A 72,089-nucleotide genomic window follows, 5' to 3' on the forward strand; every position below is an offset into this window, starting at 1 on the left:
TGTCCCTCAGCTCTTCAGCTCAAGGCTAGCACTCTACCACTTGAGCCATAGCACCACTTCCAGCTTTTTCTACTTATGTGGTGCTGTGGAATCAAACCCAGGGCCTCATGCATGCAAGGCAAGCACTCTACCACTGAGCCACCTTCCCAGCCCCTCAGAGGAAGTTTTCACGGGATTTAAATGGTACAAGATGAAGTACTGAAAACCATTTTCTTGGTCAGTAATCCTGGCCAATACCCTCTGGCCAACATTGATCTTCCTTTACTTCTTTCCACAAATCATTGTGAGCCAGTGACAGAGGCTTTGGTAAGGAGAAAATGCATATGATTATGTAGGATTATTTTGTAAGTTAATGGGTTTATAGATTTAAGGAAGTACAAGGATTTCATTTTCCCAGTTTGTTTTTTTTTTTTTTTTTGGTGGGGGAAATTCTTACCTATTACAAACTTATAATTATTGTCAGTTCCCAAATATCCTGTTGCTAAACTCACCAATTATTGTTGAAGACATTATCTGAACTTGCCAGGTGCTGATGGTCCATACCTGTCATTCTAGCTACTCAAGAGGCAGAGATCTAGGCATCATAATTGGAAAGTATTTGTTTGAACAGACAAATCTGAGAGCACAAGGCCCCGAATTTAAGTCCCAGTACTGGTGCATTGATGTACACAATAGCTTTACTAGGAACACAATTCGCTCAGCAAATATGGGGTGGGGGAGAAATCTATATCTAAGGGGTTTCCGTTAGATTCAAGAGGAACATCAATTATAGGATTTAACACTGTGCTGGAAACTTGGTAGTGTTCATGCTGCTTTCTAGCCTCAGTAAGAACTACAGAAGCAGGAGGGAGAGGCAGGCTGTAGTATGGGGTATCACATCAGGTCTAAAGAGGAACGGTTCACATGGATCCTTCCTTAAAGCTGCCTAAACCAGGATGACTACCAAAAGTCTCTTCGGGGACTTGGATAACTACTCTATGCAGAAGCTGTGTGCATGTCAAGAAAAAAAAGACATGATAATTAAATAATCACAATGGCTTTTAATTGGAGATTTGTAACTATTAAGAAGTGATTTGTGGGCTGGGAAGGTGGCTTAGTGGTAGAGCGCTTGCATCACATGCATGAGGCCCTGGATTTGATTCCTCAGCACCACATAAATAGAAAAAGCCAGCCAGGCGCCGGTGGCTCTCGCCTGTAATCCTAGCTACTGAGGAGGCTGAGATCGAGGATCATGGTTCAAAGCCAGCCCAGCCAGGAAAGTCCGTGAGACTCTTCTCTCCAATAAACCACCAGAAAACTGGAAGTGGCGCTGTGGCTCAAGCGGTAGAGCACTCGCCTTGAGCTGAAGAGCTGAGGGACAGTGGCCAGGCCCAGAGTTCAAGACCCATGACTGACAAAGAAAAAAAAGGGGGTTTGTCGCTTGCCCAACGCTGCCCAGTGTGATCTGAAATTTCCAGTGGACCACAACTGGCTTTCAGCAGCTAGAACAGAATAATCCCTGGGTACCCAGAACATCCACCATGCCAGGAGAGAAATTCAAGGCCCTGAAGGTAGCTTTGCCTCTACTCCTTGGACAGCAGCAAGCCCCCAGGAACATGGCCTGAAAAACTTTTCTTTTTTGCAGGATCAGAAGGGCAGCCGAATTTGGGGCCAAGCATCCCAAACGAGGCCTATTTCCCCTGATGTCCATGAACCTTCAAGGCGCAGGAGTGATGGGCTCCACCCCCACCCCCAGCCCCCTCTCCCAAGCCCAGGGCGTAGTCTGAGTTTCTTTGGAGGTCTCCAGCAGCAGTGTGATCTGCAAGGAGCTACTTAGCATCGCTTAAGTTTCATTTCCTGTCCTTCTACTTAGACGGGAGGGGGGAAGGCAAGGAAGCGCAGTATTCTCTTCTCATTGGAATGCTTGTAGGATCTCAGGGAAAAATGTGGGAAACTGTCTCCGCTAAGCCCCTGACCCACAGAAAGCTCTTGTAAGTAGTGGTTGCTATTTCTAAGTGGTGGTTATTACCATTGTCATTATTGTTTTGGATGCATTTTGTAATCACCACCGCTGGGGCCATCACAGCCTCTGCCTATCTCCAGCAGGGTCCGACAGCTGCGGGATGGGGAACGCATTTCCCAAATCCCCTTCCAGACTCCTTTCCTCTTCGGAGTCACTACCTCCCAGAAAGCAAGAAATCCCTTCTGGAAATCCTCTGTGTGTGTGTGTGTGTGTGTGTGTGTGTGTGTGTGTGTGTGTGTGTGTGTGTGTGTGTGTGTGTGTGTGTGTGTGTGTGTGTGTGTGTCTGTCTGTCTGTCTGTCTGTCTGTCTGTCTGTCTAACCCGATCCCCCACTCCCGAGTCCAAGCTGGCAGCATCAAGGACTGGCGGCCCCAGCGCTCAGCCAAGCTCCCCCATCACCTTCCCAGGCGCGCTTGGCGCTTGGGTGCCGGCCCTACCCTCCACTGCCCCCTGGAGGATGCGGTCGGGAGCGCCGGGCCCAGGGTGCCCGGGCGCTGGCGGCGGGCCCGCCCTCGGCTGGCTCCCGCCCGCGCGCCGGTGCCACTCCCTCTCTCCTTGGCTGCCCCAGACACATCTTCCACTGGCGTCCACCGCGAGGGACATGGCGAGGCTCAGCTGGGGATACGGCGAGCACAACGGTGAGCGTCTTCCACGGCTCGGAGGGGGTCCCGGGGGTTGGTCGAGGGGACTGGGACCATGCCCAGTGTCCGGCGCCCGCAGACCGCGCGCAGCTGAGCTCACTCGGGCAAGACAACTTTTCGGTTCCTCTTTAAACTGAGCACCGCTCCCAGCGGCCCCGGGCAGGAAGCGGCGGGCAGGCTCGGTCTCCTGCAGACCCGGGGAAAAGCCCCTCCGCGCGACGTTGGTAGTGGGAGGATCAATACTGGTTTATCGTTTTGGGGGGTGTGGTGGGAGGTTTCCAGACCCCTGCACTCTTCCCTGTGTTCGTCCACCTTTCCTTGGAAGGCGGAGAGCTTTAACAACAACTACTTATCAAAAGCTTGGAGATTAGAAGTCAGATGACATACTTTCCTAAAATGAGGACAAGTTCACTTTCCGTCCTTCAAGCTCGCTATTCACCAAGGAGACACACAATCTTGGGGGGAAAAAGTCTTTGAAAGGAAAATTAAGAAATCTGAACACCTGGCATAGTGACATCGATGATTTAATTGTCTCCTTGACAACCAAAACATTGAACACATTTTAATGGGTTACTGTAAGAGTCCCACAGCAGTTTGCCTGTGAATGACTGCTTTTGGCATCCGTGGTAAGGTTTTCTGTTCTTCCTGAGCAAGGAAAGGCACATTATGGGGTGCTTCTGCACACGCATCCTTGCAGAGATGGGAGGATTCGCAAAGGGTTATTGAAAATATAATCGTGTTGTAACTGTATTTATTGATGGGAGTGACAATAATAAGGCATGCACTTCTCTTTTGTGTATCTTAAGGTTTGACAAGAAAACACTTTTCTTATTTGTATATTAGGTTGAGCTGATTGTTTAAAGATTATTCGATATAGTCGCAAAGGTGTATACACAGTTAAACTAACTAAGGTATGGTACTGGGAGGGATGGATGCCCATGGTGTAATTAGAGCAATTAATCGTTTAACACAATGAATACCAGCTGAAACAGGTGTTCTTTGAGAGTGAGTGACATTTAAGGGGAGGGATCAGTTGAATGGAACAAATACAGTCGTATTTAATGCACATATGTGAAAATGGAGCTATGAAATTTGAACAAATGGATGGGGTTGGGAGAGATGGAGGGTGAATCATGGAAGGGCTGATGCTGATCGAGATGTATTGAATTGAAACACTTTTCTACAACTATTTAAAAATAATTAAAATGAATTTTTTAAAGAACCAAATTTATCACAGAGCAACACCAAGAAAATGTTACAGTGGATGACTATTAAAATGGGGGCATGTTCATTTACTGTATAGAAAGTTAACTTATAGAAGCAGAAATGTTTCATTTCTAGTCATAGCTTGTTTTACGTATTACTGCATTAGTTTATGAATGGCAACAGGTGAAGTTTAGAAGTTTCATAATGAAAGATACAACTTAGGTGAGTTTCTTTTGGACTGAGCCATAGTATTATCTTATTTCTTGGCTAATTTATAGTTTATGTTTTGGAAAAACAAACCCCACAAACAGATTTCTTGTCCTCTGCCTGATGAAATCATTAGGAATCATTTTCATTATTGGGCTTTAATAATTTTTAGGTGCTAAGAGCATGTGAACTGTAATTAGGAAAAAGGGTATTTCAATCAAGGAAAACGATTATACTTTTTTATGTTAGAAAATATTGGCACCAATGAAGTTCATCTTTAGAAATACTTAAAATCATTTTAGAAGCCCGGTGCTAGCTGCTCAACTAGTTGCTCACGTCTATATTCCTAGCTACTCAAGAGGCTAAGATATGAGAATAGTGGTTCAAAGCCAGCCTGGGCAAGAAAGTCCACAAGATTCTTCTCTCCAATTGAACACCAAAAAGGTGGAAGTGGTGTGTGGATCAAGTGGTATAGCCCTAGTCTTGAGTGCAAAAACTCACAGACAGTGCCTGAGTCCTGAGTTCAAGACCCTCTAGAACCAGTGCACGTGCACATGTGCTCACGTGCGCACACGCTCACACACACACACACACACACACACACACACACTACGCACACATTTTAGAAAAGGCATTATTAAAGAGTCATTATGTATTTTAGCTAGGAATTAAAGATCGTATCTGTCTTGTAGAGTTTATGGTTTTCTGAGACCACACATTGATGTAAAGTTGGCAAATTTCTGTGAGAAATATGTTGTATCCTGACTAGACAAGTTCCATAGCTTTTTTTTTTTTTTTTAAATTTAGACTTTGGCAAAACTAGTCACCAGTCAGATTAGGGAAATTTGGGAAACTTAAAATTTCCCTGAATCTGCACGATAAAAGCTTTGATCAAATAGAATATCAACAAAGTCAACCCTGGAAGGGGTCCCAGGCTAACAAGCAATATTCAATTACTTCCACTAACTTTTGAGCACTTTGTTGGTTTGGATTAGGCTATATGACATCATAGAAAACTACATATCGAGTTTCTAAAAGTTTTGAGAAACCACCCTATATCCATCTCGGCTTCAGAATGATGTTTCATTCCATGGATTTGAAGCTGGGTGTTCTGGAAACTTTACAAAAGAGAGGCCAATATAAGAGTCTGGAAAATGAGGCAATTATAGTGAACCAATTTATGTATAGTGAACCAATTATAGTGAATGAGTCAATTAAAAGCATTGGATATCTGATAACAAAGCAGTTTTATTTTTATTTTATTTCTGATTGGCTCTTCTAAAAACAGTTCTGGTTATAAAGAATTGAGAAGAGTAAAGGATAGGAATTAGGAAAGAAAGAAGACTCTTTGCTGACTGTGGCAAAGCCAAGAGCGTGTTGTGACACATGTATTGCATATTTGAAATCTGATTCTTATTAAGTTAACTCATACTTGATGGCAGTGAAACAGAAAGGTTTCTCACATTAAAAGAGGACAAGATTGTCAGGCTCTGGTGGCTTACACCCATAACCCTAAATATTCAGGAGGCTGAGATCTGAGGATCTTTGTTTGAAGCCTGCCCAAGCATGGAAATCGATGAGACTCTTATCTCCAGTTAACCATCAAAAAGCTAGAAGTGGTGCTGTGGCTCAAGTGGAGAGGACTAACCTTGAGCAAAGAAGCTCAGGGACAGCTGCACTCAGGCTGTGAGTTCAAGCCCCAGGTCTGGTGAGAGAAAGGAGAGAGGGGAGAAGGGAGAGGGGAGAGAGAGAGAAGGGAGAGAGAGAAGGGAAAGAGAGAGGAGAGAGAGAGAAAAGGAAGGAAGGAAGGAAGGAAGGAAGGAAGGAAGGAAGGAAGGAAGGAAGGAAGGAAGGAAGGAAGGAAGGAAGGAAGGGAGAGAGGGAGGGAGGGAAGGAGGGAGGGAAGAAACAAGAAGGAAAGGAAACAAGGAAGGAAGAGAAAAGTACTTAGGAAGGGCAAATGAAAGCATTTAATGACTAAGGTAGTACAATGCCTTTACTATAATATTTTCTAAGGACTTTTGGTAGCCAAATTTCTTTGAAGTCTAAACACCTTTAAATTGAGTGTGCAGTTATGTATTCATGGTGTATAGGGAATATATGTGAAAAGAATAACATACATTCTTGCTTCTTCATTCCTCTTCTCTTTTTTCTCCTTTTAGAGATTGAAGTTGCTGATGAATGCAAAATATTGTATTTCCTTAAATCCTATTCCACATTTCATGATTTATGAGATATATGCTGTTGTTTAGTGATGTTGTGCAATGATCACCATGCTAAGCTGTTTTAATTAGAACTTCATTTTTTTTTTTAGAGCAAAAATGGTTAGTGAAGTAACTATGTGCCTCACTTACCTGGTGATAACTATGTAAATTGCAGCATAGTAGAGAGGAGAAAATAACAGCTTCCAACCTACAAAGTGACTCACTCTTGTAAAATGAACTGGGGCTTATATGGAGTTGCAGCCTTGCTGTTGATTTTGAGCCAGAACGTGAATAGAGTGGTCCAGAGAAATGAAAATGATAGACTGTTGGCATACTAGCTTAATTCAATTTACCTAAAAGGCTCTGGTTTGTGAATGTGATGAAGTTTTGACTTATTTTGCATGGAGGATTACAAGGGAAAGGTCTTTGTGTTGGAATTCAATTGGCATGTTGCAAAGTAATTCCTGAAAGACCTTCTGAAAAAGTACGAGAGAAATAAATTGCAACCTGATCCTGCTGCAGAAAATTTACAATATTACATTTTTTTCTGACATGGAACAGCTGTTTTACTTGGATAAATCGGTGCAATGCACATAGGCTCTTCATTTTCCAATTGCACATTGTAGGGAATAGAGCTGTGTGACACAGATGTGTGACACAGATGATACCCGTGAGCCTAAAGAAAAGGAAGGAGGAAGGGAGGACAGAAGGGGAAAACTAGAACGCTTTCTTTGGGCCTAAGATTTCTCAGCCTTTTTGACTCTCCCAACCCCGTAAACTCGTTGACCCCTGGAGCAGCAAAAGCACATTCTTGGATTGGAAACTGAATCTCTTTGTTTTCAATGATGAATTACACTGTTGTGTTTAGTTTGGTGGACTGGTACCTTTGGAAAGTACTTTATAAAATTGATATGCTCTTTTGTCGATGTGGATTATTTTAATTCTGAAAGTGACAACAAATCATAAATTAAAAAACACATAAGTAGTTTTGAAGATGCTAAGGTCCTGAGAATTAGGATGTTATTTTATTAGTTTGTATTTTCACACAGTGAGTTACACTTAACTATTTCTTGAATAAAGGAACTCATTAACTTTTTCTTTGGGTCCTTTGCCTTGAAGGTCCTACTCATTGGAATAAATTTTTCCCCATTGCTGATGGTGATCAGCAATCTCCAATTGAGATTAAAACCAAAGAAGTGAAGTATGATTCCTCGCTTCGACCTCTGAGTATCAAGTATGACCCCACCTCAGCTAAAATCATCAGCAATAGTGGTCATTCCTTCAACGTTGACTTTGATGACACGGAAGACAAATCAGGTTGGAATGATTGATTTGTTAAGATTAGAAGTGAGCATTTGGATGTTTAGACTTTATTCTCTTACCTTTCATATGTAGCTGAAATTTGATGAATCAGAACGATATTTTTTCTCCTTGTGAGTTGAAATGGCCTGTCATATTTCAAAACATCATATATATCAAGATAATGTTACTTTGAAGAATACAAAGGAGAGTTTGAAAAGGGTGTGTTGAGTGATTTATTTAAATGTTTTAGCTAATTATAACTTCATTTAGCATTTATCATTTGAAATTTTGTAATATTTTATAAGTAGTTCTTTTATGTGTTATTTTATCTTTACTATTTATTATTATTATTAGTAGTAGCTGTATCAGTGTGTTTTAATTTAACATATCAGTCTGTGAATACAGTGCATCTTGATTAATGAATAATTCTTAACCATTTTGGGTTTTTATTTATTTGAACATTTATAATTCTGGTTACTACATGTTTTAAGAGAAAAAGTTTTTTAAATATAGTTTCTTAATTTTACGATTAATATGTATATACATAATAACCAAAACAATACAAAATGTATAAAAATTTAAATATCTACCCATTTTGACTCCCCATGTACTCAAAGCTGCATTCTTTCATACTATTTAAGTATATAGCCATGCATATAGACATGTATATTATATTGCTTTACATTTTATTAAAATTTTTGAACTAGTGCTATATTTACTCTGAATTTTTCCTCATTTTACAATATTTCATGGATATCTTTCTTTGTTAAAATGTATAGTACTAACACTTTTGCTTAAAAAGATGAATTTTTCTGCTTGACTCAGACATATACTAGATATTGCAAATAAGGGAAACCATGGGACCTATGTTTCTTTGGGCCTGGCTTACTTCACTTAATATAATTTTTTCCAAGTCTTTCCATTTCCTAACAAATGGGGCAATGTCATTCTTTCTGATGGAGGCATAGAATTCCATTGTGTGTATATATGACATTTTCTTGATCCATTCATCTACTGAGGGGCATCTGGGTTGGTTCCATATCTTAGCTATGGTAAATAATGCTGCACTAAACATCGTTGTGCTGGTAGCTTTAGTATGGTCTTGTTTGTGATCATTTGGGTAAATGCCCAAAAGTGGGATTGCTGGGTCATAGGGGAGCTCTATGTGAAGTCTTTTGAGAAACCTCCATACTGCTTTCCAAAATGGTTGAACAAGTTTACATTCCCACCAACAATGCAGTAAGGTTCCCTTCTGTCCACATCCCCTCCAGCATCTGTTGTTATTAGAGTTCTTGATTATAGCCATTCTAACTGGGGTGAGGTGGTATCTCAATGTTGTTTTGATTTGCATTATGGCTAGGGAGGTTGAGCATTTCTTCATGTGTCTATTGGCCATCCGTCTTTCCTCTTCAGAGAAGTTTCTCTTTAAGTCTTTAGCCCACTTATTTATTGGGCAGTTGTTTCTTTGAAGATTTGTTTTTTGGGGATTTAATTTTTTGAGTTCCAGGTATATTTTATTTTATTTTATTTTTTTGGGTCCGGTTGTGGGGCCTGAACTCTGGGCCTGGGTGCTGTCCCTCAGCTCTTCAGCTCAAGACTAGCACTCTACCACTTGAGTCACAGTTTTTTCTTTTTGCTTATGTGGTGCTGAGGAATGGAACCCAGGGCCTCAGGCATGAAAGGCAAGCGCTCTACCACTGAGCCAACTTCCCAGCCCCTCAGGTATATTTTAGATATGAGACCTTTGTCTGTTGTATGGCTAGTGAAGATCTTCTCCCAATCTGTGGGCTTTCTATTGATCTTGCTAGCTGTTCTTTGCCATACAGAAGCTCTGCAATTTCATGCAATCCCATTTGCCCAACCTTTCTTTGATTTGTTGAGTTTCTGGGGCTCTATTAAGAAAATTTTGGCTTGTGTCAAGGAGACCTAGGGATTCTTGGGCATAACTTATCATTTTGTGTTTTTATTTTTCTTTTTGCCAGTCGTGGGGCCTGAACTCTGGGGCTGGACACTGACGCTCAGCTCTTAAGCTCAAGGCTAGCACTCTACCACTTGAGCCACAGTACCACTTCCAGCATTTTCGGCTTATGTGGTTCTGAGGAATCGAACCCAGGGCCTCATGCATGCAAGGCAAGCTCTCTACCACTGAGCCACCTTCCCAGCCCCTGGGCTATAATTTATATACTGTCCTTATAAGGACTTTTAAAGGCGACAAAGAGTAGATGTTTTTTTGTTTGTTTATTTTTGGCCAATTATGGGGCTTGAACTTGGGGCCTGGGAGCTGTCTCAGAGCTCTTTTTGCTCAAGACTAGTGCTCTACCACTTTGAGCCACAGCTCTACTTCCAGTTTTCTGGTGGTGAATTGGATGTAAGAGTCTCATGGACTTTTCTTCCCTGGACTTCAGACTGCCATCCTCAGATCTTAGTCTCCTGAGAAGCTAGGATAACAGGCATGAGCCACCAGCACCTGGTGAATAGTAGATACTTTTTTTTTTTTGGATCGGTCGTGGGGCTTGAACTCTGGGCCTGGGTGCTGTCCCTCAGCTCTTCAGCTTAAGGTCTTCCTTCCTTCCTTCCTTCCTTCCTTCCTTCCTTCCTTCCTTCCTTCCTTCCTTCCTTCCTTCCTTCCTTCCTTCCTTCCTCCCTCCCTCCTTCCCTCCTCCCTCCCTCCTTTCTCATATCCCTCTCTCTTCTCTCCCTCCCTTCTCCTCTTTTTCTCTTTTCTTCAGTAATAAGAATTGAATTCTATCTCCCTTGAAAGCTCTACTATTTTGAGGTACACTCCCAGTCTTTTTGAGTTTAGTTTGTATTTCAGGTAGAGTTTGGTTAACTTGCCTCTCCTGGACTCAGACTGGTTCTCTCCACTTCCTGACTAGTTGAGAGTACAAGCCAGTCATTCCTAGCCCTTGTCTTTTCTGTATGTTGGCATTCTCAATAAAAAAAAATTCTTAGTCTATTTTGATCTGTGATAATTCAGTCTCTGTCTCTCTTTCTGCTTCTCTCCTTCTTTCCCTTCCTATCTCTTCCTCTCTCCTTCCCTCCTTTCTTCCCTTCCTCTTTCTCTCCCTCCCATACTCCCTCAACCTTGGAGGTAATCAATGAGATAATTTCCCTGTGTTTTTGGATTTGTCATATTTTCATGATCAGTGGTGTGAATTCTCTTTCTTACATGGAGACCTCAGTCCTATCTAAAGCATAATGAAATTTTGAGGATTAGTTGAGAACATTCATAAAGTACGTTGTACTCATTGGAGGCAGAAACTATATAAATGTAGATCATGATTCTTATTTTTTTGTAAGGATAAAACAAAAGAGACTGGTTCATGATGATTTAGAGATTAAAAAGATTAAACTACAGTAGTTAAAACCAATTGTTACTGATATTTCCTTTTTTGTAAACTAATTTTAAAAAATCCCCGTATGTTTTCTGTACCAAACCATATTGATTTTAACAGAACATTGACCATTTCATAAAGAAGCCATTTTGGCTATCATTAACTCTGAATCTTACTGGTCAACCAGTAACATGCCTGAATCTTCCCTCATAGTCCTTGGGGGATTGTCAGAGTGGACAGATGTCCATCCATGGCTGACCTGCAGACAAGTTCCCGTCAGAATTCTAATAGTCCCGTAAATGGGACACAGGTGGATATGAAATTCTTGAGGAAGGATTCCTATTGGCTATGGTAACTAGGCATCTGATGAAGGGACCGATAATGTGATGAAGAAAGACAAGGCTGTTCTTGCTCCAGCTACTTGTCTTTCTGGACTCAGGATCTCCCTTTTCTGCAAACCTCACTTGACTGGTCCTGCCACCCCTGCTTCGGCTCCTTTGGCCTTCTATGCTTGCCCTGTCCCAGAAATTTCATATGCTGCAGCAACTGCTAGGTTGGCCTCTGTCTTTCCACTGAGCAATTCCCATGAGCAATCACTATGTATGGATTTTTATGGTACTTCATTGGTTTCTCAATTTCTGTAGAAATCTTTTATGAGTGTGTTATTTGGAGTAGATTAAGATATATGTAAGTGAAAGAAATGGACTACATAGGCAAATTGTGACTTTGGAGAAATGATTGTTTATATGAGGATAATAGTATATTATTTATCCAGAACATAGAGCAGGGTATTTAATTTTATATTTGAAAGTACATTATCGGGGACTGGGGTATAACTCAAGTGATAAAGCATTTTCCCAGTCTACATAGGTTCTAGAGTTCCATCTCCAGCACTGGAAAAATGAAACACACACACACACACATACACACACACACACACACACACACACATGCACACACACACATCATTTTCATTAAAAATAACTATGATTGCCTGGAGCGGTGGCATACACCTGTATTCTCAGTACGTAAGAAGCTGAGGTAGGAGGATGCCTATTTTAATTCTAGCCAGGCATCATAGCAAAACCCTGTCTCAAAAGATATGGTTACTTTTATTGATTTTATATCACAGTGTAGCTACTTCCTGTAGATAGTTCCATGGTCAGTGTTAAATAACATCAGGTTTTTGACTCACTCTTTGCTTTCCTGTGGTTCTTTGGGAAAGCACAGTATAGACAGAATTTTCTTCTCTACAATAAGACATTTACTAACCATAATCCCAGGCTGGAGATTATATTTAAAAATACTCAGATGTGAAGTCAAAAGATGTAATGTAATGAAATTTCTGCAGAGCTGTGCAAATCTGACTTTAAACTTCAGGTTCAGGGCAGCCTTTCCAAAGATCAACCATTATCATTGAGTATTTCTCTAACAGTGTGTATTTTTTTTTTTGTATCACTTTCTTTCTCCAGAGCCAGCTTGCTTGAATCTTCTCCCAAGTCAATTCCACAGTGATTACCCAAGCTCTGTAATCCACTTTTTTTTTTTTTTTTATCTCTGAAGGAATGACTTTATCTTGTGGCTCAGGTTTTATTATTCAATAGCCAAGAAGAAAGGACAATTGAGCCATTGATTTCTTTTCCTTTGGAATGACCAGTCCTTCATCAATACAGGTTATGCAATTTGTACAGGCTAGGAGTGTCACTTAGGAAATGTTTCTCTCTAAGTTAATTTATTTCAAGTAATGTTGAAACTGTTCCAAGGTAAATCAAATCTTTTTAATTTATCTGTTCAACAAGTATTCATTGTTCATATCCTCTGATAGTACTTGGGCCAGGTGATAGGGAGAGCAGAAACCTAAAGTCCCATGAACCCTGACAGTAAAACTTCCTTTTTTTGTAACAAAACAAAACAACATGATAACAAAAGAGCAAATCCCAAGTTTGCTATAAGTGGATCTGTTTTATTTTTTTCAGAATGTTTGGAAAAAATATCACTTTAATATATTGTAAGAACATCTGGATCAAAATGCTCCTTATTACAGGGTGGATCATTTCTGAAAAATATTGAGAAATATAAATATGGTATCTCTGAAAAAGAGAGTAATTCATAGATGTACCTAGAAGTTTAGTGATTCTTGTGGTATGTTCACCACTCAATGCTTCCTTTCCTCCTCCATACTTTAAGCATGTCTGGTAATGATTTATTCGAATATTGCTTCAGAATAAGTTCTCTCTTTCTCTTTCCCTCCCTCCCTCCCGCCCCACCTCCCTCACTCCCTCCCTTCCTTCCTTCCTTCCTTTCTTCCTTCCTTCTTTCCTTCCTTCCTTCCTTCCTTCCTTCCTTCCTTCCTTCCTTCCTTCCTTCCTTCCTTCCATCTTTCTTTTCCCTCCATCCATCTCTCCCTCTCTCCCTTCCCTGCTTCCTTCTTTCCTTCATTCCTTCTTTCCTTTCTTTCATTCTTTGCCAGTACTGAAGTTTGAATTTAGAGTCTTACTGTTGCTTGGCTTGCTTGCTCAAATGGTATCCTATCAGTTTTTTGTTGTTTATTTTGAAGATGGTGTCTCACAGATTTTTCAATCTCGGATGGCTTTGAACCATGATTATTCAGGTCTCAGCTGTCTCAGTTGCTAGGTTACAGGCTTGAACCACCTCTACCTGGCTTTGTTTCTTGTATGGACAAGTTTCTACTATAGTCCAAGTTGGCCATGTTCTCAGAATCCTCCTGCTTCAGCTTTCTGAGTGCTGGGATTGCTGGGATTACAGGATTGACTCACTAAATTCTACTTAGGACTATATTTTTTTGTTAAAAAATAACAAAAAACATTTCTATCTATTTACAATAGGATTCTATTTTAATCATTTTTGGAAAATGATATCTGTTGAGGAGAATATACTAAATTGTATCTTGCCAAAGTGTCAGAGACATGACAGATTCTTAACAAAGAGTTAATTTTGTCCTAAGTTTTACATTTCCCAAGAATATAGAATTTCAGCATAAAAGATGCCAGTTTTCAGACATAACAATAATAAGATGCAAGTAACCCAGGATGTATCAACTGTGCTGCATGCTTTGCATTCAGTTATAATTATCTTCTCATGAAGAGAATTCTCTTCTCATGAGAGAAGTCCCATCACTGTCTTCTCTGTCTAGAAATAGAAGCTAATGCTTGAAAGGTAAAGCCTGTCCAAGACCACACAGGTAGTGACAGAAGATGAGCTTCTGTTTTCCATTGCAGAAGACTATGCCAAAGCGGAGAGCTGTATTGTTCTACCAAGCTCAAGCGGGACTTCTTTGTATAATAGATTGTTCAGAGACTTAGCTTGCCTTCATTTTAAAAGGACAATTATTATTTTATTTTTGGTGGTACTGGTCGATTTGAATTTAGGGCCTTTGCTTGTTAGACAAGCTCTTTACCATATAAACCATGTCTTTGTTTAGATCAGGTCTCATATTCCCCGCCCCCACCCCCCCTCCCCCCCCAGAGCTTGGATCACTAGTTTCAGATAGTGACCATCTTTTTCTAAATCTCCCTGATAGCTGGGATTGCAGGCATATACCATTCCACTCAGCCTTTTTGATTTCAGAAATTCTAATATCTTCCACTTTCTGTGGCTGTTGTGATTTCCCAGGTATCCCATAAATAACTGTATTATATGCTATCTACATTTAAAAATGTTTTTTTTTCTCCCTGTATACCTAAAGTTGTGTCCTTGTCAGCAAACCAAGTGACACATTTACAAAAATCTCCTTGGAGGGCAAGGATATGTTGGGTCATTCTGGGAGAGGTGGATTGTGATAGATCTACAGATAGTGTTTTTCTCACTAACTATTTAAATGTATTGATATTTAGTTCTGCGTGGGGGTCCTCTCACTGGAAACTATAGGTTACGACAGTTCCATCTTCACTGGGGGTCCAATGATGATCATGGCTCGGAGCATGTGGTGGACGGCATGAGGTATGCTGCAGAGGTAAGTCATCAGATTGACAGTCCTGAAGTGGTGGGATTCAAACAACCCAGAGATGACTATCTGGACCTCTCTAGACCCTGAGCCAGTTAGGTGTGTATGTATATAAGATTGTTGCATTCATTCAGCTTCAAAAGAGGCCCTTCTAAGATTTAAACCAACTTTGAGAGCTAAGTAAGGGTGTGTGTTCTCCTTTTAGAAATGAACAAATTGGAGACTTGGAGAGATTAATTTTTTTTATGCAGCTGGGAAATGTGATTTTTTTTTTTGGTCAGTCATGGGGCCTGAACTCTGGGCCTGGACGCTGTCCCTCATCTCTTCAGCTCAAGGCTAGCACTCTACCATAGCACCACTTCCAGTTTTTTCTGCTTATGTGGAGCTAAGGAATCAAACCCAGGGCCTCATGCATGCAAGGCCAGCACTCTACCACTGAGCCACTTTCCCAGTCCTAAACTAGGTCTTCTTAATGGTAAATTACTAATACCTGCTGTTATCTCTTGAAAGGCCAATGTGAAGGGAAGGAAAGAAAACTTTTGTCTTTGGTTCAACTGTTTACATATTTGATCCAGACACAAATATATGCAAATATGTACAGCCTACATCAAGTATGGCAAAGTTCTACTTAGGAAAAAATATAAAGGCATACACTTTCCTAAACTTTATGTTATCTCTACATTTGCAGGTACAAGATAGAACTTTGGTTAATTATTCAGGTCATTGGGAAATGACATCAAATGACATTAAAAAATAAAATGTTCATTTATTTATTTTTCACTGGAAAGTTACTTTTTTATTCTAATTGTATTCATTAATATTACTCTAATTTTTAATCTTCTGGTGAAAAGAGGAAGCATAATATACTCCAACTTTTAATATGATTAAAACATTTAACACCCAGATTTAGCATGAGATGAAAGTGAATATTTGCATGACTCAATCAAAATTACTCCAGGAAAAACTGACTTGGTTTCTGTGTTATATAAGTCCAATACAGCAGAGCTCCTGGACAAATACATTACAAAATCTTCTTCATTTTCTCTTGGCTACTGAGCTGTGGCAGCCTAAATGTTCAGGAAAATCCAGAAAACAGAACTTCCTTCTAGTTTCATTCCTTTAACATCCAATCTGCAATTTGAGCTGTATCCAAATGTTCATTTTGCCAACTAGATTGCTTTTGTGTGAAGCCAAATGCTTCAGGTTATGAGGACTGCTTTGTCTTCAGGTAGAAGAATAATGTGTACATGTGAAGTGTTCATTCTATGTTGGTAGAAGATACTTAAAAAGCAGAATTACAGTATCTTATGTGGTGTCTCAGTTTAGATCCTCTACTGGGCGATTTACATGTTTGCTTTCTAAAGCTTTGCCTTCCCGATTTAAAAGTTGTTCTAAATCTCAAAAGAATCTCAGAGATTAAAAGCTGGCTGCTTTGGGTCACTGGTTTCTAGGTTTCCATAGAAACCCAGAGCATGTGAGTCCAGGGAGGAGTGGGCTGCAAAAAACAATTAACTCTTGTTCTGGACAAAGCTAAGTTGGAGAAACGTGTTACTCATTCTAGTATCATGCTGAGTACATTGTAGATACAAACCTGGAGTTTAATGAAGAGACCAGGGATAGAGATGGTGGCAAGTGGACATCACTTACATTTGAGTTTCAGGTTTATAAAAAAGAAGTATCTGTATGAACTCTAGAAGTGATTTCAAGATGTTTAGATTTTACTTAAGTTCATGACTGTTGAGTTATGTCTTCTGATAAAATAGACCAAAAAAAGCTATTGAGAGGTGCATACCGAGTTTTATTTAGGACCTAATACGATGGCTTTTGCTACTAGAGAGAGAGCTAATGAAAATTTATTCCTAAAGTTACATATTCATATAAACTATACTAATAGCTTGCTCTATATCTGGAACTTTATCTGAATATAGTTCATCTTTTCTGGGGACATTAGATTTTGAATGTGCCCAAGGTGGTGGTATTGGGAGTTGGTGGGGCCTTTATTACATGGCTCCTTGTGGGAGGTCTTTAGATCACTGATGGTGTGACCTTACAGGGAGAGTGGGGCAATAGCTCTTCCTTTTGCTCTTTATTGTTTCCTGGCATTAAGGTGTGTGGTTTAGCTACACCCAGTAATCTAACCATGGCATTGCCTCACCAATGCCCCCAAACAAGTGACCAATGACCATGGTCCTTCAAAACTGTGCCAAGACAAATATTTTCTCTAACTTGATTCCTTCGGGTCAGGTGGAAAGTTGACACACCATATACTGTAAACACATTAAATATGTAGTTAATTGGGAAATAATTTCTACATTTATGGCAGGGTGTTTTCAACTTAGTGTCTCTTGGTATTTTATATGTAAGCAATTGAAAAATGCTGACATTGGATAGTGTAATTTTAAAATTGTTTTCCTAGATGGAAAATCATATTTCCATTTCTTTTGCAGTGACTACAACACCTTGTCATTCAGCTCAAATCACTGCTGCTGTTATTGTTAGCCAGGAAACTCAAGATTGCTACTCTGTGTTTTAATTTAAATACAGGTGTTAATAAAAAAAAATGGTATCAAGGGTATCAAGTTCTTTGGGGAAGACAGGGCTACCACTCAAGCAAATTATGTGGGAGATAGGACTGAGTTATTCTTTAAAAACAACAACAACAACAACAAAAACATTAATTCCTTGTTGTTGTTTCCCATCTTATTTAAAGTTGTTTTTCATTTAGCAGAAGGGTGGTTGTGTATAGAAGAAATATACTTCTATTTTCTAACAGTGATGGTTGTGGCCCTTTGATGTGGTTTCTCGCTAAGTGAGTGAGTTATTTTGACTGGCCTGGAGCCTTTGGACTTGACTGGAGCCCTCTACATCCTCTATCTGCTGTGAGCCACATCAAGTTTGTTTCATCATCCAGTGTTTATAGTTTCCTTCCTCCCCCAACTATCCCACAGCCACAGGGAACAGGATGACAAGACAGGAATCCACCTTTGTATTTTCTGTCTGATTATCTAGCCATCTCCTTGCTTGTGTGTGAGTAGTGTACTATCGCACACCTGTATAACTGACTCTTTATGACAGTCGTTATCTCTTCAGAAATCCCTTCAATGTTAGTTGCTTGTAAGATTTGGAGTTATATATGAAAGAGGGAATAAAAATAGGTAAGCGAAAGACACGACATTTCTTTGTAATAATCAGGCAGGAAATAGGACATGAAGGCTACATGAATGTCAGAAGGAGTCCTGAATGTTCCCTTTCTGTAGGCCATGACTTTTATCAGACACCTGGACAGTATGGACTGCTCTTCAGAGTTTATGACTCTAACTAAATCTTTCTGGGTGTGGCATGTTGCCCTTTGACTTCTCAGTTTGTGCTTCTCTTAACCAGGACTGAAAAATGTAGTTTTCTACATTTCTACTGTGTAGAAAACTACACAGTCTCTCATATTTTTGTGTATGTTTTGGATACTGCAGTGCTTTACAGAATAGGAAATTCAAGTTTCCTTGGGGCCACTTGCCTGAGAGCAGAGTTGTGAAGTAAGGGAAATATGTTCTCTGGAGTTCCTTGTCCCTTGAAATCCTCTTCTCACCTACCTGCACACCCTTTTCACCTCCAGTTCCTAGACCCACAGCTTCATTTCCCAGAAAAGAAAATGAAGATATTTATATATGGTTATAAATGCATAAAAAGTAAGTAAGCCAGGAATTGGTGGCTCATACCTGTAATCCTAGCTACTCAGCAGGCTGAGATCTGAGGATTGTTGTTAGAAGCCAGCCTGGGCAGGAAAGTTCATGAGACTTTTGCCTCCAATTAACTACCAAAAAAAAAAAAACAAAAAAAAACAACCCAGAAATGGCCTTGTGGCTCCAAGTAGTACAACACAAGCTTTGAGCCAAAAGCTAAGGGACAGAGCCTAGGCCCTGAGTTCAGGCCCCAAGAGTGGCACGCACACACATAAAAAGCAAGTTGCTGGATATGTCAGTTAGCTTGATATAATTTTTTTACATTCTATAATTACATAAAAACATTACATTATTTGTAATCTAATAACAAGAAGATGTGTATACATCTTAAATACTTTCTCATAAGGGAAGTTTTGTCTTTTGAAGCCATTAAGTATGAAAACTGAGCCAAGTATGGTAGCACACACCCATTCCCCATACTTAAGAGCCTGCAGTAGGAGGACCATGAATTTGAGAACAATATGGGTTGCACGGTGAGTCTCAGGCCAGCCTGAGCCAAATAATGAGCTCCTGTATCAACAAACAAACATGTAATAAACATCTGATTAGACACTTTCAAGATCATTTCATTGTACTTAACAACAGGATGGTCCCTAAAGACTGATGGTGTAGGAAATTGACATCTCTAGCCTGTGCAGCCCAGCTTCCTCCAAGCGCTCAAGTGAGCAGTGGGATCTGATCTAGGACTGCTCTGTTGCAATCTCCTCAAAGGCCCAGAGGTACTCCCAAATCAGTCTTTGAGTAGGAGTTGGCTGGGGCTTCAACTGGGAAGAATGAACAAGGTATTGTAGTCTTCTAAATAAAATACTATAGGTCATTGACCATGATCCTTCCTATTTGACCTTTAGTTTTGAATAAAACAGGATGGTACCAAAGATTTTCATGAAGAATACATTATACATATGAGTGGACAGCATCAAATATCAATAGCCATGTTGTATTTGCATTTATGTTTTCTTTCTTTTTTTGTGTATGTTTTTTATTGTAAAAATACTGTACAAAGGGTTTCAGTTACATGAGCAAGGTAATGAGTACATTTCCTATTGAACATTGTTGCCTCCTCCTTTGTTTTCCCACTACCATTCCTTCCCTCCTACCTCCACAACTACCCCCTGCATTTATGTTTTCTAGGAGGTTGCAACAAACATTTGAATGTATTATGTCCTTCTTTTTTAGCTTCATGTTGTCCATTGGAATTCAGACAAATACCCCAGCTTTGTAGAGGCAGCTCATGCGCCAGATGGACTAGCTGTCCTGGGAGTGTTTTTAAAGGTAAGAATCCACTGAGTTCTTGTTAAATGATCAACTATATTGAACAAACAGTTTTAGTCATGTAGTACCTATTATTTGAGTATTTTTTAATAATAAACTAGCTCTAGGTTTAGTATTTTCCTTTGAAGTGTTAAAAAGTTACATATTAACTTAGTACATAGTCTTATGATTCTTCTAGCTCTCCATTGATAATTTTTATGTGAATTTTGACGGCAATATCCATAACCAGTTTAGCAGCAGAAAGAAATCAACTGCCATCCTGAGAAGAAAACACCCTAGCACTTTTTTTTTTTTTGGTCAGTCATTTGGCTTGAACTCTGGGCCTAGGTGCTGTCCCTGAGCTCTTAAGCTTAAGGCAAGCATTCTACCACTTGAGCCACAGCACCACTTCCAGTTTCCTGGTGGTTAATTGGAGACAGGGTATCATGGACTTTCATGTCCAGGCTGGCTTTGAACCATGATCCTCAGATCTCAGTTTCCTGAGTAGCTAGTATTACAATTGTGAGCCACTAGTGCCTGGCTCCTATGTACCTTTTGATTCCTGATATATATTCAGCTGTACAGAACAGCAAAGGGTTTAAGCTCATGATTATTTTTTAATTTTTTGATTGCTGTTTTGTGCCCATGCTGGGGTTTGAACTCGGGGTCTTAGCAGTGTCCCCTAGCTTTTTTGCTTATGGCTGGCACTCTACCAGTTGAGCCATAGCTCTACTTCTGGCTTTTTTGCTACTTAAGTGGAGATAAGACTCTCAAGGACTTTCCTTCCAAGGCTAGTTTTGAACAGTGATCCTCAGATCTCAGCCTTCTAAATATCTTGGGTTATAGGCATGAGCCACTAGTACCTGGCTCATTACTGTTGAAGCACTTGTTTGAACACAATGGCATGTTGTCTCTTACCATGCTGACCAATTCTTTTAAAAACACCATTGGTTCAGATCTCTGGTGTTAAATCCCACCTATATTGGAACTGTGCATTTGTGGTTCAAGCAAGCTCTTGAACTCCTGAAATCAACATCAGGAAAACCCAGAGGCAAGAGAAATGCCTGATGTAACTATCAGGTGCTCCGTAGTGCCACTAACAAGTAGTTACCTGCTCAGAACTGGCCATCTAGGAACTAGCCAGAACAAGAGGTGGGGCTGAGGATTCACAGTGGCGTCCAATGCAGTATCAAAGAGAAGAAATCCCAGACACTGCTCTTCCAGGTGATGCCATTCATTTAGACATGGCTATAACTTGAGAAATAAAGAGTGTCATATTTCTTTTTGTCTACTGTTCACGATTGCACAGAGAAGTTGTCATCACTCTGGGGACAGGTTGGGCCTCTCAGCTCCCACTGCTACCACATTCTTGTAGGGTGTGGCATTGTCTTGCTATGCTTCATTCTCTGTGTGTGATGTTGTAACTCACAGACCTGAGGCTGGGGGAGGGATTTGGAGGCTGGGTAGGCCATGGATAAATTGGCCACCACCTCTGTGTAGTGGCAGCTTTTAAGTGACTACAGGTTAGTCCTTATGTGTTTAAAACCAATAGTAGATTCACAACACTCCTGATGCTGGTGAGTCCATGGAATATGGACTTTCTGTTTGTGATATTTTCGCTCAATTTGGGATCTCAAAAAATTTCAGGCTGCAAGTGGAAGATGTTTTGGTCTAGTATTTACAACCACCATAGTCAGTTGTATCTTGGGTCTGAATGTTGCATGTAGCTTCATAGTGAAGGAATTCTGTGAGAATGTCCTTAGCAAGGTTTGTCTCAAGTAAAACATCCAGAAGACAAAAACAAATGGGAAGCTGTCATTACCAGTTTCAAAACCAAATTGAAAGTTGAGTCCAGGAATCCTGTCCTGTCAACTTGTTCTTATTACTCTGGCATGATCACTCTCTCAGGTAGAAAAGAAGCTTTGTTCTAGATCAACAAGTGTTTGTTTTGTGCTGGCTTAGATTTTTTTTTAAGACAACAATGACAAAATAGTGAGTGAAATGGGATGACACAGACTGGATTTGCTACCATAACCATTTCTTTTGAAATTTCATGTTTTTAGACTGGTGAACACAACCCTCAGCTACAAAAGGTTACTGACATTTTGGATTCTATTAAAGAAAAGGTAAAAATGAACTCCTGTTTGCTGATGACTAATATCTTCCTTTCCTCCTAAAGTCTTTGGTCCATGTATAAAGACCTACAGTGTGGGTATAGCAAGTACTTCTTGCTTTGATGAATGTAGGCAGCATATTTCAACAAAAGAGAAGTCACTTACCTTTTGAAAATTATGAAGGATCTGATAATATCTTGATAATTACTAATAAATGTATTTATGTAGAATTACTTTCTGCTTTATAGGTTTTTGTTTTTTTGGTCATGAGACCTGAACTCTGGGCCTGGGCACTGTCCCACAGCTTTTCAGCTCAAGGCTAGCACTCTACTACTTGAGCCACAGTGCCACTTCCAGCTTTTTCTGCTTATGTGGTGCTGAGGATTCAAACTCAGGGCCTCATGCATGCAAGGCCAGCACTCTACCACTGAGCCACCTTCCCATCCTCTGCGTTATAGTTTTATAGAATAAACCTTTAGGGCTGGGAAGGTGGCTCTGGGCCTGGGACAGTGCCCAGGCCCAGAGTTCAGGTCCAAAAAAACCCACAAAAAACAAACCTTTTATTGCAATGAACTTAAAGACCACTGACTTATATTATAGTAAAAATATTATGATTTTTTTCCTTTTTTAAAAAAATTCAACTCGAGTCTTATTATGTAAACTTTTCTGGCCTTGAACTCAAGCTAGTTCTCCCTCCAGCTGCCAAGGGCTGGGATTACAGGGGACTGCAAGTAAACTGGCCCTCTTGCACTTCTTCAATAAGTCTAGATGATGTGCTAGTTCATTTTTTCACATAAAGGCAAAGGTCACATAATTCTCTCTTCTCACTCTCACGCTCTCTTTCTCTTTTGATTCTAGTCCTGGAGCTTGAACTCAGGTTCTGAGTGCTGTTCCTGAGCTTTTTTTGCTCAGCATTCTCCTATTTGAGCCGCAGCTCCACTTCTGACTTTTGTTTTTGGTAGTTTAGTGGCAGCAGGAGTCTCACAGACTTTCTTTTGAATGACAATCCTCAAATCTCAGCTTCCCTAGTAACTAGGATTATAGGCTTGAGTCACTGGCACCTGGCTAGATAATTCTTTTTCTTTCTTTCTTAGAGCTATTGGAGGTTGAACTCAGGTCCTTACACTTGTTAGGTTGGTTTTCTACCCATCAAACTGTGCCTTTAGTCCTGTTTTTCACAAATTAGTTTGGGGAATAAGGTCTTGTTCCTGCCCCAGCACATGCATGAGCTGCAATCCATCTACTGAATATTGCTTGTCATTTCTTTTTCTTTTTCTTTTTTTTTTGTTGGTCATGGAGCTTGAACTCTGGGCCTGGGAACTGTCCCTCAGCTCTTCAGCTCAAGGCTAGAGCTCTGCCACTTGAGCCACAGTTGCACTTCCAGTTTATTGGAGATAAGAGTCTCAAGGGCTTTCCTGCCCAGGCTGGCTTTGAGCCCATGTCCTCAGATCTCAGCCTCCTGAGTAGCTAGGATTACAGGTGTGAGCCACGGGACCCAGCTGCCTGTCATTTCTGAGATCACAAGTGCATGTGACTGTGTTCAACTTACCTTACTTAGTACAGATGGAGTCTTGCAGACCCTTCTTCCTGGACTGTCCTGGCTCACCATCCTCTTGTTCTCAGGTTCCCACAGAGAGTTTGAGATGACAGACACTGTACCCTGAACTGGCCTTGAATGGTGATCCCCCTGTTCTTAGCTTACCAAGTAGTTAGCCACTGGCACCCAGCTCAGATAATTGTTTTTAAGATACTAAAGGAAAATATTAAATAGTATCATAGTATCTCATTGGAAGAATTTTTGCCCGTGTAAGATTTCATTGTAGTCTGTGGAATTCACTTTGTTTTTCCAGGGTAAGCAAACACGATTCACAAATTTTGACCCATTATCTCTACTTCCATCCTCCTGGGACTACTGGACATATCCTGGTTCTCTGACAGTTCCACCTCTTCTTGAAAGCGTCACATGGATTGTTTTAAAACAACCAATAGACATCAGCTCTCAACAGGTATGTACCTCTCCCAGTACTTCCATCCCTACTCCCTACTAGTTATTTTGGAAATGAAATCTAGCAAACCTTTTTGCCCTGGCTAGTCTTACACTGGGATCCTGCAGGCCTCAGTTTCTTTACTAGTTAGGATTATAGGTGTGAACCACCAGTCCCCAGATCATTATTCTATTTTCATATATGCTATCTATGAATAAATGACTCTGACCATAGTCATCCTCCTTCATCCTTTCTGTTCACCCTCCCCACTTTTGCTAAGACTAATCCCCCACAGAGCCGGCTTTACTTTCCTGTCATTTTTCTTTTCTAGTGTGCATTAAAATGTCTACTCTGAATTGTTCTTTCCCTCTCAAGTGCTTGCCACCTCCATAGTCATCAGGTCTTCCAGAGTTGTCCCCTTACCAGAGTTCTAGTTGGGTGTTTGCAGCTTCCTACAGGATATGACAGTTTCTGCAACCAAAGACACAACTGACCTGTGGGAAAAAATAGAATCAAATAAAATTCTGACTCCTTTACTAAGATATAGATAGATAGATAGATAGATAGATAGATAGATAGATAGATAGATAGATAGATAGATAGAAAGATAATTAGGCACTATAAGGAATCAGCAGGAGTATTGTCTATTTTAATTTAATTTAATTTAATTTATTTATGTCTATTGTTGTTTTTGCTGGTAATAAAGTACTCTTTCTTGACCCAGACTTGTCCAGTTGCCTAGCTGCTTATTGTCCACCCACTCCTCTCACAAAAGGATGGGATCACCTTTCCCTAGATCATTTCAGGCAACATTTGCCTTTGGGGTGAACACATCCAATTTTGGTTGGGTGTTTCTTCTCATTGACCTTGTCTTTAGAATTACAGACAAATAATACCTTGATGCATAGTCATTAAAACATTTTCTTTAATGAACTTGACTGATAGTAAGACACATAATTTTCCCCCCATCATATTGTGAGAAAAATGACCTGCTACTTATTCAGTGGCCTTAGTAATGGAGTTTATTTATGATAAATGTTTATTTTTATACTCTTTCATTAAGTTTCAATAGCTTAATAATGTGTTAATTATATCATCAAAGTGGTAATGGTTAGAAGATCCTGTTTCCTTCAAATTTCAGGGGTGTCTTTATTCATTAAGTCCACTTAGGAAATGAAGTTGAGTTGTTGGCGCTAGTTTTCTTTAATCCACCAGTGATTTGGAGGAAAGTATATAAAAAGCTATGATTTAATTAATTTAAAAGAATAAAATTGGCTGGGCACCAGTGGCTTATGCCTATGATCTTAGCTATTCAGGAGGCTGACATTTGAGGATGCTGGTTTGAAGCCAGCCCAGGCATGAAAGCTTGTGAGGCTCTTACTAGCAATTAACAGCCCCCCCCCAAATAAAAGCCAGAAGTGGAGCTGAAGTGGTAAAGCTTTAGCTTTGAGAACAAAGGGACAATAGCACCTAAGTTCACCTGAGTTCAAGCTCCATGACCAGCACATACATGCATGAAAATAGAATAAAGTTACTCTTATTAAAATAATTACTTGCAAGTTAGGGAATTACTACTCTTAGCTGTGGATTCACTATTTTATCTTACTTGAGCTTCATTGAATTAATATTATTGATTATTAATTAATATTATTGATTATTAAATGCAAGATGAGTATGTAAAAGAATAACTTCATTTTGGAGCTGAAGTGTACTTGGTAACTCACTTGGAAGCATTAACTTAAATGGACGCATCAGGAACCCTTTTAGACAGATTAAGAAGGTTATTTGATATAAATTATTATTACAGTAAATGGTTTTAATAGTTAAATAATGAAGCAAAATCATTCTAAGAAATCCATTCCATGAGGAACATTTTATAACTTGCCTAATCAGAACTCCTCAGGATTAAGATCATCAAAAGCAAGGTAAATCTGAGAAAAATCACAATAAAAAATGCTTACAGAAGGGCTAGGTTTAGAAATACACTCCTGGGATCTCTGCTACTTGGGAGGAAGAGACAAGAGGACTGTACCAGAGATTAGACCTAGTCTTCATCTAAAAAACAAACTAAAAACATGGCTTAAGAGGTGGAGTCTTGCCTAGCAAGTGTGATTTCAGTTCCCAGTCCTGCCTTTCCCCCAACCAAAGAAAAGGGCCTTTTAAACAGATGTAACTACTAAGTATAATGCTGTTTCCTGTGTGGAGCTCTGTAATTGAAAAAGACATTAGGCAAAAACACAGGATATCCAAATAAAGGAAGGACTTCAGGAAATGACAGAATATTAATATTGCTTCTTTAATTATGGAAAATATAGAATATGAATGTATGATGTGAATAATAGCAGATACTGAGTTTGGGCCATTTAGAAAGTATTTGAGTATCATTGCAGTAATTCATCAATATGAAAATTGATCCACAATGAAGTCCAGATTGGTAAAATTATTCCATGGTGTAGATCTTTCATATAAATTAAAATGAAAATAACTCATATCATTGATTCAAAGACTTACTTTCCCCAAGACATTTTTTCAACCCAGTTTTGGCAGCTCCTTGATTTTCTAAAGTCACTGAGAAATACTGTCTACTCATTTTTCAGTTCTATCATATGATGTTCCCTCAAGTTGAGGCTGGATTTTCATAAGGTTTTCTGTCACTGGTCCTTGCCAAGTTACTGTTTGACCTAAAGGGAAAGTCAGATGGTTTTATTTTCTTTCCCTTGATTCACATTCACTCTTTTCTCCCTCAGAATCACTCAGAGAGGGCTCAAAAATCTTATTGCGCACATAAAACTATTTTTTTGATGCATTTAATAATAGATCTAATGATAGATCTGTCAATTTGGAAGGTTGCCTTCACTTGCCAGATCTCTTTGGGTCATCTAAACGGATTTACTTAGTAAGCAAAATGCTTAGTTTTGACTTCATTATATTAAAAAACATGCCCTTTCTTTATGTATTTGTTATGGTAACATACTATACAACTTTAAGTATGTGGTGGCTAATTGTGTTACTGCCTACAACCCTGCAAAATTACTATAGCCAAAGTATAGAATAGCTCTCCTGGCCACAGTGTTTTCTGAGCACTTTTTCATTTCACTCCTTGCCCTCATAGGCCTGAGAAACCACTGACACACTGCCATTAGAATTTTGTCTTTTGTAGTGTTTTAATTAAATGAATCATACAGTTAATAGGTTTTTGCTTTTGACTTCTTTCACGTATCATTAATGTTTCTAAATGACCCACTTAATTCATTTTCCTACTGACTTAGAGTCTAGGTTGTGGATGAACACGTTAGGAAATCTATTCAACAGTGATGGTTATTTGGGTGGTTTAGAGTTTGGGGCTATTATGAGTAGTAGTGATTCATACTTGGATATTAGGAATAATTCACATACACAGCTGTGTGGACATACTTGTGTCTTAGACTGATATCTAGGACTGGGATTACCAGGTCATACATGTTTAATTTTACAAGGAATTGCCATATTGCTTTCTAAAGTGGCTTACATTTCATTTTTAAGATTTCCAGTGGCTTCATATCCTGTTTATCCCTTGCTATTGTCACTCTTTCTAGTTTAACAGTGTGCATTTGTCTGATAACTAGAGTTGCTGTACATTTCTTCATAATGCATATTGACTCTGTATGTGTGTATGTATATATATAATTGTTTGCAAAGTATCTGCTCATATATTTACCCATCTTAAAATTGTGTTATTTGTCTTCTCAATGTTGACTTTCAGTACTCTTTTGTAGGCTGGATAATAATTTTCTTAAAAATTCATTCAGTAAAAGTTGCCTTTCATTGTACAGTTTGCTATTATTTTTATTACTGTGTCTTTTGAAGAAAAAAATTCTTAGGTTTTTAAAAATTAACCCACTAGGATTAAACCCAGGGCTAGTAGAGGTTAGGCAAATAGTGCTCTACCACTTAAGCTATATATACTCTTAATCTTGTACACATTGTGTTGGTCATATTTCTGTCTCTGTGATCAAATTCCTGTTTGTCTTAGAGTCTCATCATGATAGAAAGGGTGTTGTGGAACAGAACTAGTTGCCTTGCAGAGGTTGGGATATAGACAGTGTGAAAGAAGGATTTGGGGGCAAAATAGAGACTCAAGTGCCTACCATCCAGGCCCTATTCTCTTCAACTAGCTGTCACCTCCTCAGCTGTATCATTTCCCCAATAGTTCATCAAATTATGAACCCATCAATCCATTAATTAGGTCAATCCATTGATAAGGCCAGAGCCCCAATGATCTGATCACTTCCCTAAAGCCCCACCTATGAATATTGTAGCATTGAAGGCCAAGCCTTTAACATATGAGCCTTTGGGATTTAGAGACTATGGATTTTGTTACTTTTGTCTAATACGTATAGTTCTTTTTGTTTTAGTGGGTGATTTTCCTGAGTGGGCTAGAAGCAAAAATTCTGTCATGTGTTATAGTTGTGGCCTCATTTGGCCGGTGTTGTTGCTGTCTGTTCTCTGCCTATGTGATCACTGGGTCCGTCAGAGATGTGGATAGAGTCTGAGGAGCCTCTCTTTAGCTCTTTTCCTGCAGCAGACGGGTGCCCTTGGCAGCCTTGTGTCACGTTGCATACCACGGTACTCACTGCCAGACTAAACTCTGGAGAAGGAAGAATGCACCTGCTTTTTACTTTAATTTTTATTGCTATTATAAAGGTGATGTACAGAAGGGTTACAAGAATTCATTTCTAAAGCTTTCATTTTTCTTTGGTCAAGCAAGCATGAATTTCTCACCTGGGTTCTGATTCTGCTTACTCCCAGTACCTGAAAGAGGTTCTTGTTTCATATAATTGTTATTGCTTGTTTTGTGTAGTGTTTTGTGTTTTCTACAGAGAGACTGTCTGCAGGATCTCAGAACACCATACCTGGGAGCAAAATCTGAATGCCCTTTTTAATAGTAAAATGTGTGTTGTAATTCACATTAAATGATCTAAGGATATTCTTTGCCTCTGTTGTTAGAATTTACTCCCTTCAATATTAATTTTGATTTTTATAAAAGTCCACATCATTACTTTGAAATTAAAATTCTAAATTGTAGATTATGTATCCTATTGTATATGAGTCTAATAGTAGCATTGTTTACTATGTGTTTACTACTAATAATTTGCAAGTGCAAGAGAAATACCATAAAAATGTAGCCCAATCCAAAGAGTTTGAAGTAAAGGAGATAAAAAAAATGCATGAAAAGTAACGCTGTAGACTGTGTTTGGTGCCATAGGAGAAACATGTAGGGTGGTGGGACTGCAGATGATTAGAGTAATTTTCAACGGAGAAATCTGGAAAGACTTTATGAAAGATTTGCATTGGAGTTTAAAAGATGAAAAGGATTGGGGATGTAGCTCTGTGGTAGAGTGCTTGCTTAGTGTACATAAGCTATGGCTTCAGTCCCCAGCACTGCAGGGAGGGGAGGGGGAGAGGGAGGAGAGAAAGAGTAAGTGGTTAAAAGGGAGCAATTGGTTGCATATAGCTAAGTAAAGGTGAGAATTTCAAGAAGAAACAGTATAAATAAGGATGATAAAGGAAGAACTGAAATGATTTTGGCAGCACTGTACCTGTGAATCTCAAATTTTAGTGTGTCCAAGATCCACTGAAGAGAAATTTATCAAAATGTGGAATGTTGGCCCTCATTAGAAAAACTCATTCAGATGTCTGGAGTGAGATCCAGTAATTTGGATTTTGAGAATCATCCCAGTTTTTCCATTCAGATGCTCTGAGATTACCTTTCACCAAACAGGCTCACTGTGGGACTTCGTGTGAAAATGACAGGAAGATGTAGGAAGGTGAATAGGAGCAGGGTTGTGTCCATGATGACAAGTTTGTTTAGGGTGCCTATTAAGAGAGATATATTTTGAAATGCTTACACTGCAATGACATGGTGTTCAGAATGTGTTTCAAAGTAATCTGGTCTGGGCAGGGTAGAAGGTGAGGACAGAACGGGTGGGAGGGGCTATGGATAGCAGATCTGGGCGCGTGCTGATACTGGAGCTGGGTGCAGCCTTCACAGTGGCTTATTATACAACTTTTTCAAATTTGCGTGCGTTGGAATGTTTCCATAATAAGAAGTGAATAAAAGGAGAATAAAGTAAAATGGAACAAAAGAAAAGTAGAAATGTAATATGCATCTGTTGTTAGTTCATGGTATATTTGTGGAACAACTTATTTATTGAAGCTTCTCAGCTATCCCTCATCTGTAAAGTGGGAAAATAGCATATGACTGGTAGGATTCTTCAGAGAATTAAATAATAGAATATATATCACCTAGCACAATGCCTGAGACCCTGTGTTGTGGAAGAGAGCTTATATTTATCATTCCTCAACTTGGGTGGGCAATGGAGTGCTGCTGAAGATGGCTGAGCACAAGTATGACATAAGACAGTTTGCAGAAACTTTTGAGAAGAATATTTCCTTTTAAATTAAAAAAAAATTTTTTTGTCAGTCATGGGGCTTGAACTCACGTCCAGGGTATTGTCCTTGAGCTCTTTCTTTTTTTGGGGAGGGAGGGGTTCAGTCATGGGGGCTGAACTCTGGGCCTGGGCGCTGTCCCTCAGCTCTTCAGCTCAAGGCTAGCGCTCTACCACTTGAGCCACAGCACTACTTCCGGCTTTTTCTTTTTGCTTATGTGGTGCTGAGGAATCGAACCCAGGGCCTCAGGCATGCAATGCAATCACTCTACCACTGAGCCACCTTCCCAGCCCCTCCTTGAGCTCTTTCATTCAGAGCTAGCACTCTACCACTTTGAGCCACAGCACCACTTCCAGTTTTCTGGTTGTTATTGGAGATCAGCGTCTGTCTCATGGACTTTCCTTCCCAGGCTGGCTTTGAACGGAGATGATCGGATCTCAGCCTCCCGAGTAGCTAGGATTACAGGTGTGCATGTGCCATCAATGCCCTGCTTTACTTTTTTATTGCTATCATAAAGGTAATGTCCAGAAGGGTTACAGTTACATGGGTCAGGTAATGAGTACCTTTCTTTTTGGCCCTTCCATCCCTCCCAAAAGTTGTATAGTTCATTTTCCATATAATGTCTAGTGAGTACCACTGCTGCATTTGGTTCACCTTTTGTCCCTCCATTTCTGTGCCTCCCCTTACACTCCCAAAGACATATAACTGAACATACAGAAGAAAAAGGAAAGAATACAAAAACAGCAAAAAAGAGAACCTCTTGTTTATATTTCCTGGAGTTCATTTTGATAAATATTATTTTGTATGGTCAGGTGCACACAGCATTGTGCCTTTCTGTTCCTCTCCTAAGGAACCTCTCATTTTTAGTGGAGTTGCCACACAAGAAAGTTAGCATTTCAGTATTCAAGCCAAGGAAAGCAGCCCTGCGGGTCACACCTTCCTCCTCCTGGAAGCTCCCAGGAATTTGAAGATGCTGAGTCGGCTATGATGACAGAGGGGTAGTTTTCTGCCAGAAGGAGCCAGTGTCTTCAGGAAGGGTGAGATGGGTCAGAGTCAGCCAATCCAGGACAAGGAACCAAAAGAAAGAAATCTGAACCTTGGTCAAATTTCAGAGCTGGTATAAATAGGGCTTACCTAGCTGGGGAAGGTCATAGAGAGGGGAAGGTTTGATCGGACAGATTTAGGGAATCTTACCCCAAACAAGCAAGGTGTTCAAAGAAAGAGCCTAAGTCAGATCCAGTTCTAAACAGATGAGGTAGAGATGGGGAGCCACGTTCAACTTTCAGAAGAACTGAATCGTATGTATTGTGTGTATTGGAAACCAATCTCTGATTTGTAGGATGACCACATCCTAAACGTTGTTCCTTCTGTGTAACTTTGATCTTCAAAGCAAGAAAGCTTTGATACTGAATTTTGGAGCCCTAGAAAGTTGCATACCAAAGGGAATTTAACAGACATTTAACCCTGTAAGGCGTATAAGCCATAACTGAGGAAAGATTACACTGGCCTGTTTTGGTTTCTGGTAGGAGAATGGTTCTTCGCAATCCATTAGCATGGAGGTGACTTTCTTTTTTTTTTTTTTTTAATTTTATTTTATTTTATTTGTGAACATACTGTACAGAGGAGTTACAATTACATGGACAGGATAATGCGTACATTTCTTACCAAGCATTGCAGCCTCCTTTGTTTACCCTTCACATCCATTCCCAGCCTCCCCCCTCCCCCCAATCCCAATCCTTCTCCTCCCCCTCCCCCCCCCCCCCTGCACCGACATTGTAAAGCTCGTTTTGGACATGACAACTTGTACTTCTCATTGTTGCAACAGGTCCACCTGTTAATGTTTTTTTCTTTCATGCATGTGTTTCTAACGCATTTATAAGATTATCTCTTTGTTGCTTTGTATGTCTCTCCCCCACAGTATAACCCCTGCTTTCACTATATTTGATGTCAGTATAACTTGTGGAGGAGATGGGGAAAAAACCAGTTGTTTAAGGAGGTGACTTTCTTTGCTGAAATGAACGCTGCTCTTTTCTTTGACAGCTTGCCAAATTCCGAAGCCTTCAGTGCAGCAGGGAGGGTGAAGCAGCCGCCTTTCTGTTGAGCAATCACCGTCCACCACAGCCCCTGAAGGGCCGCAGAGTGAGAGCCTCTTTCCATTGACTGTGGGTGCCAGCGAGTTGCTGCAGCAATGGCTGTGGAAAGGCAGCAAACAAAACACAACACAAAAAGCCCTATTAACTCTTCTTTCCTAGGTTTGTAATGATGGATGCCACTTTACTCTTTGCATCACAAGGCAAATCAGATGTCTTTTAAGTAAACCAAACTAGTTCATCTGTCCCAGATTTGCCCCCATGGACATTCAGGTGTTCAACAGTATTTGAAGTTTATTAAAACAATGCATCTGCCTCAAGCTTCATCAACATGTAGCTGACTTTAGGAGCCCCAGGGTGGACTCAAATCGCTACCTTGACAGACTCACTCCACCTCACCCCTCCACAATGTTTGCTGCAAAGCTTAACTTCATTTCCAGAATGATTTGATATAATTTCCAGATTGGGATAACTTTTGCTAAAGAACTGGTTTCTTTTTCATGTTGTGAGACTTGTTCACATTTATCAGAAGTAGGCATTTCCTTTTAAAGTGGATTTCTTCTACAATTATACTGCTTATTGTCATGAGATAATTTGGATGCTATTCAGAATAGGAGAGTTATGCGATGTGGAGTAGAGTTGCTTTGTGTATTAACAACTTGTACCATACATCACATTCACTTGGTAGTGTTGCTGATGAGCTGCCTAATAATGTACTGGATAATACCAAATTATAGCATTAACTAACATACTACACATTACGGACTAAACAAAGCTGCTCATGACTGTGATGAATGGTGGCCTTCTTTTGCCCTGTGTTTTGACAACAAATCAGGGAGCAATCCTGTATGGGTCAACTTTTCATCCATTGGTGAAAATAAAAAAAATTACTTGAGTCTCCTATAAATATACTCTTGTACATAAACCCTTTGTCCTAACTGATTGAATGGCTTAGCTGCCTGTCATCCCAGGAGACAGAGATCTGGAGGATCACCATTTGAGGCAAACCCCGGCAAAAAGTTATTAAAAGCCCCCATCCTAAGAAATAAGCTGGGATTCATGGTTCCAGTCACACAAGAGACTATAGGTAGGAGCATTATAGTCTGAGGCAGGCCCTGGGTAAATGCGTAAGACTGTACCTGAAAAATAACAAAAGTGGAAAAAAGAGTTGGGATGATAGCCTGCAAGTGAATGAAAGGACATGCGTTCAAAACCCCACTACTACCTAAATACTCACCCTTTACCACGGCAGATTTCATATTTATTCAACACATGTTCCTTGGTATCTTAAGAGAGATTTTTGGGGGGGATCCGGTTGTGGGGCCTGAACTCTGGGCCTGGGTGCTGTCCCTCAGCTCTTCAGCTCAAGGTTAGCACTCTACCACTTGAGCCACAGCACCACTTCCAGCTTTTTTCTTTTTGCTTATGTGATGCTGAGGAATCGAACCCAGGGCCTCATGCATGCAAGGCAAGCGCTCTACCACTGAGCCACCTTCCCAGCCCCTCTTTTTTTTTTTCCCCCAGCTCCTCTTAAGAGAGATTTTGAAGGATGGAATGTGATTTTAATTTTAACCTATTCTCTGTCTGTATTGGGGTGTGTGTGTGTGTGTGTGTGTGTGTGTGTGTGTGTGTGTGTGTGTGTGTCTGTGTGTGTGTGTCTGTGTGTCTGTGTGTGTGTGTGTGTGTGTAGGGACACTTTTTCCTTTGCCCTTTCTGCAATGGAATTACTTGAACCATCAACTTAATAACCACATTTAGGAGTTGGATATGTGATATGCAATTTTGTCATCTTTTGAGAGAAGTTAGCCTGAATTTCTTGGATAATTTGTTTCAAACCACTGTCTTTCTCTAAATGTACATTTGATAATTAAAAGCATTCTGTAATATCCTTCCTACCAGAACAGCTGGGTGACAATGAATTGCATTACTGTGGTGTGACTGTCACATAAGACAAGCTCCTGGAAAAGAGAGGTGGCGGCTGACGCTACCTGTGGGTGCTCCCCGCGTCTGGCCTGAGGCTTGGCAGGAAACATATATAATCAATATTTAATGAATGGAATATTTGAACAATTATTTGTTATCTTTGGTAATAATCACTCTGCTTGAGACAAATGCATTCTAACCTTCTAAGCTAACCTAACTAGTACATTTTTTTTAAAAAAAGAATACTTTTTCTTAAAGGAATATGTATGAAACCTAATTTGAATCTAATGATTTGGTGGAAATCTAACAAATAATAAAATACATTATCTCTTTAAATTTTTTTCATAAAGGAAAATGTATGAAACATAATTTTTATAACCACATTTCTAATGGTCTGAAAATATTGGTGAATGGAGAGATATTTCTTTAGTGTTAGACAATGTTTGGAAGCATCATCATCAAGAAAAGACATCTGTGTGGGAGGGATGAGCTCCAATCTCTCCAAAGAACACTTCCGGTTCCTGCTGCAGAGGTTGAGTGCACTCTGTGCCTTAGGACTAACAAAGTCTACCTGGACCTGAGTTCCCTAATGATTGTGTATTCAGAGGCAAAGGGTCTTTAGAAAGGGTCTTTGTATACTGTTCTATTTTTTTTTTAATCAGAGTTGTAAGTACTAGATGTAGATACGTCTGTTTCCCACAATGTATACTGGGTTTATGTTTGTAACAAACTTTTTATTATTATCTAAATTGTATTCAACTACAATAAGCAAATGAGGAAAGCTTTCAGTTATATTAGGGCTGTTTTTATGCAATCCTGGTATTAGATCATATCTTCACACTTTTTTTGTGTTGGGGAGTATTACTGGAGTTTGAACCCAGAGCCTCATGTTTACTTGGCTTCCTTGCTGGTAATCTTACTACTTGTTTTACACCTTCAGTCATGTTTTTTGCTAGTTATTTTGGAGACAGAGTCTCATGGACTTTCTGCCCAGGCTGGCCTTGACTCATGATCCTTCAAATCTCAGCCTCTTGAATAGTAAGAATTATAGGAGTAAGCCCCTGATGCCTAGTTTTTCACTGTTTATTTATTTGACAGCAGTTAGTTGTACTAGGATATTTTATTATAACAAATTCATTTTCGTATCTTATGTTTCTTAGTCATTTTCTTTTTGTTCTGCCTTACTCCATCTTAAAAACAAAATATCTGGGTGCTAGTGGCACAAACCTGTAATCCTAGATACTCAAGAGGCTGAGATCTGAGGAATCCTGATTCAAAGCCAGCCTAGGCAGGAAAGTCTGTGAGATTCTTATCTACAATTAGCTACCAAAAATACCAGAAGTGGAGCTGTGCTAGAGTGTTAACACTGAGCAAAAAAGCCTAGGGACAACACCCAGGCTCTGAGTTCAAGTCCCTAGTCACTAGCACACACAATAATAGTAATAATCTTAAACTCACAGAAACATTGTAAACACAGCACATTCAGTTCCCTTCTGGATTATTGCAAAGCTTGTTGCAATCTTGATTCCTTAATACCACATCCATTCTAGTACCTGCCTGTTTCCTACAGGGAGGACAACACCTTGTCCTTTATGACCATATTAAAGCTAAAGTGACCCTGAGGTGAATATTACACTGCTAGTATCCACTAAGCCTTTAAAGAATAATTTGTCCACTTTGTTACATGTTTCATTGGGAATTGTTCTTCAGTCTTTGCTTAGGTTTTATGCTTCTGATAGCTTCAAAATTCTAGGTCAGTTATTTCCTAGAATCACCCTCACCTAATCTTGTAATTAGATTTAGTTATGCTTTGCTGGCAGGGGTGTGGCCAAATAGTGGCCGGGACCCTTCAATATATGTCTTTGGGAAGCCAAGTTAGATTTGTTTTATAAATAATTTGTCCCTGTATGTTACTCTGGCTATCCTTGAATTTACTACCTAGCAGGCTGGTCTTGAACTGACGATCCTCCTAAAGCTGAGATTACCGGTGTTTATCACCCAGCTTCTTCATTTTAAAGTGATTTTGATCTTTAGAAATTAGCAAATCTTTGTGTGTAGGTGGGTTCTTTTAAAACTATTCAAATATCCTATTATTTATGCAATCCAATTTAACCTTTATTTTCCAGCATGGATTTAGAAATTCCTAACTTTACCTAATCTTAACTAAAGGGCTATATATAATCTATTGTTAGAATAGTTACTTATTCCGATGCTTATTTCTTTTTCCTGATATGGCTAACAGAAGTACCTTTACACTAGCCTGTGTGTTCTTTAGACATGTCTTTACTCCTTTACTTTTTCACTTATATGATGATTCTAATTTTTTTCTTTCCCCTTCCCTAGACTTAGCAATATTGTTTTAAGTAACCTGGCTTCTTTCAACAACAAGCCACCAGGCTCTGATCCTTAGTATGATGGTACATACCTGGAATCCTAGCTATGTAAGAAGCAGAGACAAGAAGACCAAGGTTCCAGGCCAGCCCAGGCAGGGAGCACCAGATTCTATTTGTAAAACAAAAAGCAAAAGACCTGAGACATGGCTCATGGTAGAGCATTTGCAAACTTCAATCCCCACACACATACACACATTTGTCTTCTTGGAGAAGAAATGTAACCATGAGGAAACTACTACCTTGTCATAGGCTTTGAAATTTTTTCTCAATGGAAAATCTAATGTTTCTTTGCTTCCCCATTCCCATAAGAGCACATCACTTAGTAGAATAAAGTGGGTCCAAGAAACCTCCTTGTATCAATGAGTTTGTTTTCAGTACAGTGTCCCCTGAATGAAGAGTTAGTCAGTTTATCTTAGCTTTGCTTCTGGATGGGGAGTTGCATAAACTTTGTGAGTCTGTACCTTAGTGAGCTCTTAAAATGAGATCAGATAAAGCCAGCCATAAATTCATTTTGAAATGCATGACCTGTGCAAATAACTACTTTCATGCAGGTAGTTGGAGTCATTTGTTATCAACTGGTACTGGAAGGAGTTGGAGGTAAAGATTGCCTCTCAAGGTCCCAAACAAAAGCACTTGTCATAAATGCTCTTGTAAAAAAAAAAAATGACACACAATCAGGTACCTCAGGAAGGTAAGAACTACTCAGTATTTTAAACAAAGTAGGTAAATTCTTGGAATAGATTATAAATGTGATGGAAAATGCTGAGAAAATAAGAAGATAAGGAATCAACAAAAAAAGATTAGTAAGAACATGGAGGTTTCTATCTTCTCTAGGAAGTGTTTCTGGGGCCCGGGAGTCATGGCCACATCGCTGAAGTTGAAAACAGGCCTGGAAAGAAAGATCTGGTTGTTAGATACCAACATGAAACCATGTAGGATTATCCCCTTTGTTAAATGGAATTGATTAACAGAAAAGTCCAGGAATGAATCTGAGGGCAAATGGGCTTAAGACCAGCTAACTGAGAACTTCAGTTATGCAGGCAATGAGGCTGGCCTGGAAGCTTCTAGATCCGGAAGGCCATTATACTCTTCTACTCTAGAAATTTAACCATTATATATTGGACATTGTGTATGTTGAACATTGCATTAGGTATGGAAATGGGAAAATGATTGCTATTATTCCTCCCTCAGATAGCTCCATCCTTCCAAGAGAATTATAAAAATAACAATATAAAACATGAAAATGTCTTAGTTATCTATAGAATTATAAAAACAAGCTAGAGAAAATAACAGGAGAAATTAACAAAGGCAGGAAGATATTCACATGTGACATATTTGGAAATTGGATTCTTTTGTTTCCTATAGGGTTTTGCGTTTGGTGCTAGCAGTAAGAAGATACGTTGGGGATATCTTCTTTGGGAATGATAGAAACTCCATTTGAAAATAGCTAAAGCAAAACAAACGTATTAATTCAAACAACTGAAAAATTCAGAGATAAAGCTGGTTTTTATCATGGTGAAGTTGGGCTAAGATCAGGCTTAATTTTTCTTCTTGGCTGCCTCCACCTCAAATCACCTTATGTAAGCAATACTAGACCCAAAAGGTCTAGCAAAAAAAAATCTGTCTTGAATTATCACTGTCTTACACCAAGTCCCTTGCATGTAAATTAGCAGTGCTAGCAATCCATTATTCCTCAATGAAATAGCAAGGGCTCATAAATTACTTACAATTTCAAGCAGTTTGTAAAGGAATTTTAGCTTAAAGTGTCTAAAATCATTCCAAAATAAATGGGAGTGGAGTTTTGAAGATTGGATTGTGACAAAATGAGCACACCCTCTCCCTAGGATGCTATCCAAACAGGTGCCTACCTTCCTAAGGTATGGCATAGGTCAACCAATCTCTCCTCTGGGAAAAACCTTCTACTGCCACCATCTGGACAGCCAGAAAAGTGTTCATGGCCTGTGAGAGGGACCAGCAGTTCTGAAGGGTCATCTGACTTCCTGGGAGCCCTCAGACACTTTGGGGGCAGGGGGAATCTCAGTGTGGTTGACACCAGTTTATTTGCCCCTTTTCTTCTTTTGATACTTGCTCTTCTGAGGTAAAAGTAATGATGGCTATAACTGCCGGTTTCCTAGCCAACAATCAAGATTGTATCAGAAAACAACACTACGGTACTACTACGTTTTGTTTACATCACTCTTGGGCAGTCAGTTTCGAGATATCACTTAGTCTTGAGAATCTCCTTATTCTGGGGTTTGGGATTTAGCTTATTCTGCAAAAAACCCATGAATTTCATAAAACCTAAGCTTTCTTTTAATGTTTGGTGTAACAGAATGGGGAACATTTTGCTTCAAGAAGACATTTCCACTATGTATGAAAGCATGATGGTTATTATCTTTAGTGAAAGCCCTTATGGAATTGAGTTGCAAGCCAAATTAATCACATTGGTCATGAAGTATCATTTTTTTCTGCTGTGTGATATTTTGTTTTAATTGGCTTATATCAGTTATGTGGTAGGAAAGGGATTTCATTGTAGCATCTGCACACATGTTAATGATGTATTTCAATCTATTTCACCCTTCCATCACTTTACTGCATCCTTTCTCTCAGAGATAATCTCCTCAATAAATTTTATAGTTGTAAATAGAGTGTTTTGACAGTATTTAATCTTCTTCATCCTCTTCCCAGTCACCTGTCTTCTGCGAGTCCCCAAATGCACATAGCGTCTATTTCTTTTCTCTTGATATTAGCCTTTGTTGAGTTTTTTGATGAAGCACCATTCCTTAACAGAACAACTTGATAAATTTGATAAATGGATATTTAAATTTGGCTAATTGGCAAATATTTTCTTGGACTTGAACACAGTGAGACCATAACTTCAAGAAAACCAGAACGAAGTGAGATCGTCACTTCAAGAAAACCAACTAACAGTGTGTCATGTTCATAAACAAAATAAGCAATATTTTCTAAATGTCCAGTACATGAAGCTGTAAAATATATACAAACTAACGATTCCAAGTTCAAGATAAATTGATATATTTCAATGAAACAGGTCATACATTTTTTTCTTATGATTCATTGATATGAAACTCACTTTCATGAAAACTACCATGTGTTAACCAGTTTTTCAGCAGTCTGACAAAATTCCTGAGAAAGCAAGTTAAAAGGAAAGCAGATTTATTTGGCTCATGGCTTCAGAGGTTTTGCTCTATGGTCAGCTGGCTCCACTGCTTTGAGGTCTGTGCAGAAACAACATGGTAAGCCGGGCGCTGGTGGCTCGCGCCTGTAATCCTAGCTACTCAGGAGGCTGAGATCTAGGATCCAGGTTCAAAGCCAGCCTGGGCAGGAGTGACCGTGAGACTCCTATCTCCAATAAACCACCAGGAAACAGGAAGTGGCGCTGTAGCTCAAGTGGTAGAGCGCTTGCCTTGAGCTGAAGAGCTAAGGGACAGCGCCCAGGCCCAGAGTTCAAGCCCCATGACCGACCAAAAAAAAAAAAAAAAAGAAACAGCATGGTAGACAAACACGGCAGAACCTGCTCACCTCATGCAGGAACCACAGAGACACAGGAAGGAACTGAGGACCAGTTAGATCCTTCAAAATCACATTCCCCAGTGGTCTACTTCCTCTAACTAAGCCCCACCTTCTAACAATCCATCTAGATATGAATTCATTGATTGCTCAGCCCATTGATGAAGTTAGTGCCCTTGTGATACAGTGTTGAACTCCCTATACTGCTTTCAGTGAACCAATTTGTGGGGGGAAGAGTTATCATGTCCAAACTGTAACAACTGTCGGTTGCATCTTGATACAGTACTAATGAACACCCAGAATATCTGAGAAGGAAATTCATTTACTCCTCTGTGCTTCTAGCAAAGTATCAGTGTGAGGATGGATTTCTTTCAAACTCTCCTAACAAATCAACCAATTACCACACACTGAATATAGAAGCAGCTACAAGAACACAAGCAGCTTTTGTGTAGCCAGACATTTAGGGAGGGATAAATGAAAACTGTAAATGTCAATTTTCTCTTTTTACATTTTTGGATTGATAAAATAATGCTATTCTCACAAAAATGTATTATTTATGTTAATTTATCGTATGATTTATTATTACATTTAATTAATAAGTATGTTAATTAAAAAGTACCTTGAAATTTCTCTGTTTTAATTTTAAAGCAAGTGGCAATCGATAAAAACTCGTAAACAAAAGCTCTCTGGAACCCTTTCAAGGGTGTATAGAGTCCTCAGAAAAAGAGGACTATAAACTACTCCCATAGACCAGTCAGTCCACAACTCAATGTTCTATGTTGTTCTTCTCAGAACTTTACTCCTCTAAAGCTTATGGTCAGTTCTAACAAACCACCTGGGGTATGAGGTAATAAAACCATTACAGATAGATATGTTCTCTAGGTGTGAAAAGATAAATTGTATTCATATAGTCTCACACTATTAACACTCTATTCTAGGCACTTCTAGGCTTATTCTTTCTTTAAAGAATTTTTTTGGTGGTACTAAGGTTTGAACTCAGGGCATTAGCTGGGCCTGAGCTTTACCACTTGAGTCATGCCTCAGACACTGCTTTTTGTTTGTTTGTTTGCTTGTTTGTTTCAAATTATTTTGGAGATGCAGTCTCACAGATTTTTCTGCCCAGACTGGCTTCTGATGATTATCCTCTGGATTTCAGCTTCCTGGCTAGTAAGATTAGAGGTCACCAGTGTCTGGATAGTTCACTCTTCCTTTATGGTCCTTCCTCAGTTTTGCTGTTTCCTGTTTTATTTTCAACTCTATGGACAACCAATTAGCAGTATTTCCTATTGAAGTGATGAAAAGACAATACAATGACCTATGTGTTTAGGTGTCAATTCTCTATGCTGAGATTAATTCCTTGAATTCACATCTAGACTACTTGTTGTAATTATAGTCATTTGAAGTCCTATCCTTGAAATTCACCAAGTTCTGCCAAGAGCAATTCCCCACCTAAGTTTGCTCCTCACAATTTTCCCCTCTTGTTCTAACCATTTTATTTTTTTTTTAAACCTCTCCCCAGGAAAGAATTTTGGTGACTATAGCTCCCAACATAAGCTCCAAAGTATGAATTGTTCCAAGAGAAGTAAAATACTTGGCTTTGTAGCTCATAATTTCTTAACTCTGGGTCATGTTTGGACAACCTGTATCAGCATGCACTTTTCATTTTCATTTTCTAGCCTGTGATGGATCAGCCTTTTTTCCTAGTGGGCATGTTCTACCTTTGGACATGTTAGTATATAAAGCTAGGCTTTCCAGTTTTTTTATTTTGTTTTTGTTTTTAAGATACAGGCTAGTGTGAAAAATAGTATGACTAAACTCTTTCACCCCAAATCAATAATCAACATTTTTTGTTACACATATCCATGAGAAACGCAAAGCTATTAACTTTTTAAATAATTAGCTCAACACAGTTAGGAATTAGATGCCCAAGCTTTCCCAAACTTTTTAAAATCAGACCTTTTTTTCCTTCAAAGTTATCCTGTGAAGTTTTAATCTCTCTTAGCTAGTGGATGCTGTCTTATGATAGTTGTGCAATTTATCTAGTTAACACATCCCACTTGATTCCTATGGAGTCTTTAGAAAGTAAAATGGTTTATGACAGATTTTATGATAACTGGTTTCCAAATAAACAATGGGTTTGGAGTTCAAAATGATTTATAAATAAACAGATCTATGTCTATAAAAAAGTTAGAGGTCAGCATATAAGATGATGCTAAGTGAAATGAACCCCAAGATAGGGACACAAGAGGGTTTATCTTTGTTGCTGTTGTTTTAATGTACTATGTGATTTTTTTTGTTTCTTTTGTATATTCTTCCCCCATGGTATAACCCCTGTTTTCACTGTATTTGATTTTGGTACCCTACATCTTGTATATACATTTTTCTAATTTGGAGAGGGGAAGGGAAATAACAAAATGCTGAAACAAGGATACAGGTTGACCCATTGTAACAACGAGATGCATAAGACACTTTGTTGAAAATGAACTTTGTTGAAAATGAACTTTACAACTTCGGGGTGAGGGGGGCTGGGGGGAGGGAGGGAGGAGTTGGGGAGGTGGAGAGGGAAGGGATGATAGGGGAAAAACAAAGGAGGGGGTAACAATTCTCAATAGGAAATGCACTCATTACCTTACTTATGTAACTGTAACCCTTTTGTACAGTATCGTTATAATAAAAATATATTAAAAAAGTTATGGGTCAGATTGCTTATAAAACAATATTCTCAATCCTAAATATATAGCCCTCACATTAACTTTTTTACAATGCATCATGGAAGAGAAATTTATTTTCTCAAAATATGTAAAAGTGTCTTCCCATTAATATTTTCTATTTAGGAAAATATAAAGCACTCCAAGTTTTTGGGGACAGTTACATATAAGCTCAGTCAAAATGGGATCAGAGGTTCATATAATTCCACAAGATCAGAACAGCACTAGGGCAAAGGGGAAAGGCTCCATTTACTGCCTAATGGAGGCATTCAGAATAGCATCAATTATTTAATTATTTGATTGCTTTTATTTGAGGATTGAACTCAAAGCCTCATGCTTGCAACAAAAGCGCTCTACCACTTGAGCCACACCTCCATGCCTTCAGTTTGTCTTTCAAATAGGGTCTGTGCTTTTCCTTGGCTTTCCAATTTGAAGGCAGTGCTGCTGCCGTGTAAAGAGAGTTGTTTTTTTTTTTTTTAAATCTGTTCCTATTGCTATGTATTCATACAGAGTAACTCTTAGAGCTATTTGGCTCACACTTAGAACTTGATGAGCATATATTTGCATATTGTGCATCTTCAGTGTATGACTCGTTCTTACCTCCCTTCCTGTCCTCTTACTTTATTTTGTCTTTAAATTGTAATGGACTTTATGATGCTAATTTCACACATACATATAATATACTTCAATCCTATTCACCCTCCATTACCATCTCCTTGCCCTCATTTTCCTTCCACTATTTGCCCTCCCAATCTCTCTATTATACTACACACACACACACACACACACACACACACACACACACATCCTATTACCCCCCCCCCCCCCCACACACACACACTTGTGTAGGTCTAGATTCCACACTGAGCAAAAAATGCAATATTTGTCTTTCTGAATCTGGCTTGTTTTGCTTAACACAATAATCTCCAATTCCAATTATTTCCCTGAAAACAACTGATCTTCCTCTTCCTCTTCTTCTCCTTCGTCTTCTTTCTTCTTCTCCTTCTTCTTTCTCTTCCTCCTTCTCCTCCCCTTTCTCTTCCTCCTCCTCCCCTTCCTCCTCCTCCTCCCCCTCCCATTTTCTCCTCCCCCTCCCATTTTCTCCTCCCCCTCCCATTTTCTCCTCCTCTTCCTCCTCCTCCTTTTTGTCGGTAGTGGGGCTTGAACTCTGGGCCTGGGTGCTGTCCTTCAGCTCTTCAGCTCAAGGCTAGCACTCTACCACTTGAGCCACTGCACCCACTTCCAGCCTCATGCATGTGAGGCAAGCACGCTAGTACTAAGTGGCCTTCCCAGCCCCTTTAAGGCTCTGTATGTGTACATGTACCATATTTTCTTTAGCTATGTGTTGGTGGGAATGATTCCATTGTGTGGCTATTGTAAACTACACTTCGATCAACATGGCTTTGCAGGTGTCTCTGTTGAAGGATAGATGGATTTTATACTGTCTTACCTTATTCTCAAACTGTGGTGCCCGATTTCAGTATGGTTCCCAAAGACTCATTTACTTATGGAATGAGTAAAACAGATAATCATTCTGATGCCGTGGCTTACAGCTATAATCCTAATTATTCAGATCTGAGGACCTACTGAGATCTGAGGATCACAGTTCAACATCAGCCTGAGTGGCCAAGTACGTGAGAATCTATCTCCAATTAACCAGCAAAACACCAGAAGTAGATGTGTGGCTCAAGGAGTTGAAACTAGCCTTGAGTGAAAAGCTAAAGGGCAGTTGAGCGAGGTAAGCCAAGAACGAAGAGACAAACAGTACATGGTCTCCCTGATAAGTGGATGCTAAATCCAAAATGTTAGGTGATATGACAAAACTAACAGGACTTAAGAAACAAAGAACTCCCACTCATCTGGTTGAATCACTACCAAATATCCCCATGCTGCTGATCACATATATGGTATATAACATGTGAGCACCGTTATATATTACAGACTGTGATAGACAATTTGCTCCAGGAAAGTTAGAATGAACTTGTGACTTTAAACGAGCATCATTATTCCACAATACTGTGAATTACCGGAAATTAAGTAATCACTTAATCACAATCAAAAAAAAAAAAAAAAAAAAAAAGAACCTTGGGGAAGGGAGGGAGGGAGGGGAGGTAGGGGGAAAACAATGGAGGGGGTAACAATGCTCAAGAGGAAGTGTACTCATTACCTCACTCATGTAACTGTAACCCTCTGTATAGTATCTTTACAATAAAAAAATTAAAAAGAAAAAAAAAGAAAAAAAAAGAAAAGCTAAAGGGCAGATCCCAGGGCATCAGTTCAAATCCTATAACTGGAAACAACCCACCACTCCCCAAACCCAGAAACAAATGAATAAACAAACAAACAAAAAAAAAAAAAGAAAAAGAAAACTGATTGTAATTCAAGAAAACAAGAGAGCACAGGTAGGGTTTCAGTTTCATATTTCATGTTTTATTTCGATGAGAATTTTCTGTGGGGAAATGACTTCTGACACAGACATTAGGGACAGTTCCCCCCACAGAGGAGTCAGACTTATCACATTCTGTGACTAAAAAACATTTTGCAGGTATAAAAACACTTGGAGAAAACAAAAATCTTCGAGAACCATGAAATTCCTGCTGCCCTGGTCCCAAGGGCTCTCAAATTCTCTGTACTTACCAAGTGTCTTTTTCTCCTGACACAGAGACCCTGTTGTAGAGGGCTCCTCCACTTGTCACTCAGCCATCCTCAGAGCCAGCCTTGAAACTAGTTTTAGCCACTGTCCATTTATTTGCTACACAGAGGATAGATATGCTTTCCATTGGAAATTAGAGCTTGGACAAACACAAGATTACTCCGCTTTCTTCCTCAAACAATGAAAGTTCTTCTGTGCTTCGAGGCTATTTAGAAGCATGCTTTCAAGGAAGTTTGCTCATTCATCACAAGAGCTGGAAATCTGAGCCCTTCCTATTCTGTGACTTGAAGTCTTTTCTACCAATGGCAAAGAAAAGAAGTAGCAGAAGGCTCCATTTGTTTTCTTTATTTGAAGGATACCTTTTATTACTATTTGGACTCAAACTGCTTGTCCTTAATGAGATTATCTTTGTTAAAAACTAGTGAGACTGAGCTGGGCACTGATGGTTCAAGTGAGATCCGAGGATTGTAGTTCAAAGCCAGCCTGGGCAGGATAATCTGTGAGACTCTCATCTCCAATTAACTACTTGAAAACTGATAGTGGTGCTGTGGTTCAAAGTGGTAGAGTGCTAGCCTTGACCACAAGAGCTCAGGGACAGCACTCAGGCCCTGAGTTCAAGCCCCATGAAATAAGAAAACAATAACAACAAAAACATAAAACAAGTGAGACTGAAAAAAGTTAGGAAAACATATTCCATTTTAGTCTTTTTTTTTTTTTTTGCTGAAAAAAGACCTCAGAGATACTTGCTTTAATTTGTTGAAGTACAATAACACATTAATTCTTGAATCAGTCTCTAGAGCTGGCTAATGTTTATTGTAAATGTGCTAATTTATTACCAAGTCATTCACCTCCCTTGGTAAAACTGATGCATATTCTTGTTCTGTAGTGATGGCACTGGGTAAGCTTGCATTTGCAATACTGCAGCTGAGTCATCAGTCACAGCCCCTAACATGGTTTACACTTGTTTGCCTTTGCCCTCCTGGCATCCCCTTTAGTGCTTGGCACAGATAAAGCACACAAGTATCCATGAATTTTTAATTGCTTCCTAGGCATGAATGTGTTTGCTTATCTCCTCACTTGTCTTCTAAATCAATTTTCCTGGTTCCCTTGATTGCTCAGCAGTTATTCCTTTCCAGTCTGTTCCTGGGTGATTGTTTTCTATGACTGCAAATAACAATTTAATGCATTGCTTCTGCCCTCTCTTTTCCTAGAGCTCAGAATTTATTTAGCCACCTACCTATCAGCATCCTGTGTGGTGTCTGATCATGTAGCCAGACAGTTCCCAATGCTACGCACCAAACCCTCTTCCTTTCCTCAGGAAATGACATTTCAGTCATGGTCCCCAGGCAGTTGATTAAATCTTAGACTCTCTGGCTCCCAAACACAAATTGCACCCTTTTCAAGATTTTTAGATGCTACCCTTAAAAGTCTGGCTGGCAACTGGTCTCCTTACTCTACTTCGACAGTCTTCTCCACCCTGCAGCCTGGGTGCTTTTTTACAAAGTAGGGCAGGGCCCTCATTGCATCCCGCTCCACCCTGTAATGAATTCTTTTTTTTTTTTTTGGTCGTCGTGGGGCTTGAACTCTGGGCTTGGGCGCTGCCCTTGTGCTCTTCAGCTCAAGACGAGCGCTCTACTGCTTGAGTCACAGCATCACTTCCGGTTTTCTAGCAGTTTATTAGAGATAAGAGTCTCACGAACTTTCCTGCCCGGGCTGGCTTTGAACCACTATCCTCAGATCTCAGCCTCCTGAGTAGCTAGGATTACAGGCGTGAGCCACCGGCGCCCGGCTTGTAATGAATTCTTACCATAGAAAAACAGCAAAGGTTCTTACAAGGGCTGACAGAGCCCCATGTGCTTGTGGACCTGCAATTGCTGGCCCCATCTCTAGCACATCACCCCTACATATGTCTTGCTTCTCCTTGAACAGGTGCTTCAAAGCCTTCACAGCCAGTATCCTTTCCCTGGTGCTCTCTGAAGCCACTGTTAGTTTCTTTATACTTCACAAGAATATTTTACGGGCTGGGAAGGTGGCTCAGTGGTAGAGTGCTTGCCTTGCACATGAGGGCCTGGGTTTGATTCCTCAGCACCACATAAGCAGAAAAAGCTGGAAGTGGCACTGTGGCTCAAGTGGTAGAGCACTAGCCTTGAGCTGAAGAGCTGGGGGACAGCGCCCAGGCCCAGAGTTCAGGACCCACGTCCAGTAAAAATAAATAAATAAATACAATATTAAAAAAGAGTATTTTACTAGTTCTACTGGGTGACTTCATTGTGATAATTCTACATATGTGTACGTTGCACTTTGAATAAGTTCATTACTCTATTACATTCCTGTGGTCTTCCTACCCCTCCTTTTTCAAGTAGTGTTTGGTGGGTTAATTAAGCTGTCCTTATACATATACACAACATATTTTGATCCTTCCCTCCCATTACCTCTGCTTTCTCCTTCTTATTGGTCTTCTCACCTTTTTGTATCCATGTTTCATCATCATCATCATCATCATCATCATCATCATCATCATCATTATCATCATCATCATCATCATCATCATCATCAGCAGCAGCAGCAGCAGCAGCAGCAGCAGCAGCAGCAGCAGCTATATGCATATGATCATATAAAATGATCATTGACATGAACTCCAAGAAATAGAAACAAGTTTTTTTGGTTTTGTTTTTGTTTACTCCATGGGCACTGTTTTTGGTTTCTGTGCCTTTTGTCTTACATACAAGTTTATTTGTTTTGGGGAGGGTAAAGGGAGCACAGAAATGGAGGGACAGAGAGTGAACAAATGAGCAGAGATACTACACACTATGTGCACTATGTTGGAAATGAACTATACAACTTGTTGAGAAGGGGTGTTGGGAGAGAAAAGTGGGAGAAAATGAGGGAAGAGATGACATGGTTACAGAAGAAATGTACTCATGATCTGATGTTTAGGTAACTGTAACTCCTCTGCACATCACCCTTACAATAACAATAAAAATACATATTAAAAAATCAAAACAGAAAATATTTGACTTTTTGAGCTTGGCACTACATCAGTCATCATAATGATTTCTAGTTCCATTGTGCTTCCTTTAAAATAGCATATTTCATTCTTCTTTATAGTTGAATAATATAACACCCTTTTAAGTATGTATGTATGTACATTTATTATATATAAATATTATTTATATATAACTACTTATTTTTAAATATTATGTGTCTCTCTTGCCTACTAGATGTAACTTGTAGCCTCTAGTAAGGTTTGGCACATGAGAGATGTCAGTAAATATTAAATAAATGTTTTTTTAATACTCATTTGAAGATTCAAATATATATAGATTCACAATATAAGTTTCAGTTTTCAGTATTTTTTTTTTTGTCGGTCGTGGGGCCTGAACTCTGGGCCTGGGCGCTGTCCCTCAGCTCCTCAGCTCAAGGCTAGTGCTCTACCACTTGAGCAACAGTGCCACTTCCAGCTTTTTCTGCTTATGTAGTGCTGAGGAATTGAACCCAGGGCCTCATGCATGCAAGGCAAGCACTCTACCACTGAGCCACCTTCCCAGCCCCTCTGGATTCTTTTGGCTATTTTGCAGACTAGGTGTAGAATTAAAGTAATAGCTTTGATACTATATTGAATGCACAACATTGCTTAAGCATAGCTTACACTTATAATACTAGCTACTTGGAAGGCTGAGATCATGAAGATTATGATTCAAGGCCATTAAAACAATTGAGAGCCTCCATTTCAATCATTATAAAGCTGGACTCAGGAGTTCCTGTCATCGCAGCTGCATGCAAATCATAAATAGGAGGATCACAGTCTAGCCTGGTTTGGGCAAAGGATGAGACCCTATTTAAAAAAAAAAGAAAGAAAAAAGGACTGGAAACTTGACTCAAGTGTTAGAGCACCTGTCTGGCAAGCACAATGATCTGAGTTCAGACCTCAGTACTGCCATGAAAGCAAAACAAAACAAAACACATCTTAAATAATATTTTAGTTTTTCCAATGTTAGGGATACAACATATGAACCTTTGTTTACTATTTTCAATAGTGCTTTACTCCTCAGAGATCCTCTGAAATGTTTATGTAATGTTTAAAATTGCAAATATTATTTTCATGAAAATCCTCTCACTGTATCTGCTAGAGTGGGAAAGAGAACACAGGAGAGGGTGAGAAAAGGTTGATTAATATTCTCTTGCAGTATGTATAAAATAGGCAGCAAAGGAAAAAGAGTAGTTTAGCCAGAATTAAGGAAATTCAGGAGAAAACAAAAACTAGCATAATTAGCATAGAGGACAAAGGAAACAGTGAGCACAGTGATTTGTTTCTTATTTTCACCACCAGGTGGCGCTGTGGGACTACAAAAGCAATGAGGGTAGCCCGGCCAATGGAGGATGAGTCATTACCAATTACTGGCTGGTACAGTAGGATTTCACCCCCTTCCCTCTCATTATTTCTAAATAGTCCCAGGATTGTCTCATTTGTGCTCATTAGTAACTTGAGTCTGCTCACACTTGGTGATATGTAATGTCTTTCCTTTTCTCTCTCCCTCCTCCTACCCCAGGTGCATCTCCTGGCCACTATTCCCTCAGGGGACATTCCTGATTCCCTCCCCCTCCCCCCCGCCCCCCCCCCCCCCCCGCCCGGCCCCTTTCCGGCTCTGGGTACCTCTGGGTACTATACTGAGTCCATAGGGCCCAGTTTCTGGTGCTACCAGGCAGAGAGATCTGAGGAACTATTCATTAATAGAAAACATTTGAGTTGTCAGCCCCTGGCGTCTACCTCTACAAGGAGGACAAGTGGCCTCAGGTGAAAGCAAGTTAGGATTTAGATTTCTGGTGTTATGGTGTCCATCTGCACCTGAATTTCTTTAAATGTGGAACCATTTCCTAAGTATTCTGCAATTGGAGTAGAAACTTATTTGTGAAGGATAGAAGGGGTCTTTCTTCATGGAGTATTGATGTGTCAGTGTGTAGAGCCCATGGGCAGCCAGATGGCGCTGAGAGGGAGTTGAGTGGGCAGAGCCCAATTGATCTTCTGATCAGTGCCTAACCAGCCCGTGAAGGCCCAGGTGCATGATAGGGTGTGACCTTGACAGTGATTGGTTCCTCTTCCTCCCTTACCATACCACCCACCCTTTTTGTCTTTAAAAGGGGCTGCTCTCTGTTAATAAACGAGTTTTCTACCTGCTGGATTTGGCTCCCTGCTGTGTCTGATTGTCTCCCGGGCTGAGGGAGGCTGGGGGCTGAGGGAGGCTGGGGAACAGGCCAGCGCCGCACTTAACCTTTCCTGGACCCGTCAGTCTTTCGTGGGAAGGAGGAAGACCCAACATTAGTGGATTTCAGAGATCCATTTAGGAAAGGCTTTCTTATCAAAGGTTTACTTGCAAAGCATGTTTGGGTTATTCTTACCACCACAGCCTACTCTTCCGATTGCATTATTCTTGTTGAGATTCACAAGCTTCCTTCCTTCTCTCCTTCCTTCCCTCCCTCCCTCCCCCCTCTCTCTTTCCCTCCTCCTTGTACTAGGGATTGAATCCAGAGCCTCACACCACTTACACTACGCTCCTAGCCCCCTAAGTTTCTTTTTAGTTGCAGACACTAGATATCTCTACTGTTTAGCATCTTTAAGACAGCAAAGCAAGTCTAAGATAATAGGAGCAGAGCATTGCCCTCCACAGAAGCTTCCGCTCCGTTAAAGCCAGTCAGCCTTAGAAAAATTGTAAGATTTTAATAAACACAGTTAGAAATCAGCTAAGCCAAAACAGCTTGCTGATTTAACTTTAGTGGCTAGAAAAGTAAAGAATGGAATCGTATTTCAGAAGCCACAGCTTTGGATGTAAAGCTGAAAGTAGGAATCATGCTTAAAAGTTAGAGGCATGAGGGAGACTAGGGGAGCTAGGGAACTAGGAAGGAATTTTTTTTTCTTCCCCCAGGCTGACTTTGAACCTATGTCTTCAAGTCTCAGCTTCTTGAGTAGCTAGGATTGTAAGCCTGAGGCATCAGCCCTTGGCTATCTTGTTCTTGCAAAGTGCTGATCATTTGTTTTGTTTTCTGGAAGTTGGATAATGTGGGGGAAAACTTAGGGAACTTGATAACGTGGGTATAATGTGCTTATGATCCCAAATGCATGTAATTTATCATTAGATTTATAATATGAAAAGCAGACCACTAGGTTATTTCTCTGTTCAAAGACATAACCCTCCAACTGTTACTTCTTCCTGCAAGCTCAGCAGAGGACAAGAAGCAATTGATTGTGCCATTTTCTCACTTCTAGGTGACATCACCCAGGGCAGGATGGTGACAAATGTTTGAGGAATGTCCCACACTACTCTGAAGGTGCTAATCTCCCTTCTCATGGAGCAGAGACATTCAGTCTGTGGTGATACGTAGATGCCAACCTGAAGGTTGGAGCAAGGAGGAGAGATTCAATATGTTCCAGAAGACACTGAGCTTTTAGGTGCCAAAAGTCACATGCTCGCCTTTCTTATATAGAAGAGCTGGCTTCGGCTTGAATCTTCACGGGCTACAGTAGAAACTGGATTCATTTGGCCATCGGATACTGTGACCTCTTGCATGTATTCATAGAACTCATGGAAATGGATGTGCTAGCTGTGTAAGCAGCAATTGCTTCTGGTGGATGGCAGGTCTACGGAGGGCAGAGACAGTCACATGCTTGGAGCCCCCACGTCCAGCCCAGGACCAGGCACATAGTAGATGCTCCTTTAATATTTTTGAACAAAGGCTTTAGTGTACAAAAAGTTTATAGGAACTGCTAAGTTAATAAAAAGTAAAAACTAGCTGTCCCATTGTATTTGCTTATTTATTTGCTCCTCCTTTATTCAGTCCCTGCTGTACGTCAGGATGGCATGGCTATCAAAGATGAATAAGACATCCTCTCTGACACAAACCACTCAAATACTCAGATACATAGCATGGACTGTATTTGTGCATTTATTTTATAACTTAGAACATATTTTAAAATTTGGATTTGTTTTCCTGCATAAAATTAGGGTAGATAATAAACTGTGTAGTTATAACCACTCTCTATATACATCACCTTGACAATAGCATTAAAAAAGAATGTAAGTAGTAAATCTCTATAAAGTCTATCTAGTGCCTTATATATAATCTATCTTATATACTAATATGTATAATATTATATAGTATATAGAAGATCTGATGCCTTATTTGGGCTATTCAAAAATGTAGCTAATGGTCATTTCTCTTGCCTCTATCAGCAAAGGCACAAATTATAGATGATTTGTTGGGCATGCTGGAGACTTCAATCCTGCTTTTCCTATGCTAGGAAGCCACCCCACATGGACTACAGAATAGGGAGCAAAGCAATGATGCTAAGAATACTCTGTCAGAACTTCTTTCCTGTCTGCTGGAGTCCCGCTGAGATGCTCCAAGGCCCCAGGGCTCTGAGGCAGCAGGTGTGAAGCAGCGGTGTGAAGGCTCCTTTCTGGTACAGTGTAAACAAGAAAACCAGAAAGGAATGCTGGAACAGCCTTTGACTTGAATATAAGCCTATCTCCTGGACTTGTAGTTATGTTGGCTAGAGCCTTTCTCGGGTTTTGCCAAGGGAGACAAGGCGTTCCCATTATTCATGAACCATGACATGCAGAGGAACAGTCTGAGATAGTCAGCTGGCATTTTATAAAAGTCAGAGCTTACTGACCTGTGCAGAATCACAACCATAAAGGAGAAAGATCCAGGGTCATAAGATTAGGAGAGACATCACGAGAACAGGTGGTTCCACCCTTGCTCTCAAGCCAAAAGCTCCAAAACAAACAAACAAACAGCAAAACACCCAACAAAACCAAGAGAAAACAGAATGAACCTAGTAAGCCAGACCCTCTTTCAGAAGCTAAATATTTTCCCAATGAATGGCATCAGTGAACACCTGTATTACATCTGAGCTGGTATTATATAGTGGCATGGGACCTTTAGGACAATTAAAAGCAATTTCACACCTGTATTAGATGGTTGTTTTTGTTTGCACGTTTTTGCAGTGAGCATATTGAAGATTTTTTTGGAAAGAAATCACAGCATCGGGTCTGTTGTTTTGGAACGTACCCTTCGAGGCTGGTAACCTTGAGTGTCAATAGAAATAAACATCAGCCCACCATGGGGAATGTGTATTGCAGTGTTCCTTTTCAGACATGAAAGGAAGTGTTGGTTTCAGTTCAGAACTATCATATGATATTACAGCTGGATCTCTTCTATCCTTCCAGTTGCCTCAGTTTCCTGCATATTAAACCACTCTGACATGTTTGCTACCTCTTACCAAGTTACCCCAGGTCACTAGTATTCTAGTGTTTTCCTTGCTTAGGAAGAGCTAATTATGAAGGAGGAGACTCAGGGACAGAGGAATCTTGTACAATAGGCTGAACTCAAACTTAGGAGCATTCTGCTTCTGCCTTCTCCTGACTGCTGAGATTACAGGGGTTCACCACCATACTGGATAATAATGTTTCTTGAGTTTAGTTGTTCCCAACTAGAAATGAATTTGTGACCTTAGGGGACATTTGGCAAGATTTACAGATATAATTGTTTTTCACAGCTGAGAACAAATTCTAATTAATGTATTGTCGTAGATAGGGCTGCAGCTGTCACCCTAAACTCACAGGATGGTCCCACAACCAAGACCTACTCCTGGGATTCAATAGGCCAAGTTTGAGAAGCCTGTCCCTGCCACTGAACAGGAAACCGAGGCTGGAAAAATACATTCTGAGAACCCACCTGGGGACTTCATTCTTGGTTTTCAAGTTGGGATTCCCACCACCCACCTGGCATCTCTCTTCTGATGACAGCCACAGGGAATAAAATCAGCATGGCGGCATTGTACCCAGAACACCAGGCCAGAGAGCACCAGTGCAGGAATTTTCAGGAAACCAAGTTCCATTAGTTACCATTGTGCCTCATTTCCACATGACTTGAGCTTTCCTTAGGAAATCAATTTTTGTTTATTTGGTTTTGAGATAGAATCTTTCCATGCAGCCCAGGCTGCATATAGCGTGCACTATATAAAATAAGGCAAGTAGCCTGGGGCCGGTGGCTCACACCTGTAATCCTAACTACTCTGGAGGCTGAGATCTGAGGATTGTGGTTCAAATCCAGCCCAGGCAGGAAAGTCCATGAGACTCTTGTCTCCAATTAATCACAGAAAAAGCCAAAATTGGCACTGTGGCTCAAGTGCTAGAGTGCTAGCCTTGAGCAAAAGGAGCTCAAGGAGAAAGCCAAGGCCCAGATTCCAAGCCCCAGGACTGGCAAAATAAATATGAACGAATGAATAAACAAACAAATAAGGCAAGACTGGAGAGTAAAAAGTTACATGGCTTTAAAAAAGGGAAAAAGAAGTGCATAGTTTATAAAAGATTATAAAGGTTATGCAAAGTACAGCAAATGGGAATATCCATGGAAGGCAATGGCGGGAACATGATGACAGTGTGCTATCATTGGAAGAGCTGCAAGTGCTAATGTCTCTGTCACAGCCCACCGTCAGCCCCCAGCGGATCAGATGTAAGTACACTGAAGAGAGCTGAAGTTATCAGAAAAAGAAATAAATACATTTATATATGTATATCTATGTAAACTTTTTCATTAGCAGATGATCTTTATTCAACTGTTGGCTCCATGTGTAGTAGATTGTCCCCTCTGAACACAATATGCTTGCACTGTAGAAGAGGTTCACACAGTCCCTAGGTTTGACTTTCAAGAAAAGTTGTACACCAATAGCTTGAAAATGTGCTTACCCCTTTACCTTTTTGTAATGTTTCCCGAAAAAGCCAAATAAAGCCAGTGTGCAAATATTTAAGAACATGTTGTAGACGATGATCACCACAAGAGTTATGCACAAAATACGAGCATCAAAAAGTAAGTGGTTTGCTCAATAAAGTATGGCTCATCCACATACTAGAAAAAATAATTTATGATTTCAGGGCCTTATGCTAGCTAGACAGGCATTCTACCACATAAGCCACGTCTCCAGTCCTCTTATTTGCAGACAAATTCTTGTCATTTATCTGAGCTGGTTTTGCTCTATGTTTCTCTTGCAACTACCTCTTTAGTAGCTAGGATTACAGGAACACGTCATGATATCTGGCCATTCACAAATTGCTGAAAAGTAAAACAAACAAGTTACTTTTTTCCTGTCTTTTTAGTAGCATCAGTTAGTTGACCAATGGAATTTTATTTGGATATATCCATATATGCATACAATGAGCCTTGATTAGACTCATCTTCTCTGTCACTTTCTCTTATCCTACCTTCATAAAGAAATCTCAACGAGCTTTATTGTTCAATTTCTACACATGCACATAAGGTATTCCGACCATATTCTTCTTCCTTTACTCTCTCCATTTGCCTTCTTCCCTCCCACTAGTATCCAAACTCGAGACAGGATGTTTTATATTACTGTCTTTTTCTTTTTTTTTTGGTTGGTCCTGGGGCTTGAACTCTGGGCCTGGGCGCTGTCCCTGGGCTCTTCAGCTCAAAGCAAGCGCTCTACTACTTGAGCCACAGCACCACTTCCGGTTTTCTAGTGGTTAATTGGAGCTAAGAGTCTCCCAGACTTTCCTGCCCTGGCTGGCTTTGAACCATGATCCTCAGATCTCAGCCTCCTGAGTAGCTAGGATTACAGGTGAGAGCCACCAGCTCCCGGCTTATATTACTGTCTTTTAAAACAATATATTAAGCCAAGTGCTGATGGCTCACACCTGTAATCCTAGCTACTCAGGAGGCTGAGATTTGAGGATTATGGTTCCCAGCCTAGGCAGGAAGTCCATGAGACCCCTGTCTCCACTAAAAAATACTCCAAAAAAAAAAAAAAGCCAGAAGTTGTTGCTCAAGTGCTGGAGTGCTAGCCTTGAGAGAAAGAGAAAGAGTTCAGAGACAGCACCCAGGCCATGAATTTAAGTCCCAGGTGCCTGGCACACACATACCAAAGTGTGTTTTAATTGTCCCTTTCCCCCCCAAAAGACTCATGGAAGCCTGTTGAAAAATGAAGTATAGGGCGATGGAGAAAAGGGGAGTAAGTGATGAGTGGAGTGATTAACGTTCTGGGTAAATGTGTGAAATACCACAGTGAAACCCCATTCTAGCAATTGCTTTCCATCTGCTTCCCAACTAGACTGACGAGTCACACATCATGTCCAGAACAACTTACATATAAATTTACTTGTAATAAGACTTGTTTACAATGGCCCCAAGTTCTTCAGCTGCCACATGAAGCAGCTCTGCAGCTCTCAATTCCGGCACACAGACAAATACGAAAGTACACATGCAGCACTCTCCTTCAGGAAGAACGGTTTGTTTTGCAAGAAGCTATTTGCAAATTTCAGATTGCACATATGCTGTCTGGGAAGAATGATTACCGTGGCCTTTCTGAAGTCCCACTGAGTCTCAAATCTCCTAACCCTCTTTAGCCACACTGGTCTCCATCCAACATTCACTGTGGCTTTTGCACTATTCACATGCAGTTGCCTTTTCCTTCAATGACACAGGACAAAAGATGTGGAGAGGTATTTTCTTGGGAATCGCGTTGATCCTGATAGCAGATGTTTTAAGTTTGCTGTGACAGCCTGACCACCTGATTCTAAGAGTCAGGGGTATCCATATGTTCTTCAATCTCTTTGTTTTGCTTGATTAGGATGCAGGGAGCAATCCAAAGTATAAGATGTGGTCTAGGTCACCTCCTCCCTTAGATCCAAAGCTCTATGCAACCTCTACATGACAGATCAAGGACTTTATCAGATGATGCAGATATTAGCTTGAGTAATGAAGGAGATAAGACAGCAGGAGTCATGCAACTGAGCGTATGCAAAGACATGGAGTGTTGTGATATTGTGGCATGTTTTAGTAAGCTACACATTTGTCTCCACTGCTGGAACACAACTTGTATGCAGGAGGTGGTAGGAGGTGAAGCTGGAGAGGTAAGTTGGGTCACATGACAAAGATCATAAAAGCCAAAATTAAGGAGTTGCTTTGGAGTTGATTCTAAAGCAAGAAGGAACTCAAGGGTTTTATACAGAGGGGGAATTTGGGTAGATTGAACTTTGAATTTGAAGCATAGTTAGAAGAGCAACAGCAGATGAAGACGCAACCATGAAGGTGGTGGTTTTCTTAGGCATAGCAATGGTGCCTTTCAAAGGGACATAGACATGAACATAGAAAAGGTTAGAGAGGTTGGTAGGGATGTGGAATAATTTGAGTGGGTGAGGCACATTATAGTTCTTTAATAATAGATTGTTGTTCTTACCGTACAATGACCATGTCTTTGTTTAACTGAATTTGGATATTTTTTTAAACAAGTATTTTGTATTGCAAAGGAGGTACATTTCTTCTACTCAAAGAAGATCTCCAAAGAGAACCTGTCCCTAGAAGTTCTTAGGGAAGAAGGTATGATGGTTACAGCATTGTGTTCTTCCCAGTGTTTTTTTTTTTGCTTCTCTCTCCTTGTGCTCAAGTTCATCTCAGGTCCAGTAGGTCACAGATAACTGGATTATCCTGTATACTACCTATTGGCAAGTTTTCTGTACATGTAACAAAGCTCTACAATTACCTTTCAGGCTATTCTTTTTGCCTTGTAGAGAATAATTGCATTCCTTTTTGAATTTTTTAAAAATAGACTAACTTTTCAGAATGTTCCCTTTGTTTTTTTTTTTTTTTTAAAGTGCTGAATCGCTGGTTTTAAAATCAAGTTTAAACTGGAACAAGGTTTGTTTTGTTTTGTTTTGCTCTATTTGACTCCATGTACACTTTCAAAACTGATTTAGAGCTGATTTATAATTAATGCTGTTGATCTTGACATGGGACTTTGGCAGCCACAAGCAACATGAATTACGTTGTTGGTTTTGTTTTTTTTTTTTGCCGGTCATGGGGCCTGAACTCTGGGTCTGGGCACTGTCCCTCAGCTCTTCAGCTCAAGGTTAGTGCTCTACCACTTGAGCCACAGTGCCACTTCCGGCTTTTTCTGTTTATGTGGTGCTGAGGAATCGAACCCAGGGCCTCATGCTTGCAAGGCATGCACTCTACTGCTGAGCTACCTTCCCAGCCCTACATTGTTGGTTTTTTATAAAAGGCTTTCTTCCTTATGCTTATTATGTTTGTCTTCTCTTTATAGTTGGGCCAACTGGACCGACCACCTGATGCAAATTCAATTCTTCTAGTCTCTGAAATCTATCCACTTCAATAGCTTGAAACTCATCTGGCCAACCCTGCTACTTCTGCTGATCTTGTGCTATGTCTGGTTGCAATAGCTGCTTCTGAACCTGGACAGAAGCAGCTATTGAGTCAAGTACAGGTCCATGGATGTCCTGAGTTGTCTATGATATAGATGATAATGTACTTTTATTTTTTTTAATCTAGCAAATGAATCCTAATTTCTTAACCCTGCCCCTGGGATTGGTTACCTGTCTATATTGTTTTTTTTTTTTTTTTCGGAGTCTCTTTATAGCACATAACTCTGTGTTTGCTCTCAGTGTGGGCATATTGAATTGTTCATCTCTTGCCTCACTTAACATTTTGTTCTTTTATGTCTCAAGATGGCTTTTCTGCAACTTCCTGGATAGGATCATTTTCTTATCATATAACTCATTTTTGGAGAACTAGCTGATAACGGATTCCAAACATTTTCATTATGTTCAGAGATTACTTACTCAGCAGGTTGACTGTGTCCTGGAAAACAGATAAATTTGTAGTTCATAGCTTGGCAGAAGACATCTGTTTGGCTAAATAGCAAGTTGAAGTTAAACTATTCTTCTCTTCTAGAATTTGTGTACTGTGAATCTCAAATCTGGACTGGCAATTTTTTTTCCTTTGTGAGGCAGATCTTAGATGTCACAGATGTTACATAGTTCATCTGAGAGCTCTTATACTCTTGATTACAGAAGAAAGAGCAGTCTTCTAAGGGAGAGTCTGAGCTGAAAAAGTTAGACTGGGAGAAAGTAGAGGAAGGTATGACATTATCCAAAAAAAAGGTTATTACCTGACTTATGAGATGATAATCCCACTGTACAGTACCTTAATAATAAGACTGAGTGTTTTTTCCCAGTCCTAGAGCTTGAGCTCAGGGCCTAGGTACTGTCCCTGAGCTTCTTTTGTTCAAGGCTAGTACTATACCACATGAGCCATAATGCCACTCTGGCTTTTTCTTTTTATGTGGTACTAAGGAATTGAACTCAGGGCTTCATGCATGCTACACAGGCACTCTACCACTAAGCCACATCCCCAGCCAAGATTATATATGCCTGCAATCCTAGATACTCAGGAAGCTGAGATCTGAGGATTGCCGTTCAAAAACAGCTTGGGCAGGCAAGTTTGTGAGACTCTTATCTCTAATTAACCACAAAAAGCCAGAAGTAGAGCAGTGGCTTAAGTGGCAGAGTGCTAATTTTGAACATCAAAGCTCAGAGACAGCACCCAGGCCCTTAGTTCCAGCCCAGGATTGGCCAATAACAACAACAAAAAATTAGAATTCAGAGAAACTTAAAGTTCATGGATAATAGGAGTTATTCAGTGCTATCTTACTGTTTTTTTTTCCTCTGCTAAGAAACCCCTGAGTGATATACAGCCTCTCCAACCTGGCCATCTCTGGGCACCCCAGGGCTGGAGGAAATCTCCTTTGGGAGGACATTCGGATTTATTTTTCCAATGCTCTGTGATGTCCAACTGGAGAGTGAGAGCAAATAGCAATGCATGTGAGCACTCCAAACTTTGTTTTGAAGGGAGAAATAAGTTTAGAGTCTGTAAGGGTAAAGTTCTCCAAAAGGAGAGCCAGGTGATTTAGGCAGAAAAGAGTTTATTGTGGGGAGAGCAAACTGCTGGCCCGCACAAGTGGAGGCATGCAGAGTGAAAAGAGAAGAGAGGGAAGAAGACAAGAGAAAGGGAGGGAACATGTGGTTGTGAGGGTTTTTATAGGTAAAGGCGAGGAGGAGATGTAATGACAGTGGAATGCAGAAGTGACCTCAGAGCCTGGGGAATCTCTCGCAGTCTGAAGAAGGCGTGACTGGGTCGGTTTAAGAAGTGACCTCATGCAATCCCATTTGTCCAACCATTCTTTGATTTGTTGTGTTTCTGGGTCTCTATTAAGAAAATTTCGGCCTGTGCCAAGGAGACCTAGGGTTTCTCCTATTCCATCCTGTAATGTTTTCAGAGTGTCTGCTTTGACTCCGAGGTCTTTGATCCATTTGGAGTTGATTCTGGTGCAGGGTGATATATAAGGATCTAGCTTTAGTTTTCTACAGGTGGTTAACCAATTTTGCCAGCACCATTTACTGAAGAGGCTGTCTTTCTTCCATTCTATTTTTTTAGCTCCCTTATCGAAAATTAGGTGACTATAGGTCTGTAGGTTCATTTCTGGGTTTTCAATTCTATTCCATTGGTCCTGAGGTCTGTTCTTGTGCCAGTACCAAGCTGTTTTGGTTACTATGGCTTTGTAGTAGAGTCTCAAATTTGGTATTGATATTCCTCCAGCAGTGTTCTTTCTGTTGAGGATCGTTTTTTGCTATTCGGGGTCTTTTATCGTTCCATGTGAATTTTTGGACTGCCTCTTCTATTTCCTTGAAGAATGAGGTTGGAATATTGATAGGTATCGCATTGAATTTGTAGATAGCCTTGGGAAGTATTGCCATTTTCACGATGTTGATCCTTCCAGTCCAGGAGCATGGGAGGTTTTTCCACTTTCTAAGTTCTGTTTTGATTTCCTTTTTCAGGTTTTTAAAGTTTTCATCATAGAGGTCCTTCACTTCCTTGGTTAAGTTAATTCCTAAGTATTTTATTTTTTGTGGGGCTATTATGAATGGAGTTGACTTCCTGACTTCAGCCAAGCTTTTCTCATTGTTAGGTCAGATAAGTTGATGTTAGGTGAAATGAAACCCAAGATAAGTATTCAAGTGTTTTTTTTTCTTTCATGTGATTGTTTCTAATATAATAAGATAATTTCTTTGTTGCTTTGTATGTCCCTCCCCCATGGTATAACTCCTGCTTTCACTGTATTTGATGCTGGTATAATTTGTGGAGGGGAAGAGCAAAAACAAACCATTTAAATAGGAATACAGGTGGACTATTGCAACAGTGAGATGTACAAGTCATTATGTAGAAAAACGAACTTTAAAACTTGGGGGTGGGGAGAGATGGGAAGGGATGGGAAGGGGAAACAAAGGAGGAGGCAACAATGCTTGATAAGAAATGTACTCATTATTTTGCCCATGTAATTGTAACCCCTCTATATGGTATTTTCACAAAAAAATAGTGACCTCAGTGCATGTGGAAGTGACCTGAGAGTCTGGGGTCCTTTGCTACTCATAGTCAGGTGATTAACAGTCAGGTGATTACTGGTTTCAGGCAAGTGATTTCTGGTAAGGCTCTGTGCTATCTTTCACAATGAGGAAGGAAGGAGCGGGCTGTTCTCTGGGCAGGCCTAACAATAAGTCTAACAAATTAATTAAAAAAACAAATTAATTTTACATAGCCTTTGAAGACAGAGTAATAAATAAACTATCTTTATTGGAAAAAAAATAAAACTCTACACCTAGCTTTTCTTTCCTACGTTGAGACTATAGTTTTTATGGTGATTTTTCATAACAAGATTTCTTCTGGAACACAATTTTTGCATCAGTCGTAGACAGGCTGTACTAACTCCCTTTCCCCAGCAATCATTGGTACCATCGCATACTATTTGTTAATACCTTTGCTATTTTTATATGACAGAACATTGTTTTCCTTTGCATTTCTCTGATTGTAAGTATTGAGTGTTTTCATGCATCAGTCAATTTTATTTCTTTACTGAATTGTGTCTTCTTACCATCTTCTCTTGGGATTTATGCTAATAATGTATGAAAGCTTTGTTCCTATGGATTTCATTTATAATGAAGATGTTGTCCTAGTCAATTTCCTCTTTGCTATTAAAGTCTAGTTCAAGAAAATATATTGAGCTACCTGAACTCACAGAGGTGCCAGCAGGGCCAGGGCTACACACCCAGTATGGCTATTTTGAGGAAGAAGATACCACCTTTTACCCTTGCACCTGTGCTAGGCGCTGTCACTAGGGATTGTCTTCACCATGCTGCAAGTCCAGAGATTTGTCACAAAGAAGATCAGCTGCCAACTACCATGGGGGGAAAATACAGAATCCTTGCAGGGTGTTCAGACCCTCTACGTTAGTCAGCAGAGGAGGAGGGCACAGGGCCAAGTTAAATCAATGAAACCTAAGCATTGACTTCTCAGATGATCCAGTGCTACCCCATAACAGCTGTTCCTATCGGCTACTTCAGAGAAGTATGGAAAGCCCCCATATTACCTCATGGGTACCTCAAACATATTGCATTCTAGCAGAAGCAGGAAGGGAGACATGGTCCCCAGCTGGCATCCAGCTTAGGGATAAAGTTTGATGGCTATCCTGTATCTCCTGTGCTATTTTTACTCTTCTTGTTTTTTAAGTCGTGTTTTATTGAGATTAAGTGATTACATAAATTTCACAATTTTCACAGTATTGTGGGATAGTGATACTTCAAGACCCAAACACATTTTAACCTTCACAAGGCAAATAGCTATTATCATGGTCTATAATGTTTGTGGATTCTCTGAGCTTTGAAAATACAACTATTTCTTCCATATCAGGTGATATGTACATTTCTTTCCTTTTGCTTAGTGTAAACTGTTCCCTCTTTCCCTCTCAATTCATTTACTCATTATAAAACTTACAAACAGGGGCTGGGAAGGTGGCTCAGTGGTAGAGCGCTTGCCTTGCATGTCTGAGGCCCTGGGCTCAATTCCTCAGCACCATATAAGCAAAAAGAAAAAAGCCGGAAGTGGCGCTGTGGCTCAAGTGGTAGAGCACTAGCCCCAGGACCGGACCCAAAAACAACAACAACAACAAAACACTTACAAACATAGATAAACCTGAAATTCATTTTAATCTCTTTAAAGAACATACAGATCACTAGTATTTTCAAGAGCTTCCTGTGAAATTTATTTCTAAATTTGTTTACTTTCTTTCCAGAAGAAGTTTCCATATATTATTTAAATTTTGGTCATTTTTTTTTTTTTTGGGTCATGGGGCCTGAACTCTCGGCCTGGGCACCGTCCCTCAGCTCTTCAGCTCAAGGCTAGCGCTCTACCACTTGAGCCACAGTGCCACTTCCGGCCTTTTTTTTCCTGCTTATGTGGTGCTGAGGAATCGAACCCAGGGCTTCATGCATCTAAGGCAAACGCTCTACCACTGAGCCACCTTCCCAGCCCTTTTGGTCATCTTTTGTAGATATAGTTTGCAAATGAATTCAGATCCCTCTTTCTTTAGCTTGAAGGATGACCTTTGAAAACTCTACAATTAAAATCTAATCTATGACTCCTGCAGATTGAGGGTGGCAGGAAAGGTATAAATGTTCCAAACTTGTTAAATGGTAACAAGTATAAATACTTGGGTTACCTATACCAAGAAAGTACCTGCTATTGCAAAGTGCTTATGGGAGAAAAGCTAATGTTTTACCTGGGCTCATTACATGCTAATAAAGGGAATTTATATAAATTTTGATCCCCAAATATACTATTTCATAAAAAGTGTATTTGTATGGTTACTAGGCTCCAAACAAACACATTCTTTACAGCAGTTTTCCTCAGATCAAGGAAGAGCAAGCTGGGTCTTTCCAATTTAGATTATGCAAACAGAGGTTTTGACCAGTTGTGTGACATTAGACAAGGAGATTGGAGTCAACTTTGGTCTCTCACATGATTGTTTTGGATGAGACAAAAGGTAAACCACTGAGTAAATACTGTACAAAGGATTTGTGTAACTTTGCATGTAGACATAACGTCAGAATGAACTGGTTTCAAGTTAAGAGCACAGCTGACTAAAGGACTGCATTATATTTTCTGAGTTAATTGGTCTCTTTGCATTGTTATGAACCAGTCTCTGTGCTCTTCCTGCAAATTTTAAAGTCCCACTGCTTCTTACAAATTAACCAGTTATAGAATTCAGCAGAAAAGCACATGCCTTCCTAATGTGGGGAGAAAAAGTGGAAGCAATACTGAGAAGAAGCATTGTACTCTATAAAAGGTGTCATTTTTATCACCAAGAACATTAATGTTATCAATGTTAAGTCAACATAATAATACTAAATCCAGATCATATCATCTTACTTATCTTATCATCATATCATCTTATTATCATATCATGTTACTCTTGTCTTCAAGAGTAAGCAAGTAAATTCTTAATATTTTATCTTAAATTGCCCTCTGGTGATTCTATTAGATGCAAATGACTCTTTCATGCAAGGCATACAAGATTTTTAAACATGTAAATGGAGTAGAAGCCTAACAGGTTTTATAGAATGAATAACACACAAGAATAAAGAGATAAAACTTTTATTAGCTCAATTAAAATGAGAAAGAATAGGCGATACAAATCACTTCATTGCCATCATAAGCAATTCCACAAGATGAAGCTGGATTTAAACATAAATGCATTCAATTTTATAGATTATTAGTTGAGTTAAGCATCAAGCACTGAACTCATATATATATATATATATATATATACATACATATATATATATATTTAAGCTCTACCGATTAAGTTGCAGCTGTGCTGTCTCCCTAGCACTGAATTACATTTGTTTCTTGGCAATGATCATGTTAACTGTGATTGGGTCAGGAGCCGGCCTGTGCTTTTGAGGGAGGAAACACCTCTTGTGCCCATCAGAACGAGGCTGTCACGGTCCTGCCCTTCAGAGGCTGGGGTGGCCGGTTGTTGTGCAGTATGGGGACAGCAGGCTCACCTTCCCCACTGGAAAGAATGCTGCGGAACTGTGCCAGCTGGAAGGATGAAATGTGGAAAGAATCACAAGCTATTCAAGTCACATAAAACACTTTCCTTCCAGGGAATTAACAACCAGTGTATAGAAAACTGAGATGAGAACTGTCCTGGCTTCACCAGTGGGTAGGAAGGAAATCCTAAGTCCTTCATCCTCTGAACTCATCATTCTTGCTTACATGATGGATGACTGGGTTAGAAATCCAGACTTCTCACTTGGGATCTTGGGTACTCAGTGAATGAAATTTATGAGCTTGGTGCCTCACTTTCCACGCAGTTCTGCCTACTTTACAGATTGCTGGCAAAATGAAATACATGCATGCATGGGAAGTACCTCCAATGCTAACTGGCAGTAGGTGCCCAACAAATATCAGTCAGCAAGAGGCCCCAGTGTTGGTCCTGTGCTATTGCCATGAAAAATGGCTGACAGAGTGCGTAAGACACTGCGTAAGAATAGTTTTTTCATTAACAATCCTTATGAACAATAATTATTATGATATTTTGTTAGATATTTAAAAACTGAAGCACAAAAAAGAAAGAAAAAAAAACAACCAAAGATTTTTGTCAATTATTAAAGTATTCTGAGAGCTGCAATTTCTCAGAATTTGAGTGGAATTTACAATGACAGCTTTTCTTTTGTGTCTGAGATTCAGAACTATGCTCTACTTATTTGGGTCACACACTTTGCCCTTTTTTTTCCTTTTTGAAATTCTTAGAGGATATCTAACAACATTAGGCTTAAAAAAGAATAGTGGGATTTTGAAATTTCATGTCTTTTATTTTCTTTGTGAAACCAGTATTCTCATATGTTTTTGATTCTCCAAAAACATAGTTAATGTAACAATATCCCCTATTGATAGTATCAACTGAAGTGCGACTTCTATTCACATTCCCAATCCCCAGGCATTCACCTTTGATACACTACCTGCTCTGAGCTGACACTGATGCTCTCCTTACAGATGAACCAGAGTACACTTTCATGAAGAGGGGGATGAGTCAGAGAGCCTTCATAGGTCCAGTAATCCAGGGATGAAGGAAGGAGAGTGGAGGGGTCAAAATTGGGGAATGGGGCTCGTTTGCCCTGTGGGAATATATATATATATATATATATATTATATAATGATGTACACACGTCATTATATAAAATATGTCATATTTATGCTATTGTTTTTTAAAATACATTTTAATTGTGAAAATACCGTACAGAGGGGTGACAGTTACATGAGCAAGGTAATGAGTACATTTCTTTTTTTTTTCTTTTTTTCTTTTTTATTATTTTATTTTATTTTATTTGTGAACATACTGTACAGAGGGGTTACAATTACATGGGCAGGATAATGCCCATGTAATTACCAAGCATTGCAGCCTCCTCCTTTTGTTTACCCTTCACGTCCCTTCCCAGCCTCCCCCCTCCCCCCCAATCCCAATCCTTCTCCTTCCCTCCCATTCCCCCCCCCCCCACCGCCCCGCACCGACGTTGTAAAGCTCGTTTTGGACATGACAAAAAAAAAATGAGTACATTTCTTATCCAGCATTATTGCCTCCTCCTTTGTTTTTCCCCTATCATCCCTTCCCTCCCACCTCCTCAGCTGAACTTCCCTCTCCCTCCCCCCTGCCTAAATTGTAAAGTTCGTTTTTCAACATTATGTTATTATCTTTTATGCCAAGAGATTTTAGCTAATAAAAGTAATATATGACTTCATGAACTCAGGGCCTGGGCGCTGTCCCTGAGCTTCTTTTTGCTCAAGGCTAGCACTCTACCACTTGAGTGACAGCGCCACTTCTGGCTTTTTCAGTTTATGTGGTGCTGAGGAATCAAGCTTAGGGCTTTATGCATGCTAGGTGAGCATTCTACCACTAAGCCACTTTCCCAGCCCCTTCTTTTCATATTTTGAAAAGACTCATTCTAAGGAGTTTTTAGATATTCAGTCTCATTTTACAATACACTCAAAATCTAACCTGTTCTAGAATTGCCATAAAACAAGTGTATTTTACACAAGACTGTGGTAGTCCTCCAAACATGGACAAATGCTTTAACACTTGCTGTTGGAACAGTAATGTTTGTTTTCTATTTCAGAAAATCCATTTGCGTTTTGAATTTAGTTGGGAATCCTTGTTAGTCAATAGCATAGATTAAGGATATATCAGAACACTCTTTATTCTTAAATTTTTGTACTTCTCAAAAATAGATATCTTTCTGCTTGAAGTGAAAAACATTTACAGTTAAGTACATGTTTTCAAGCAAGTCTGAATGACTAACCTATTCTTCAGTGGACCTGCAATCAGTAAACAATATGAAAATTACATAAAACAAGTCCCTGGGTCACAGTTTCTCAGACTCTAGCATATCTTAAAAATACCTTACTATCACATTGGTGGCTTTTAAACCAGCCTTCCTGCTACCCATTTCAAATATGTAAGTACATGACTTGTATATGTTTGTGGATTACTGTTCTCAGAATTACACATTAGTTTATTTACCTTGGTTTTAATTGCACTTAGGGCATCAAGTATTTTTTGCAGCTTTGGATTGGCCTGACCAACCTGGAGAGTAAAAACAAAGTGTGAAATAAAGATTTTCATCAACAGAATATTGACTATTTAGTTACTTTTTATTATTGTTTTCAAGTAACAAAAATAACTGAAGAGAGGTAAGTTATTTTCTCTCTGCTTTAAGAGAGGAAGTTTCATTTCATGTATGTCTTTTGGGGTCCCTGTATTCTGCAAATTATAAAATATAACCATAGATGAAGTACCAAACAAAATTCTTGGCATACATTTAATTAGGAGCAAGGTATTCCAAGCTACACAAGAAAAAAAAATCAAGAAATTCAGCAAAACCTTGCTACAAAAATCAGACCTTTTAGTTTTTGTCTGTAGTTACAGAGCAACAGGAGTTAGTGTTATTACATTTTTTGCATATTCAGAATGGTCAATAAAGATGGACTTAAATGATTATAAAAATTACTTACTTGTCCCCAATTTACTCATATAATCATATGCAATTTAATAATAACTTTCTTATGGAACTTACCAGTGACTCTTTAATAGAAGAATTACACACCATCTACTTCATTTAAGAATCAATTGAAATCTACAAAGGGGTATTTTTTTCCCTGATGAGATATTAAATTGATACATTTCTGAGTCTATCAGGTAGGACTCAGAGAAAAAGGAATTTGGAAGAGTCAGAAAAATAGAAATTCCATTTTCCCCGTGACACCTTCCTAGACTTAATTTCTCTGAGGGAAAAGAAGAAATACAAGGCCCCAGAGTACGAGGAAACTTTCATGTGTAGCCAATCATAAGTAAAACGGGAACTTCCCCTTTCCCCCTCCCTAAAAAAACCTTAAACGTTGTTTGCTTTATATGGCTGTATCCTGAGACTTAATTGGGAAGAAACAGCATTATCAGAGCTAGGTAACTCCCCATAACTCACCTTCATCAAAACACCAAGAATCGCCAGCCCATCCGGCTTCGAGGAAGCTTCAATGCAGCTGGAGTACTTGGCAGAGTTCCAGTGAACTAAGTGAAGCTGCAGATGACCATATGGTTGATTCATTATTTATGCATGGATAAAAGATACAGAAGGCATTTTACAAAGGTACTTTGAGAGTAAATAGGTTAACATTTGAGGATGTATTTTGGTTTGGACAAAATGGACATAAGACTTTATCCAGTGAGTAGGAAGGGCTGGATTCCACTATGGGAAAGGAGGTACTGAGTCAGATAAGACTGTAACACCCAGAACCAATAAGTAAAACTTTCTTACAGTGTCACTGTTCCATATTGCTCCCTTTGACAAAAATCTCTCTTTCACATGGAAAGATCAGGGAATCTAACTGACTTTAGTACAAAAGCAGAAGCCATTTCCTTTCACATAAAGTAATTCATATTCAGTTCACAAGGAAGAGTTAATGGACTGCCTGGGAATCTTGGACTGTCTGTTGTATACATCAGTGTCCTTTTCAAGCCCTTCACAAAATGACATCTGTAGCCTAAACTCTTGGCAGAACTTGGGATCTATTTAGACAAGTATGTATCAAAAAGTTGATACTCTTTTGATATCTCCATGTAGATATCTCAAAGTTAACATGGTCAAAGTATAACTTAATTTCTCATACCAAACCTGCTTCATTTCCTCTTCTTGGAAAAGGTGCACTATTCATTTAACTATTCAATCAAAAAGTACCACCATTGTCAATTCATTACACCAGTATCTATATTTCATAGATCATACCTGCTTACTTGTTCACATCTTGAGATTTTACTTAGCCACTGATTTTTTTTCAGGAAGTTTCTTCCACAAAATCTTGAATAACAGAACTGTCTTGAATTTAAACAGAACTCAGTGATGCTCCTCAAATAGCACTATTTTTGCTTTTGATTACTAAATGTATAGCAGCTACCTTAAATCAAATCAGTTTTTTTCCATACCACCATTCATCTAATTTCCCCCTTCCTACCCTCTAACTTTTTTTTTTTTGAGTCCGGTCGTGGGGCCTGAACTCTGGGCCTGGGCGCTGTCCCTCAGCTCTTCAGCTCAAGGCTAGCTCTCTACCACTTGAGCCACAGCACCACTTCCGGCTTTTTTTCTTTTTTTTTTGCTTAGTGGTGCTGAGGAATCAAACCCAGGGCCTCAGGCATGCAAGGCAAGCACTCTACCACTGAGCCACCTTCCCAGCCCCCCTACCCTCTAACTTTATCTCACTATTTTTCTTCTTCTCTCTCCTTCCTCTCTGTTTCCCTCCCTCCCTCCCTCCCTCCCTCCCTCCCTTCCTTCCTTCCTTCTTTCCTCTTTCTTTCTCTCTCCCTCCTTCTTCTCTTTCTTCTTCCTTTCTTCCCTTTCTTTCTTTCTTTCTTTCTTTCTTTCTTTCTTTCTTTCTTTCTTTCTTTCTTTTTTTCTTTCTCTCTCTCTCTCTCTCTCTCTCTCTCTCTCTCTCTCTCTCTCCTTCTTGACTGCTTGCTTTCCTTTTCTCTTTCTGTTTTTTTCTTTCTTTTACTTTACCTCCCTCCTTCTAAAGTTTTTCTTCCTCTTATCAAATAAGTTCTGGAAGAAGTTTCAATACACCATACCATAAGTGTCCAATAACTAATTATTTAATGAAAAGAGACTAAATTAAATTTCTTTTAAAAATGTTCTTCTAAAGAGAGATTACATTTCTAACTGAAATATCATCACATTGTATTTTCTTCTCCCCGTATCAGTCTAGATTAGATTCTGTGGCTGCTCTTTTTTTTTTTTTTTGTCGGTTGTGGGGCTTGAACTCTGGGCCTGGGCACTGTCCCTTAGCTCTTCAGCTCAAGCTGAGAACTCTACCACTTGAGCCACAGAGCCACTTCTGGTTTTCTGGTGGTTTATTGGAGATAGGAGTCTCACGGTCTTCCTTGCCCGGGGTTGGCTTTGAAACATGATCCTCAGATCTCAGCCTCCTGAGTAGCTAGGATTACAGGCATGAGCCACCAGTGCCTGGCTGTGCCTGCTCTTAACTGAGTATTTTACTGCTATTTTCCAATGGTATTTTGTGAATATTTATACTGCAATTTACTATTATATTTATTAAACACAATCCTTGCTTGTGTATTATCTGAAGAAATGATAGTAATATTACTAAGCACTTATAATGTAAAAGGAGCTGGCTTAAGTGGGCTTTTTATGGGTTTACTCATGGCATTCTTTCAACAATTGCATAAACTGATATTATTCTTATAATGTCTAACAATATAATTAGATGACAGAAGCATAGTGATATACCCAAAGTTGTATCACTTGTAAGCAGGCACAACTTTGATTCAAGTCCCAGGAGTTGGCTGAGGAGCTAGTTAGCTGTAGAATCTGATGTGTAATCTCATGTAAATTCATTGAATTGAATAGCATATTAAACTCTGTGTCTAAGTATTGCTTATCACTAATATGGATTGTTTTTATTTTTCTCAATTTATGTCAGGGAATAGCTTATTTATTTTTTTGGTTACTACCAAGTATCATTCAAAAAACAATATTAATATAGACTTCCTGCTCAGCTGATTTTAGTTTACTGGAAATAAACATTGAATAGACCACGGTAGCATTGAAAGGCATTACTTAACGTTTGCTATATAACATAAAGCAAGTTATATTTAAATATAGTTCCTTAATCCTGCCTCACAATGTAATTTTTATATTTTTTATAACCTAGAAATATCTCTTGTGGACAATTTATACTACATATTTATTACATTGGCACATAATATACAAGTATGATATATTTATTATAGCATTCTAGAGAAATAAAAACCCTATTGAATAAAATCAGAAGACATTATAATTACTGACCAGTAGAGACCAGTTATGCAGTTGAAATTCTATACAGATATTTTCAAAATAAGTGGAATTAAATCTTCTGACTCAATAAAAATGATTATGATAAATTGGTAAGTGGAAAAAAGCAAATTTCAAAACTAGATGTACTATGAAGTTCATTTTACCAAAGAAAAACTAAAAAGGTAACATTTTATGGTTACACTTGTAATTTCTATTTAAGCAGATAAAAAAACAAAAACTCTCTTTTTGACATCTTCCAGACTTCCTATGGAGTTTGATGCATGTGTGGTCAGCTTTTCTGTGGAAATGC

General features: G+C 39.5%; 2 protein-coding genes across 2 annotated transcripts in view; one reads left to right on the forward strand and one right to left on the reverse strand.

Moving 5' to 3' along the window:
* Window positions 1-2,554: 2,554 nt before the first annotated feature.
* On the forward strand, window positions 2,555-34,681 carry Ca13 (carbonic anhydrase 13). Its single transcript, XM_069991003.1, has 7 exons — window positions 2,555-2,639; window positions 7,379-7,576; window positions 14,751-14,869; window positions 19,774-19,869; window positions 21,912-21,974; window positions 23,813-23,968; window positions 32,417-34,681. The coding sequence occupies exons 1-7, from the start codon at window positions 2,603-2,605 to the stop codon at window positions 32,534-32,536; spliced, it is 789 nt and encodes a 262-aa protein (XP_069847104.1). The 5' UTR covers window positions 2,555-2,602; the 3' UTR covers window positions 32,537-34,681.
* A 30,330-nt stretch (window positions 34,682-65,011) lies between these two features.
* The window catches only part of Ca1 (carbonic anhydrase 1), a 10,196-nt gene continuing 3,118 nt past the window's right edge, over window positions 65,012-72,089 (reverse strand). The window contains exons 4-7 of the mRNA XM_069991006.1: window positions 68,915-69,010; window positions 67,957-68,019; window positions 66,401-66,556; window positions 65,012-65,477 (exon numbers count right to left, since the gene is read on the reverse strand). Coding sequence (XP_069847107.1) covers window positions 65,361-65,477; window positions 66,401-66,556; window positions 67,957-68,019; window positions 68,915-69,010 — 432 coding nt within the window. The 3' untranslated portion in view covers window positions 65,012-65,360. The remainder of the gene's footprint in view (window positions 65,478-66,400; window positions 66,557-67,956; window positions 68,020-68,914; window positions 69,011-72,089) is intronic.

Source organism: Dipodomys merriami, unplaced genomic scaffold (genome assembly GCF_024711535.1).
Source record: "Dipodomys merriami isolate MVZ:Mamm:240054 unplaced genomic scaffold, mDipMer1.0.p SCAF_4, whole genome shotgun sequence".
NCBI classification, from domain to species: domain Eukaryota; kingdom Metazoa; phylum Chordata; class Mammalia; order Rodentia; family Heteromyidae; genus Dipodomys; species Dipodomys merriami.

Excerpts from the sequence above, each read along its gene's own strand:
- Ca13 (XM_069991003.1), top strand. The coding sequence starts at position 2,603 with ATGGCGAGGCTCAGCTGGGGATACGGCGAGCACAACG. Across the intron at positions 14,870-19,773 it reads GCATGAGGTATGCTGCAGAG|CTTCATGTTGTCCATTGGAA; the intron begins GTAAGTCATCAG and ends CTTCTTTTTTAG. Across the intron at positions 21,975-23,812 it reads TGGATTCTATTAAAGAAAAG|GGTAAGCAAACACGATTCAC; the intron begins GTAAAAATGAAC and ends TTGTTTTTCCAG.